Source organism: Ixodes scapularis, unplaced genomic scaffold (assembly GCF_016920785.2).
Source record: "Ixodes scapularis isolate PalLabHiFi unplaced genomic scaffold, ASM1692078v2 PGA_scaffold1__304_contigs__length_218370807, whole genome shotgun sequence".
Classification (NCBI taxonomy): Eukaryota; Metazoa; Arthropoda; class Arachnida; order Ixodida; family Ixodidae; genus Ixodes; species Ixodes scapularis.
The window spans coordinates 11,406,424-11,465,304 of NW_024609846.1; the positions used below are offsets into that span (position 1 = coordinate 11,406,424).

Genomic DNA, 58,881 nt, shown 5'->3' on the forward strand with positions numbered 1-58,881 from the left:
AATCATCCTCGAGCACCCATTAAAATCAGCATCAGCACCCTTGGATTGGGGTCCATTGCACCTAGCACCCTATACACTTCACACCCCTATAGGGTGCTTTGGTACAGGGGTGCTCGTTTGCACCCTCAAAGGGTGCTCGTCCTGGGACAAGTGCTTTACACCCCTAAGGGGTGTAAAAAAGTTTAGTGTGTACGCACCTCATGAACGCCGCCGTGTTCTCTAGAAGCGTCTGCTTTTGGCCCGCACCACCGTCGTAGTAGTCCAAGAAGCCCGGGCGTCGATTGGCGCCCGCGAGACGCTCGATGTCATCTAGTGTCACCACGACGTCTTCAGTCGCATCGGCGAGAGCTCCGTTCCTGGTGACGGACGTGTCGTTTTCTACGCTCATGCTTCCAGGTTTCGCTGCATCGGTTGAGAGCGGTGGGAGGGTTCTGCGCGCCCTTGCTTTATTCGAGATGGCTGGAGCGAGTGCGACGACCACATGTGTCAGAGAGCGTGAGCATTTCCTGAGCAGCAGCTGTGCATGGGCGTTGCCATAATCGCCCTTCAGTTTTAGGGGTGAAGCTCCTTAGGGTCTAGCCTTGTCCGTCCAGCGCCCGGACTCGCATCGATCTTGCTGGCGCTCGTGCTCGTGATCGTGCTCTTGAGCTCACGTGCTCAGGCGCTCGCGTAGGGCAAAAAAAGAAAAAAAAAGGATGAAAAAAAAAAGCGATGTTTGCGCAGTCGAGAGGATTCGAACCTGTACGGCGAGACCCCAATGGATTTCTATACTTCGTTTCACCTTATGTGCGAGCGAACGCAAAGCTGAAGCGCGAGCACGAAAGCTCCGTGCGTTCAGGCTTTGCTCGAGCGCGCGAGCTGGGGAGAAACGCAAAAAGCGCTGGTCTCGCGCTTCTAGCTTTGGCTTCGCTCGCAGAGAAAGTGAAATGAAGTATAGTCCATCGCCTTAACCACTCGGCCACGACTGCGAGACGAGTAGGGGCCTCTGAGATGTGGTAGTAACTAAAGAGCTGGGGATGTCATGGATGAAACGTTGCATGTAGCCGCTCAACGTCTATACAGGAGAGGGCGCTGCGGTCAAATGCGTATATAATCGCGTTAAACTTTGCATGCATTGGCTCAACGTTTATAGACGAGAGGGCGCTGCGGTCAAATTCCCAAATGCGTATATAACCATGGGGGCTATGTTGCGCTTTTTGCACTCCCAGGAGACTAGGGAGAGGGAAGTGACGTCAACGACACAGCAAACGCAGATTGGGTGTTGATTTCGTTTTCTTCTGTCAACATCCAATCTGCATTTGCTGTGTCGTTGACGTCACTTCCCTCTTCCAAGTCTCCTGGGAGTGCAAAAAGCGCAACATAGCACCCCATGTTCCATACCATACATTCCCTTTCTGACATGGATGAAAACGAACGAAAGGCTCGGCATGCTGCGCGGCTCACCGTTTACGCAGACAAGCACCACCAGAGCTTCGCCCCAATCAACATGATTCACCACGTGAAGATGCGGTCATTTTTGTTTCCGTTTATTTCGTTTACTTCACTTCATCATTACCATAGCAGGGCAGGTTATTGCCATTTTAGATTCTACTGTGTCCTTCTCCCCGTCATTGGCCTTTGTGGAGGTTCGCCAACGCCCGTTTAAGGGGGTCGGTGTATGATAAGACAAGAGAATGTCAGCAATGACGGCTGTAATCTGACACGCGTGTAAAGCGTGTACATATATGCGTTGCCTATAGCCTATAGGCAACGCATATATACCGGCAGGAGTTGTGTGTGTGTTTTTGTGCGTGTGAGTCAGTGAGTGTGTGCGCGTGAGTGCTTTTTTTGTGTGTGTCTGTGTTTAATCTGTGTGGTGGGACGTGTGCGTGTTTCTATGGGACCTGTGTGTGTGTGTGTCTATGTGTACGATATGCCGCATGTGCGCTGATACGTGTGCGTTCAAGCATACATTACTTTTTTTTTTATTGAGAACAACGAGGCAACGATAGAATGCGAAAGCGACGTTTCAGTGAACTGCAACTTTTGTTCTCGCGGGTGACACATGTGTGCCAAACGCCTTTTTTTTTTTTTTTTTACAGCAATAGTTGTTTGTTCGATGCTTCGCGGATTCGCCCCGTCGACCGCGCTCCATATTGACGCGGGCCATTTTTGGCATTCCGGCAAAACTGCGCTGTCTTCGCGCAACGCAGAAGAGGCTGGTTGCACTATTTTTCCACGGGGCGCGGTGCCGTCGGGGCCGAGATGCGCTCCGTTTGCAAACAAAAGCCCACCGAATTTGCGCGGTTTTTCAGAAAGCAGTAAAATGATGTGCGTGCCTTCTGTCATTCTGCAATTTGTTGATTTAGTGTTTTTCGATGATGCTGAGCAATTTTCTAATTGAAACCATGCCCTTAACTAAGCACAATATTAAGAAAGTTAACTATGCGAAAATAATTAACAATCTAATTATCCCGGACTTTCATCATTTTCCTAAGTAGTCCTCTGGCCCAGGACCAAATAAACACAAGCCTTTTTTTTTTTTTTTTTGCGGCGCGTAGCCTTCGCAATATCGAATTTGCCCACCTTTCGTGAAACACCCTGTATGGTGTGCGCTCACACCTTCACCTTTCGTTGAGTCTATCTGCTCCGGAATGGCACCTTAGCGGCTCTGAAGTCACACCTCAGCTGTCACTGTGTTTCAACTTACGGGTTGCGTAAGTGTTTTTCGTTTTGTTGACGCATTTGCTCCAGGTAGAAGACATCAATCTTTTCACCGGATTCACTATATCAAACGTATTCAAGCTTGGAATCGGTTCAAATCAGTAGCCACACGTTTGTGCGTGGAGAGCATCTCATCTGCTGCTACAGCATTGCGTTCGCTTACGGTGTTCGAGTGTGTTATCGTACCGCAGCTGCGGAACCAAGGAGGTTTTAGGCTCCATCACTACCCCTGCCAATTCTGATTTGGATGAGCGTTGTACCGGCGTGTGCTCGCGTACCACTACTGGGTGACTCGCGTTATACAAATCCCAGGCTGGCATTCATATACTGCGCTGGCTAAATTTCGCGTCTTCAGCGCGATCCAGCGTCGCCATGCTCTGGGAGACCGATCACGTTGCATGAACACTCGCATCTAACTTGCAGACGATAGACACAACGTCGTCTGCTCGCTGCGTCTATCGGAAGATGACGCAAAACTCGCTCGTCTGCTAACACATCCGCTGCTGACCCCGGCAAGTTTCTTCATCTCACAAATTTTCCACACAAAAAAAAAGACTTACGTCTCGAAATTTCACGAGGTGAAATCCGCACCCCTAAGGTCACATTGAATGAAACTTTGAGTTTTTTTATGCGGAGGCGCCGATTTTTCCGGCTCGTTTTACAGTGATTTAGTCCGTTAGGGACACACTATACTTGTAGTCGTAAAATAGTTTTTTTTTTTTTTTTGTCAACCTAGTACGATCTCGTGTTTTGATTTTAATTATCTGGCCTGGAAGGGGAGAAGGGATTTGAGGTGGGACCCATTTTATTCGAGATTCCCGCTGCCCGAATGTATTCGTGTAGCGAGCTAAGAACATTTTATCGGTGTTGTGGAGGTGCCCCAAGAATAGGTGCACCCTCTGTACTGACCTCAGCTGTTCTGGTAGTTTGCAGATCGCGTCTGCTGGTTGCTGTCGAAGTGTTCTTACATTCCCGGAGAAAAAGTTTTACAGGTTGCAGGAGACAGTGATTAAAACGGCGAGAACTCTTGTCTTCTTGTTTATACACTGCTATTTTTTTTTTTTGTAATGCGATATTTTTCTAAGAATTGCTATTGAATTTTTTTTTAAAGAATGATTAGAGCGCAAGGGTAATATTGCAGAACTTTTTTTATTAGATTTCTTTTTGTAAATACAAATTTCAACCATCTAAACTTCACTCTACAAATGTCAACAAAAACGGGCGCGCGCGTGCGTGTTACGCAGAGACATATATCATAGCCTCCTATATACTGGCAAAGCCTGGCAGATCGCCACGAGAACCGGCCGCCGAAATGGAAAAGGTGGAGCGGCAGACAACGGATGAGAGGAGAGCCACGTGATTGACGCCTCGCTGCGGTGACACGCCGAAACACACTTCTCCCGAGCGAACAAGTGTGTTTCGGGTCCTCGCCGCTGCAAAAGCTGTGCGCTGACGTCCAGGTTCCCCGAGAAATGGCTCTTTGATGCTCTGCATGTGCTACCAGATCCTCGCTATCCAAATCTGCGACTGGGCACTCTATGGCTCCGTGGTCGAACTGCCAGGCTTTGGAGTATAGAGGACGCTATGCATATGTGTGTATATACAGGTGCGCGCACGCGGGCCCAGACACGCACACACACACACACACATGCAAATACGCACACGCACTTACGTAAGCACGCGCGCTCTTACACAGACACACACCCGAGCTTTCTAGATTATCAAAAGAAAAAAAAAACAGGCGTTGGCAGGGACCGAACCCTGGCCACCTGCATGGAAGCCAAGCACGCTGCCGACTTAGCAGACCCTATAGTTTGGCCCGGAAGACAATATAGCATATAAAAAGTAGTTTTAGAATAAGGGGCCCCGACGGTTTTGGGTACACCCAGCTGCTCGGGGGACCAAAGCGACGGGGCCCCCTATCCCAAAACTCTTTAAAAACGAAGGGCGCCTCTACGTGGTGTGGGCTTTATTGATGGTGTTCGTCGGCGTCCGCGATGGCGACGGGAATTTTGGTTCGCTCTGGGCGGCAGAGCGTGCCGAGGTAGCCTCTGCCCGCCGGCGCCGCCCGAACCGACAGCTGCTGCCGAGCTCAGGGCTCCGGCGGTGAGGAAGCCGATGCCCGGCCTGAGGGAGCCGAGACCCGGTCGTAGGGAGTCGAGGCCCGATCGGAGGGGCCGGCGTCCCGCGCCCCGGTTCACGAGGCGACCGCCACGCCCTCCTCGAGCCACGGATGACGCAGCACCTGCTTGAGCGTGGCGCGCTTCACGATGTCCGGCTCGAGCATGTGGCGGATGAGGCTCTTGCAGGACGAGCTGATCGAGTAGTTGGACGGGAAGCGCACGTCGCGGTGCATCTGGAGCCGGATCTGAGTCTTGATGTTGGTGTCGTCGAAGGGCATGGTGCCGGTCACCATGATGAAGAGGATACAGCCCAGAGACCACACGTCGTACATCTTGGGGTTGTACGGAATGCCCTGCAGTACTTCGGGAGACGCGTACGCCGCGCTGCCACAGTACGTGGAGCTCAGCACGCGCTTGCCGCTCGGGTCTTCTGCACGAGGCGTGAAAGAGGCAAAGACAGCGATGCCGCATTACGCTGCGGCCACCCTGCTGGTACATTATACAAAAAACGGTCTGCAGACACCGTCTAAGGCGTGCTCCTTTCCTGTTTGTCACACTGGTCGTACAAAAGCTGGCTGCACGCACCTTCGAAGCATGCACACGCAGAAAGCAAAAACTTAAAGATATATTGGTGTTCTTGAATGCTTTAGCATGACCCTTGGAAATGCCACGCTCGCCCCCCTTTGGGAAACGCTGAGACCTTCACTTTTTTCTTTTGGCTTTCTCTTTTGGTTCCTCTATTTTTTACTGCCTGTTTTCGGCCTCGTTACGGGGACCACTGATAGCGTTTCCTAAAGGGGGATGTCTGTGGCGCTTTCCAAGGGTCAGGCTAACGGATTCCCCAAGAATCCACCCATGGGACTTCCTGTAATCTTTTCACCATTTTTTAGAGCGCAGCTCTTAGGCGCCCGTTTCCGGCTTCAGCGGCGTCGCAGTCGCCGTCGGCGTAACCGCGCGATAAAGATGACGATGAGGATGACGTCATCGTCATCGTCACTGATGACGTCACACGTGACGTCACTGGTGACGTCACTGATGACGTCATCAGTGACGATGACGACGACGCTAAATTTTCCGCTAAATTTAGCGGAAAAAATTTCCCCGCTAAATCTAATGAAAAAAATTCCCGATAAAGTTAAAGGAAAAATTGCCCCGCTAATTTCCCGCCAAATTTACACGCGATGCTCTCACCGAAGATGTGCATTTTCTGGGACTTGCGTTCAGCACACGTCAATCCACATTCATGTTAGTAGTGGGGGACTTTCCACCTTCTCCCCTCAGTACCCTTCCCTCCTCCTCCTCAAGAGCTGCGCTCTAATTCGGCGTTACAGGGGATTTTAAACGTCTTTCATTTTTGTACTCTGCTTATCAGAGTAAGTCGATGGCTTTGGATAGGGTCTTCCATATAACGTGTGGAAAGAACCACATCCATGTCACTCGTGGAGTGAACAACATCGATCATTTTATATACACGCACACATCACAGCCCACGCACCGCTACCACGGAAACCCAGAGCGAAGAACAACCAGCGACGGCAGAGCGGCAACTCAGCACGCCCGCCTTCCACCGCGCCGCGGCGCACCTCATAGATAACAAAGCCACAGTGCTGAATGAGATGACGTCATCAGAGAAGGCCAATGCTGGTCACAAATTGGACACGACGGTTGCGTCAACGTCCGGTTCAAACTTGACTCGAAGCCGAGCGCTGACGCAGCACTTGTTTCAAATCTGCGTCCAGCGTTGACCTTCTCCAATTAATCCATCTCATTCAGCACTTCGGCTTTGTTATCTAGGTGGTGTTGCGCGCCGTCCCTCCTCTCTGGCTCCGCGCTAGCTGTGCGCGTGACTTTGCCGAAAACGAAAGGGCTCGTTTTGACAAAAACCCGGCGGTGTCTGTCAGTTTGTCTGCGCCGCGGGGAGAGAGAGAAAGAGGTTAACGCGTCCTCACGTCAGCGCTTCGGACCGATGGGAGCATCGCACAAACTGACAAACAAAAGGTTCCGCCGGGTTTTCGTCAAAACGAGTGTTCTTATGCTAACGTATTAAAACATGCGCCAAGCATGCATGAGGCGGGTCCGCAGTTGATTCACTCATCGTGTCTGTAGCGAAAATCGTGTCGCTTGTATATGTGCGCAGTGTGATTGCGGCTGTATAGTGCGCCGCTTAACCTATATGGCAAATGAAAGGTCCCGTTGAAAGCTTACGAGGAAGCGGTACGATCAATCGCACTTTGGTTACTTTGAAGCGCACTCAAGTCAAGAGGTAATGATAATGAAGTGAAAATTAGCTTCTCGGATTAGCCCCAATCCACCACTGTCTGCAAGGACGAGACTGCAATTATTCAGTCCTGATTGTCCATGCGGATCGTTGGACGAAATCAAAGTGAATGAACGGTATCCCTTGGCTGTGCACTTCTCGGCGTTATTCGGAAAACGCCGCGTTAAACGTAGGGCGGTGGAGAAAAGCTCACCGGAGAAAAGCTCGAAGCAAAACTGCTCGATGCGGAGAAAACCTCACCGGCCTTTTGACGGATGCGGAGAAAAGCTTACCTATGAATCTAAGAATCGAGCGTTCACTCAAGTCAAATACGCTCACTCATATGAACTGTGCTGGGATGCCTTATGCGCATACGGTCATTCTGCACTTCACTAGCAGAATTTAGTTTTAATATATAAAAAAATCCTGTAACACGTCAGGAAACTTAAATAATTATTTTCCATAGAACGCTGATTAAAAAAGTGGAAGCCGTTTACAAATCCCTGTAACGCCGAATTGGAGCGCAGCTCTTGAGGAGGAGTGAAGGGTACTGAGGGGAGGGTAGACCCCTCCCCCTTCTCCTCCTCCTCCCCTCATTCTTTAATATGCTCCGGGGGGGGGTGTCACGTGACTTCGGGGAGGGGGTCACGTGACCTCGGGGAGGCGTGACCTGGGGGTGACCTCAAGGCCACGTGACCCCAAAGGTGACCCCCACGTGACCTTGGGGTCACGTGACCTGGAGGGGTCACGTGACCTCGGGGGGTCACGTGACCTCAGAGGGGTCACGTGACCTCAGAGGGGTCACGTGACCTGGGGGTCACGTGGGGTCACGTGACCTTGAGATGACCTTGGAAGGGGTCACGTGACCTTGGGGGTCACGTGACCTCGGGGGTCACGTGACCTTGGGGAGGCGACCACGTGACCTCGGGGGTCACGTGACCTCAGAGGGGTCACGTGACTTGGGGGTCACGTGACCTTCAAAGGGTCACGTGGGGTCATCTTGGGGTCACGTGACCTTGAGATGACCTTGGAAGGGGTCACGTGACCTCGAGGGGTCACGTGACCTTCAGGGGGTCACGTGGGGTCACGTGACCTTGAGATGACCTTGGGGGTCACGTGACCTTGGGATGACCTTGGTTACGCCGACGGCGACGGCGACGGCGACGCCGACGCCGACGGCGACGCCGCTCAAGCCGGGAACGGGCCCCTAAGAGCTGCGCTCTAAAAATGAAAGCCGTTTACAACTCCCTGTAACGCCGAATTAGAGCGCAGCTCTTGAGGAGGAGGAGGGAAGGGTACTGAGGGGGTGGGTCAAGTGACCTCGGGTGGCGGGGGGTCACGTGACCTTGGGGGTCACGTGACCTTGTGGGAGTCACGTGACCTTGGGACGTCACGTGACGTCGGGGGGTCACGTGACCTGGGGCCACGTGACGATGCCGATGACGTCATCAGTGACGTCACTGATGACGCCATCAGTGATGATAATGATGACGATGCGGATGCCGGTGACGTCATCAGTGACGTCACTGATGACGTCATCAGTGATGATGACGATGCGGATGCCGGTGACGTAATCAGTGACGTCACTGATGACGTCAGCAGTGGCTATGACGTCAACGGGGGGTCACGTGACCTCGGGGGTATCCCCAGGTCACGTGACCCCAGGGGCGGTCACGTGACCTGGGTAACTATCGTGACCCTCGTGAGGGTAACCCTAGTAACCCTTGTGAGGGCAACTCTCGTGACCCTCGTGAGGGTAACTCTCGTGACCCTCGTGAGGGTAACTCTCGTGACCCTCGTGAGGGTAACTCTCATAACCCTCGTGACCCTCGTGAGGGTAACCCTCGTGAAGGTTACCCTCATGAGGGTTACTAACCCTCGTAACCCTCGTGAGGGTTACGAGGGTAAGTAACCCTCGTGAGGGTAACTCTCGTGAAGGTAACCCTTTTGAGGGTAACTAACCCTCGTAACCCTCGTGAGGGTTACGAGGGTAAGTAACCCTCGTGGCCCCCCGCCACCTTACCCTCGTAACCCTCGTGAGGGTTACGAAGGTAAGTAACCCTCGTGAGGGTAACTCTCGTGAAGGTAACCCTTTTGAGGGTAACTAACCCTCGTAACCCTCGTGAGGGTTACGAGGGTAAGTAACCCTCGTGGCCCTCGTGATCCTCGTGAGGGTAACCCTCATGAGATTAACCCTCGTAACCCTCGTAACCCTCACGAGGGTTACGAGGGTTGCGGTTACGCCGACGCCGACGCCGACGCCGACGGCGACGCCGCTCAAGCCGGGAACGGGCCCCTAAGAGCTGCGCTCTAAAACAACGGGGGCAATTATAACCAGTGTAGAGGACTGTAGCTTTAGTAGTTTCTGAATATTAATTTATGAAATGACCTTTTATGTAGTATACCGAAACCGCATTGCAAAATCTCCACATTTTACCATGCGTCTAAGAACCATTGATTTCATTTTTTACCTTATTTGAACGGAAAATAAAAAGTGAAATACGTTTAAAAATCTTTGAAATACGAAACTAGAGCGCAGCTCTTAAGGAGGAGGAGGGGAGGGTACGGAGGGGAGCGGATGCCCCTTTCTCCTCCTCCTCCTCTCCTCCTCCTCATCCTTCTCCCCTCCTGCTCCTCCTTCTTTCCTCCTTCTCTCCTCCTGCCGCTGAATTTGTTCATGGCTGAAGTTACACGAAGTCGTGGCGTCATTTTCCCCGGCGGGGCAACTGAATTGGTGTTGATGTCACGTGACGTCAATTTCTCCGCTGAATTTATCGGGGAAAATTTTCAGTTAAAATTAGTGGGAAAATTTTCCGCTAAATTTAGCGGACAGATTTATATGCTAAATTTAGCAGAAAAGATTTCCCCGTTAAATTTAGCGGGAAAATTTCCTCGCTAACTTTAGCAGGGAAACGTCCCATAATGCAACGCGCGGTTACGCCGACGCCGACGCCGCTCAACCCGGAAACAGGGCGCCTAAGAGCTGCGTCCTAAAAGGTCGTGTTTCCTCTATCCCGGCTACGTCAGAATGAAATATGGTAACACTCACGGAAAGTGAGTTGATATAAAAGCGGAACAAAGTCCAAAGCCAGGGTGAACAATAAAAATAGAGATGACAATCGGTCTGGTTTTACTAGGATGATTCAAATCAAACCTTTTCAGCAGAAATAATGCCAAAAATATGTTTTAATCACCTTATGTTTATCACTTGATGACGAGGTTTTCATTAACATGTTAAAATTGCAGTAATTCTTTTTCCCGCATTGTTTTCACTGATGGTAAGCATTGATTAAACAATCTGCCGTCTTTAAAACGTATATAGTAATAAATGTTCAATTTCTTTTAGCTCCAGTGATCTATACATATCAAGTTAGTCTGATTTCAATCAAAGAAATCTAATATATATTTTTTATAAATCATTATTATTATTCTTTTTATTATTATTTTGGTTACAGCAGAGCGACCTGATGTGAAGTCTTTACACTACCTGACCATCGTAAACAAACAAAAAAAAAAGGATGGGCTTTTTTTTTTTTTTCTTACATTTTAGTGGTCTTATCTGAATTGAGGTTGTCGGGGTCAGTTTTTGGTTGGTGTGAAAGGAAAGGAGGTAGCACGTGTCATTGGTTCAGTCTGAGATGTCGGTGACGGAGTGGAGAGGAGGTGTTTCGGCTTTGGAGATGAGGGCCGTGGAGTACATGTAAGAGCGGTTGTGTTCAAATAAACCAGAAGCTGTGTTTGATACTTCTTGTTGTTTTGTCCGTTTTTTTTTATTTTGTCGTGTCTCCGGTTTACGATGAAAACTACTGTGTGGTGGAAATTACTTATTGGGGGCACAATCTTATGCGATAAGCGTTTGACACGAGTCAAACGCTTCTCTAAGTAAAATGCGAAAAATCGCTTCGCGCTAGCTCTGTTGCCCCGTGTACCGCCTGCGTGAGAGACGCCTAAAATCTTGGTCCACTACTTCTATTAAATGATAACGACCACTTTACGTAACATTTCTTTCGAGGTGAGCTTTTCTCCGCGTCTGTCAAAAGATTGGTGAGCTTTCCTCCGAACCCGCACAAAAGTGGGTGAACTTTTCTCCGGGATTTTAAACATCCAACGGTTACGAAAATACAAAACAAGTTAAAACCGAAAAAACACCGGTGGTTGAATATTTTCGCCTTGATTAAAGCCGAAAAAAAAAACTGTCTTCGAATGTTTCCGCCCTAGCGACGGCTAGGGCGGAAACGACCAACACTATGGTGCAGAAAAGTAAAATCTTTTGGTCAAAGGACAGACACAAAAGGGAACATCTCAAACTTAGCTATAACTGCTTTATTTCTCAAACATCCTATATATAGACACACAGCCACACTCAACCTCCTTCTAAGCAGAGATCTTTGTCGAAAGCATTTTCAAATATAAGGGACATACAGATGCACAAGTGACCAAACGGTCCAACACACTATACTATCATTGTCAACCACCCTCTTCGCAAACATCATCTTTGTGATGATAATATTCCCTGGAGAAGAAGAACAAGGGGAACAGGGGACAAACGTGGAAATCTCCAAACACAGCTAGGTGACTAGCTGTGTTTGGAGATTTGGAACACAGCTAGGTGACGAAAAAACCCGCCTGAACCTGGCGGATTTTTTTGGTCGCGCACCAGTCACGTAGCTCTGTTCGGAGATTTTCACGTTTGTCCTTTGTCCCCCTTGTTTTTCTTCTCCAGGGATTATTTTCGTCATTCTTGTCCAGCTCGCTTGCACCTTTTGCGTTAATCATCTCCTTTGTTGAAAGCATTTTCAAAAACAGGTAACATATAGACCTTTTTTGCTCGCTCTCGCTCCCAGCCGCCAAGTAGGCATATCCGGTATTGGCGACGAAAAAAAATATTAAAGCATTTCAACCTACAAATAGTTACAAAATAGAATGGGGGCAAACCTAGAATGGGTGAGGGTTAAGCTTATGTCCTAAATGCATTCTACTGGCGTGGCGACGTCAAAGCAATGCTTTCGCCCATACCGGAAGTGACGATATTTTAAGATGGCGGCGCCCTTGTGAAAAAAAAGTCTATACACTTAGAAAAGACCACGCAGTCAACCCCACAATACAATGCCCTTATCGTAAAGGACGACGTCAGAGAGTTTTGGGACCTACACGTGGGTGACCTCAGGAACACGGCGACTGCTGTGCTTTGTACCCCAACCCTGGCAAAAGCTTCCCGAATAGTAACACCGCTCCAAACATCTTTCTCTCTCTCTCTCTAAAAAGGAAACTCTGAGGTGTTGATAATAATCGCTGGAGAAGGGAACAAGGGGGACGCAGGACAAGTACAAATCTCCAAACACAGCCAGGTGACTCGTGCGCTTGCACCTTCGCATTAATCATAATATTACAGTGCAGGCAGCTCACCCTTATTGGTGCTAGCTGATGGCACCTGAAAAACCCCGTTTGCTCTACTTACGTCTAACTCCCGGTTAGCTCAGTTGGTAGAACACTGCACTGGAAATGGAGAGGTCTCTGGCTCGATACCAGGACCAGGAGGACTTTTTCGGTCGCGCACCTATCTGTGGTTGAAGATTTGTTTATCCTTTGTCCCCCTTGTTCCCTTTCTCCAGGGCTTATTATGATCATTCATGCTTATCTCGCTTGCACCTTTGCATTGATCATTCCAAGGTGTCGTTCACAACCTGAGGAACTTTTTGTCGTGGCTTCCAAGTTGCATCGAAACTTGGGTTATGCAGTTTTCGGTAGACTCTATTCTTATTGTTGCTTTCTCGGCTTTTTTTTTTATATCTTTTACCAAGTTTCGAGTAAAAAAAAACTGAACGAAGAAACACAAGGAAGCTGCACGACTTTGTGGCGATTCTTTTACTGAAGTCTATGCTGCGCCTGCAAAAGAACCGCCTTCGACATTTGATGTGGCCATCGAGCTCGTTCAAACTAATGGACGTCTATTATTCTCGCTGTAACACCATTTATTCACGTTGACAAAGGATGTACAGCCTAATTTGTTTGCCTTTTTTTTTACTTTCTATTACGTTTTGTTTATTACTTATAAATACGGTAAAGACAAATTTGGTGGAAAAAAAACATGGTTGTTTTTCGCTGCTTTTGACTTGCGTCATGGCTACTTTTATTAACCGCCCAACGGCAGGACCGTTTTCTTTAAACCGATAATCACCGTTTTGAGCCTTGTGAAGAGTGTACACCGGTTTTTATAAAATACACCGGTTTTTATAAAATATGTAAACACCGAAAAACATCCCTTAATTTTTCTTATTAACATCGGAAAATACACGCCATAGTTATACCTGGGGTGTGCATTTTCCGTTTTTATTAATGAGAAAAACCGGCGAATGTTTTTCGGTGTTTATTTGATTTTTAAAAACCGGGTATCTCGGTTGGAAGACCCGTGACAAGGCTAAAGACAGTGATTATCGATATAAAGGGCGATCTAGTTTATTTATATTCGCGCCAGATACGTCGCCACCGAATTTTTAAACCCGAAATGTCAGAAAAATTGAAAAACAAATTAGGCTCTTTACAGCAACGTGAATAAATGCTACCACAGCAGGAGTAATTAAGGTTCATTGCTTTGAAGATATGCGTTCTCCGATGTCAGTGGCCTTGGACCAGACTGATGTTGGCAGTGTCGTCCAAGAGCAACAGCAACCTCTGTATAAATACTGGAATTATGCAGAATCCGCGATATGACACGTTTGACGAACCTCTACGGGGAAAAATTTCGAAAGAAATTATCCCTCACTAGGGCAAAAACAAGCAATGACTGGTGTTTTGCGGTTTAAATCAAGGCGAAAATACACCGGTGTTTTTGGTTTTCACTGATTTTGTATTTTCAACACCGGTGTTTTTCGGTTGAAACCGGAGAGTGCAAAGCCTAGTTATAACCCACTGACGCTCTCACATCTCCCCAAATTAAATCTGCCATTATACTCGCGGTCAACTTTCTGTGGCTATGCCGCAGAGGTAGCAAAATTACTTTAAAAAAGTGAATAAATTACATTATTAATTGCTTTTCTGAAAACTGCAAAACTGTAACTAAATTACATTACAAATTATTTCAGAATAAATGTAATGACATCACATTACAATTACTTTCCAAAAGTAATGCAACTATTGACATTACTTTTCAATACCTTGAAGCAGTAATTCGTGCTCAATTTATTTACAGTATACTATGTACCACAAGTCACATCTTCTTGTTTACACAACAGCCTTATGCGCCTCAAGGTGAACCATACTGGCACTCGTTTTGCTGGCGCACAAAGCATGTAAGTGTTAACCATTAGGAATAGCTACTTCTTTAGATGTGACTCAAAAGCAGTCGACTCCCAGGTTTCGCAGGTCATTCAATGGTGAAGGTACTTAGTTAAAGGGCGGTATGTTTCCGTCTTCCTGATTTAGAAGACTGATATATATTCCGTGTCAGTTTGTTAAGTCTGGCCATGGGGAGCTCGTTCTTACAAGGGGTTGTCACGTGAAACGTTTCCCTTTCGCCTCGGACGCAGTCTAGTTTTATTCACCAAAGAGCACTATAGCTGACGTATTCCCGGTCATTCCTCTCAAAGTGTATTGTTCCCATGCACCCGAAGAGCCCAAGTTATTGCGCGTTGTCACTCAAGGGGGCTGGATATCAGCTAGGCGGAGGCGTCGCCAGTCGAGGAAAGGGATTGTGCGAGCTTCCTAAAATGTGTACTTTTTTCAACAATATCTGCTCGTAGACTGATTCCCGTATGAACTTCACAAGGAAAGGCAGCGAGATATACCGCGAGCCGCACCTACTTTGCTGGATTCTCGTTTTTTTTTTTGTTGTTTTTTTTTTCGACTACAAGAAGCACGTTTTCTTAACAAGGCCAAGGATATGCAGGAAACGTTCTGAAGCTTTGACAAGGCATATGGGATTAACTATTCATTCCGGTCGTTGGTTGTTCACAGTGGTCGAGGCTTACGGTCTGATCTTGCTTGACGAAAGAGCAAGAGGGCTGGTGATCTTCCTGTCCTGTCCTCTCAGGTTTTAAAGTGTGTTTACCTCACTTGTGATGTGCCCTTCGCCTTGTAGCCTAAGAGCCGTTCACCCTTAAGTTGACAGTGCGGTGGAATCTACGTGCTCGTTGGAACAGACACACGTGATAGTAGAATTAACTGAGACTGCGGTGATAACAAAAAACGAAAGAAAGAAGGAAAGAAGAAAACACTTGTTTCCTTCTTCCCGTCGTTTTTCTGTCATCACCGCAGTCTGGAGTAATTCAACAATTATAAACTTACACCAGCTAACTTGCGCCCTAACAATTTGTTCGTTTACTCACACGTCTATATTTCGCCACGTTATCACGCACTCGTTCATTCACACGAGCAGAGAAAGAGACGGGTCACGTGATCAAAGGAAGATGGTTGATTGGTTCTGGTGAGCTCGTAGCTCCCACCGCACTGTCAGCTTAGGGATGACCGAAGTATCGCCGTGATGATGTGGCGCCATGAATCTGTCTTGCCTGGAATTCGTGAGCCGTGGCCTTCCGGCGATGTCTTTATACGTAAGCTTTGCTCCTTTGCCTTTCCAGCCCGCCTTTGTGAGTCTGTCGAGCTCTTTGTACGGGGCTTTGCGCTCAGATGACCATCGTTCATTTGCTCTGACGAATCTTGCATGACCTTTCACCATAAAAAATATATAAATATTTTTATAACTCACAAACGAGGGTACAATTCGTATTTGTGAAAAATGTAATTTCAAAAGGAATGAGTAATTTTTTTGGAAATTACTGCTTGAAAGTAATTCGTTACATTACTAAATTACCAGCCTAGAAAAGTAATTCATTACTTTACTTATTACCAGAAAAAGTAATTTAATTACTGTAATCTCATTAGAATAATGTCTGGACTGCCATCTCTGCTATGCAATCAAAGCTATGGATGCACGTGCGCTTGCGCATCTTGAGCGTCCATCAAAGCAGTGCACGCGCGCATTTCACTTTTGAAAACCCACAGAAAGTAGTCCGCGAGTGGAGTCTCTTCTGCGTGTCATCGCGATACAAAGGCACTGAAACTGCAATGGACAACTCACTCAGATTAGTGTGTTGGTGACGAGGCTATGCGTCAGTGGTATGAATAAACTCTCCCCAGTGATAAAGTAAAACGACTAGAAAAAAAAAACGAAAAGATTAGCTATGACTGCGTCCAGGAAGTATCTGAAGTAATGATGTTTAAAAAAAAGCAAAAGAGGACGGGGGACAACCTTCTGTGGCTCGGCAGTCAAAGGCACCAAAGTTTGTGGTTGAGCGCCTATTCAAGCTGTTCACGCTCACTTCTCACCGGAAATGCCACAGAAATACTAAAGGGGGCTAACTAAAGAGCTTCTGGCAGGTACCATCATGAGAGTCGGGTGCGCGTGGCGCGTGCCTTCCTCATATGCGGAGTAATGAACATGCTCATACTGGGCTGCCAGGTTGCTTGCTGGACTGTTGATGTAGAACAGTGCAAAGGGTGCAATGTGTTTCGCGTTTTGCCTTTGTCTTTTCCTCGCCTTTGTCTTTTTGGCGTGAGCGGTATCTGTGATAAGCCAATTGACCTTTGTGTTGAGTTACCCAAGCATCAATAAAGAGAAAGCTGCGAATGTAGTTACATGCGTTGATGTATTAATCTGTAGCTGAGCTAAAGCAAAAATGTCACTGTCCATGTGCGCGTTCATCAATAAGGTACGCGCGTGCAGCGCGCGTAACTATAGCTTCACAGCATCCTTCTTGGTGCACCCCAAGTAGCTTTCTTGTAGGGATGAGTCTGCTTGTGCTTGTGACAAAGCCTCGAAAATTGGAAAAACTTACGGCAGAATCTGCTGAAGCCGAAATCTGTGAGCTTGACCGTGTTTTCGTCCTTGAGCAGGACGTTCTCGCACTTGAGGTCCCGGTGAGCAATGTTCTTGTTGTGCAGGTAGTTGAGGGCGCTGGCCAGCTGGCCGAAGTAGCGCCGAGCGCGCTCTTCGCCGATGCGCCCGTGGTTCTGAAACCGGAAAATGAGATCGGTGTGACACCCGACGTCCTCACTGACCTCATAATCATGTACGAGAATGTTTGAGAAAGAAGTAGATGTTTGTTTCGTTATATTAGGAATGCGCGCGCACAGCGTTCTACGGTCGATGACAGGTTCAGAGTTCATGGGATGCTCCTTCCACCTCTTTCCACTTCAGCAGAGCGAACGCTGGAGAGGACCTGTTATCTTCTCTCCAGCGTTTCATCTGTTAAAGTGGAAAGAAGTGGGAGGAGTTCTCCTTGAATTCTTAACCTGTCACCTACTATAGCAGGCTCCATATAAACAAAAAAGGAAAATGCGCTACCTTTCTCAGCCGTTAACTGCTTATCGAGGGAACTTGTAATGACCGAGGTCCAGAAAGTGTGCTTAACTAAAGCCGTGGTTGGCCCTGCATCACTCATCAAAGGAAAAGCTACTCCTCTAGTCACGGTGCAGACTATTTTCTTCCTGCCGACAAGCAGGTCTGCTCCGCAAAGATTCATACCGCGGGCTTTTGCCATGGGTTCAATAACTGAAGAAGGCGCGATTTTGACCCGACATTGGTGCAATTGAATAGCCTTCTTGAAGCTCTTTCTAAACAAATGTGTCGGCCATTGTATACCATTTTCCGATTTCCCGGCTTGAGAGACTTTTCGCACGAAGTTGCCTGGGCGTGGCCCGAGCGAGCGCGAACAATCCTTCGAGCAATCGAGCCAGATCATGTTTGCCCCATTGGGCAACGGCGACCTATATGGATGTTGAGGAAGACGCACCGAAGAATCATCGAACCGGGTATCCGACAGGGGGCAACCGTTCTCGCGAAACGTTCACGAAACCAACTATAGTCACCTAAACCTTAAGAATCGCAGGACATGTGGTTACCCCCGGGCATGAACGCTTCGCAGCCAGCAAGCTCAAGTCAAGGCATTATCTTCAATAAGAACGCCGAGGAACGAGCCACAAAGCAAAAAGTGTGAAGATGAGGAGCCACGCCCTGCGTTTCTTGAGCTGTCAGTTATACGGCAGGCAACCCTACAAAAAAAAAATATATATATATATTAGTTTTCACAATATGGAGATTATAGAACTGGAAACCTAACTGGAATTGTTTCTGGAAACCTGAAATCCAAATTGCAGAAAAAGGAATAATTTCCAAAAACCTGAAATCAAGACCGAATCCAGGAAGATTTCCAGTTCCATCATCCATATAGCGAAAAGTTGTACTGGTTTTTGCAGTAGGGAAGTGTTCCGAAACGCGTATTTTGCGAAAGGGAGCGAAGGGCACGCCAAAGAAAGGGTAACATAGAAAACGCGCGGCGTAGGCGAAAAATCCCATAATGCAACGCGCAGCAACGTGTGACGTCACGCGTCACGTGAGATGACGTGACACGTGACGCTACCGACTAGACCACGCACACACACGCTTGCACGGCTCGGGAACGAGTGCGGGTTTGTCTCAGAAGGCTTTGCGAACGGGGCCCGATAACGCTATCGCGTTCCACTCCTAAAGGCGAAGCTTAAGCGACTCCCAAGTTGTTTTTATTATGCGAATATGATAATTGGGAGTTTTCGTAGATGGTTTTCGCCGTTTCGCAACGCTCTGAGAAACCCGCTACGATAACCGGAACTTTACAGTCAAGACCATCGGTACGCAGGCGCAGTAGCGGCTTCTTTGTTGCGGAGGGCTTAGCGGAGGGGGAAACGCGCTCTACGAAAACTCCCTTATAACACCGAAACGTTATGCTTTGAACAACTTGCCATGCTACTACTCCATTCTATCATATATCGCTATTCTTGTCCCCAACTTTCAAGATGATGACGTGTAAACTGCAGGTTCCTCAGTCGAATAAACTTTTTGATGTATTGCCACTACTGAAGAGTATCCAAGTTCATCAAAGTGTCCAGTTTATTCCTGGGTATAAAATCTTTTCATGATTGTATAAAATAAATGCAGTCCCTTCCCAATATTATGACACATTCTGTGGTGTCTAAGAAGTGTATTACATCTGTAGAAAGATATATCTTGGAGGAACTTCACGCAAATTTTTGAGAAACAGCCAAGTTCAAACGAGCACAATTTAAAATTACAGCAAAGTACAAGATTTTACATACAACTGCACTAAGCCAGAAGAATCGATATGGTGCTGGGTACATTTAGTTTTTTCTCAAAATTGTTGTCTAGAGTTCCTGAGACCAATTCGGCTAATAAGATTGAATCGTTCCTGCTTTGACGGTTGTGATCATTTCCAGTATTTTTCTATTAGCATTATAAAATAGCAAACAAAAAAAACTGTTTTATATTGCGATAATCTAAAGTTATAAAAATAACTTTTCAAAATATTCTTGCTAAATATTAGTGTTATGAGATCATAACAAAGTGGTTTTCTTCAAGGAGTTGGAGCACTGCGGTGAGTACCCAATTTATGAGAACATGATTGCTCTCGTAAACTTAACGTTCAGACGTCAAAAGTCATGCTTCATCATGCACTGAATGTTTACATTAAATTAATTAACGCAGTCGTCCTGCACACGCAAAAAGAAATTCGGGAGAAGAGCGTATTGAAACATCCGACTTGATATCTGTGTTGTACACGCTCCTCAAAAAGAGGAACGGAAGCTCGTTCCTCGTTCCTCTTGATTTTTGGAACGCGTTCCCGTTATAAGTTTCATCTGCGAGAAAGGAAGTCGTTCCCATTACAGTTTCAAAAATGGAACGTATGGTTAGATATACGTGACATATTCAACTTACATTTGTATCTTGCAAATTACCACATTTATTTAGATCAAACCAAGCTTTTTTTTTTATCTATCTTATCAAATAGCAACATACGAATTTGAATGCTGCGATGGAAGGACACCAGGAAAAGAAAACACAAGAAAGCAAGATTTCATTTCTTAATATATTCGCTTTTAAAAATCTCAGCGTTTTGCCGAATTCATGATTGTAGTGGGCTAAGCAGGCGAGCCAAATGTACTGTTGCCCCACATTGCACGACTGTTTTACAACAACCTCCCACATTTCAATCAAACAAGCTCCCGTGTTCGAACTTAAAGGAGCGGTGAAACGATATTCAATTGGAATGTTTTTCACTTTACACAAGTTTACTGGCACTGGTGGGACTCAAGGATACTCGCACGCAACGCCACTGGCCAAGAAACTCCTTTGTTGCTGTGTAATTTAAAGGACAAAAGCGACCATTTTCATTCAATCTCTCCTTTGCAAAATTTGATGACATAACGTGGAGATCGTAGTACACCCAAATGACGATATTTGAATACGGTTCATTGATTGGACCCGAGCATTGCGTGGTCACTCGATTTGGGCTCGTGATAATTACTAGCTCGAGAAGCATTCGGGTTCTCCATTTGCCCGTGTCCAATCGTCGCAACGACGTCAATAGCCGAGCCATAACAATGTCTGGAACTCAGCGCGTGTCCTGTGCTCTGCCCGTCTCCCGTCCACCTTAGTTAAACATGAGCCAGGGATCTACCGCCAAAAGAAAGGAGTTTGCATTGGTTCATGCCTCGCCCCTGTTCTCAGCGAATTATTTCTTTTATTCGTTGACAGAGCTATAAAAGCACAACTGGACATCTCCGCGCCTGGCTGCCATGTTTTCAGATATGTAGACGACTACCTAATCATTCACCTTGATCGAACTTCTCCAGATAGCATTACAGCCGTTTTTTCCGCCTGTTCGTCAGGCCTTACATTCACGAAGGAAGAACCTTCGAATGAAGGTCTTCAGTACCTCGATTTGCGGCTTCATGTCAGTGCCACTGGACTCTGCTGGGCCTTTCAACAAAGGTCTTCTAAACCTGTCCTACCGTTTTCTAGCGGACATTCGAAGTCGGTAAAACACGGTATCATCAAATCGTTGTTTCCTTCATCCTTCACGAAGTCTTGCTGTCATCTTTCAGAAGATTGCTTCAAGTCGCAGCACATGAGGCTCGTCAGGGCAGGGTTTCCCGTCGACCTTTTTTGATCAGTAATGAAAAGGCTGATTCGCGGGCCTGATCGCCAGTCACCAGCCACAAAAAAAAAAAAGAAAGCCCGATTTGCCGTCATTCCTTACGTACACAATTCAGCCCACCGGAAAATCCATTGCCTCAAAGTTCGACACAAACGTTGTCTTCTCGTGCCGCATGCGTCTTAAACAACTCTGTCAACAAGTGAACAACAACCGGATTCCGATTGGCTGCACTGTTAAACACGAAACGAAATTCATTCCATGCAAAGAAAAGAAAATTTACTCCGTCCCCTTGAGCTGCGGCCATCAATACATAGGACAGATCGGAAGATGCACCAATCACAGACTCCGCGAACATCACAACGAAGTTTCTAAGGCCTCTCCAGATTCATATCATCCTATAGTCATACATGCCCGTTCGTGCTTGCGTTGTCATCCCCTCTTTGATAAAACAAAAATCCTGGGGGGTGCATGAAAGCAGATTCGGCAGGGAGATCATAGAATCATTCGCCATGACCACAGCAAAAAACAACGTGTCAAACCCTTCCCACCTGCTGACGAAAACAGGTTGAATTTCTAAAATCCAAGAGAAACCCACCACTCTGACTTGCACTTCGCGTTTTCTTATCTTCCCTTCTCCCCCCTTCTCCTCCTGGGTATAGTCGGCTGCTCGCTGTTGAAAGTTTACTCGTCTGTTGCTAGTTCAAAGATGTGGTTGGTGTTGTCCCTGTTTTAATTGTTTCATTCTTTCTTCATCCATGACTTAAACCAACACGCTCTTCTACCAAGCATTGTTATAGCAGCAGCTTGTAGTTGAGGGCCCCAAAGTTTGTAGTCTCCAGTTAAGAACTTTGTCGATCTCAAAAAGTTCCTGGAAGAGGCGCGGGTGCCCGAATGTGAAATGATGAACGAATACCTGGAAATAGTCGATTCATGTTTATTTCGAAACATGCTTCTTCAAAGATGGCTAATGTTATAGGATTTGCCATAGGAGTAGCTTATCGTCGAGGGTCCTAAATTTTGTACCTCTTAACCACTTATGCCCTCGTGGTCGAACTCAAAAGGTTCCTGGATCAGGCACGGGCGGCAGAATTTCAAAAGATGAACGAACGCGCCAAAACGGCCAATCCATCCCCACTTTGCGACCGGTTTTCTCAAAAAAGACTCATTTCGAAGTATTCGCCATTGTACCAGGACGTGCTCGAGGGCCTTATATTTTATGTTCCGTCTTTAGTTGGAAACTGCGTGGTCCTGAAAATATTCCCTGTCGAGGCGCGTTGGCTCAAATTTCAAAAGTTGAACGAATGCGTAAAAGAGCTGAACCATCCCTATTCTGAGACCAATTGTCTCAAAAAGGATCCATTTTAGAGTATTTATCATAGTACGAGGATGGGATTGAGGGCTCTACATTTTGTACTCCATCTATAGTCGGAAATCGGGTTTTCCTCAAGAAGTTCCCTGGCGAGGCGCCTGTGCCCAAATTGCAAAAGATGGAAGCATGCGTAAAAACGGCTTAACCATCCCCACTTTGAGAGCGGTTGTCTCAAAAAGGATTCATTTTAGAGTATGTACCATAGTACCAGGATGTGATTGAGGGCTCTACATTTTATACTCCACCTATAGTTGGGAACTGGGTTCTCCTCAAAAAGTTCCCTGGCGAGGTGCGGGTGACCAAATTTCAAAAGATGAACAGTGCGTAAGAACGGTCGAACCATCCCCACTTTGAGACGATGCTACTCGGTAGGCGTTACCTTTTTATGATTTGACATGATGGACGCGGAGGATGAAATTTGCATCTACGTTTTTTGCACCACCAACCTTGCGCCTGTTTCACGAGTGGCAACTTCAGCGCACCCCGCGTTTTCCATGTGCTGCGATTATTTCTAAAATTTACTGATTTAGTGGGTTTCGATGACACTCGGCAGATTTATAATTTGAACAATGTGTTTATTTTTACTAATTAAAAGTATTAAACAAATTTTAGTTAATTGTTCAACTTAAATTGACGATTATACCCTAATGCCCCTCTGGCCGTATAACTTACGTGATTATACTGCCCTGGTGTAGCCTTAACCAATCTTTAAAAAACTCTTGAAAAACCTAAAATAAGCGTGCTGTATATATGATATAAAGGCAATACATTTAACATCGCAGTACATTCGGACGTGCACTTCGGTATGCCAAGGAAGCTTTGATAATGCCGCAAGACCGGCGAGATTTGCGTTCGATCAGTTGTAACTTTTCCCTGCGGTGCTACGCTTTCGTAAAAAATGTTCACGTATTCTCAAGGGTCATTTTCACCGTTTACACAAGGTATTACAAAACGTCTTCGGCGAATGACGACGAATGAGCAGAAACCCTGTCTTCAGCACGCTGCCGCACAGCCTCCGCAACGCTCTAAGAGCTCGATTTTACGTGTGCCAAGATGGCCGTCCGGTGGCCGCACTCGCGGAGCGGGGAAGGTGGCGTGCATAGTTAGCGTTCGTGTGCTCGACTGGAAGTGTGTGCGCGCGCACGCGGACCGATTTTACGTGTACCAAGATGGCCGTCCGGTGGCCGCACTCGCGGAGCGGGGAAGGTGGTGTGCATAGTTAGCGTTCGTGCGCTCGACTGGACGTGTGTGTGCGTGCACGCCAATGATATTGAGTAAACTTAGAGCGGTAAACCAGCGGTCAAAAACGGCATCCCCCCGGTTGCCGCCATCTTGCCTGTTTGCCATATTAGTGATCACGTGACATTAAGATGGCTGCGCCCAGAGGTGGGCCAGATCAGATCGGCCAGATCGCGGTCACCAGATAAGCACTCTGGAGCTGCGTTCGAATCTTACTCGAATGGCGCCGAGTTATTCCGGCGGATCAAGTCACGTGACAAGACAGATGCAGCAACGCTGGACGCGGGTAGGTTTTCAAACGCAACGGGTACAAGAACTTCACCCAGGAGTGAGATAAAAGCTGAGTTCAATTTACTTGCACCTCCTGCGCCGGTGCAGAAAAGTGTAGGGCAGTCTACTTCCGGTATATGTATTGAGATACGACCGGAAGTACACCGCCCCACACTTTTCCATAGAGTTATTATAATGTACGCTAGAGGTTCAACTGGCGCTAGTGTCTATGCGACTTCCTTGACGCAAATTGAAGCAGACAGCAACCAGTCTACTTTTGCGGTGCTCCTGTGCATTCCTATGGGAAAACGAGCGTGCATTTTGTCTCTTTGCCGGAAAATAACATGGAACACTTTGGTCATTTCAGTCGTACCGAATAGTATGTGTCTTAATTAACATTATAAAAGTGTAATTGCTTTAGTTAGCGAATTTTTCTTCATCAGTGAGCGATGTTTAACTTCGCTGCATTTCAGTCCCAAACGTGTGTTCCGCAGCAGGTGTGTAAAAACAAGCGGCGATTTAAAGCAAAATTACGATCGAAACGAATATAGAGTGTGTTCAAGGCTCGCCAGCATTAAGGTGAAGCTTGTATATTGATAATATCCCAGTCCTGTCACCATATGAAAATGATCCCGTCGTGCATGAGCGGATAAAAACCTTCAACGTAGAGAATAAAGTCCGTGGGATATGAAAGGTGTCTCTTCGTATTGTTTTCTCTGCCGGGCAGCTTTTATCGCACACTTGTTCTCAAAGATGTCTAGCGCGCGGGTGATATTTTGAACGTAGAACACGCAGCTTCGCTCAGGATAAAGCGGTACTCACTTATTTAAAATCGGAATAGATTACGTGGCCTTCATTTTATTTTGATCGTACATGCACTGCGAGTTACTGATCCGGTGTTGCTGTGTAGTTCTTGCCGTCGCTCTTGATTTTCCAGATGTCCTTCGTTCGTTTGGCATGTATATCCCCCATGCTGGAAATCGCCGAAGCCGCGTTCGCGCTAACAGTGTCCGACAGTGCACATAAATACACGTACGAATCCGTTTTAGCACCGTTTTTAGTGCAATGAATTCAAGAGAAAAACGCCGTAACTGACGAATTCTTTCGTCGGCCTGACTGAGAAATGTTCTAAACTACCTAGTACGTACGAATTATTTGGGATATTTGCTCTTATGATCGAGCGCAGGGAGAAAATGCACTCACTTTTTCCCATAGAAATGCATTACCGGAAGTCAATTTTTGACTGGTTGCTGTCTGATTCAATTTGCGTCAGCACACTAGCGCCACTTGAACCTCTAGCGTACATTATAATAACTCTATGCACTTTTCTGCACCGGTGCAGGAGGTGCAAGTAAATCGAACGCAGCTTCTATCTCACTCCTGGGTGAAGTTCTTGTACCCGTTGCGTTCGAAAACCTACCCGCGTCCAGCGTTGCTGCATCTGTCTTTTCACGTGACTTGATCCGCCGGAATAACTCGGCGCCAACGTTACTAAAACACTCAGTTGGGAAACTCCCATAGAGACAGCTTTGAAAAAGTGGCCCCAAACCGAGCTAATGACGAACACAACGCCACCATTTCTCCCACAGCGGCCACTCAAGGAACTGCACGTGACTTCTAAGAACAGATACAGCGGTAGGGGTGCCACCCCCGTCTCCCCGGCGGACGCGCCGCGTTGAGCTACCGAAGTTAAAATGCACCTAGGGCGGGACGTGCTACCTGAAAGGCCCGCTGAGGCATGGTTGTATAGACCGACACGCGAAGCGGCTCTGTTTACCAACACGGCCGGAAGGCCGCGCATGCGCGGCAGCTATGTGGGCAAAAGCATCCCGGCTCTCCGTGTTTTCGCCATTGCGCTCTATGGCGTGCGCTCGTTGTTGACGTTGTTGGGACGCTTGTATCTTTATTTGTGCGTCGTATTTCCTCATAACGTATGTCGTATGCTATGCCCGACTATTTGAACTCGTTGCCCGAGCCTGAACGGTAGTGGTATCGAAACAAACTGTGCGTGGACGGCGTTGCCTACGAGGATCCGTACGCCGTAAACAAGGCCTATAGGTGCTGGACTTCCGGCGTAAAGTTGCTGCCACGGAAGTCGACGGCTCAGGTCGTCGTTTATTTAGTTTTCGCCGAGTCAATTCACGGCCGACACGGTGCAGGCCTACAAGTCTCTCGAGGCCTACGATTACATCGAGTCGGTTTCCGCACTGCCGGCGGGATCAGCAGACTGTGGGTCTGCGGAAGTGTGTGTATTCAATAATTGATTAAATACACAGAGCGTCTTCAAGTCAAGGTATGATATTTTTCATACCCTCGTGACCACAAGGCATTACAACCAGTAAAGGTTTGTCCGTTCTGCAGTCTTGGCGGTAACAGGTTACAAGTAACGGCGTTACCAGGAACGCGTTACTTTTTTCAGTAACGTAGTGACCTACTCGTTACGTTTTTGACACAGTAGCGGGTAACGTACTTATCCTACTATTTCAAGTAACGTAGTTACGTTAGTCGTTACTACTTCCCAGGTCTTAAAGAAATTACATTTCAATTGTTTCCGTGTTTTAGGCGTCAAGCCATGTTTTCTTTGCGTTTTTTCTCGTAAGTATTTAGGTGAAACCGTAAAAGAGATAAAGTATTTATGTTCAGCTTCTGCTTGATATATGACCTGTATCGTCAAAACCGTAAAATGTGTTAAATCATAATTTAAAAAAAGTAACGCAGAAGTATCGTGCCTTACTTTTTATCGGTAGCGGTAACGCGTTCCTTTTATTTTTAGATGACGTAGCTCAGTAACGCGTACCTTTTATTTGCAAGTAACGAGTGACGTATTTCGTTACTTTTTTTCGGTAACGCCTACAACTCTGCCGTTCTGTCGCCGATCCACTTCTGCTCGGTAGCACGTGCGTAGCGAGCCTCCGACGAGCGCTTGGCCGGTGCGTTGTGCGCAAACACCGTGGGAACAAAATCCGGGTGGTCTTGATCAGACGACGGTTTCTCTGCACATAAGCAAGCCTCGCGACGGAGATTGAAATGGAAGCCGCACTTGCCTCCAAGAAAGTGTTTGCCGCACAAACGGTCGTTCGCGCGAGGCGACCATTCTTTTCGATCCAGGGATATTATCCACCTTCTATGCCTTTCAGAGTCTGCCGGGAACTTGTGGAAACTCACTCCGCTGCTTCTCTTGTACATTTCGGTGCAATTAACGGCAAAACAGCTTCGCGACATGCTGAAATGCTATGACGCCCATGCGAAACGTGCGCGCTTTTGCCCACACCCCCCGGCTCCGGCGCGATAGCAGCGCCGCCGCAGCTCCGTGACGTCAAGCCCGCGTGTCGGTGTATAAAAACAATATTAATTGTGCCGCAAAACCCTGCAAACTAAAGATTTTAAAAACATTACGCGTCCCTCTTTTGGTACTAAACTCAAATAAATTTCCTACAAAAAGAGTCTTTTTCGTTTGTTTTTACGCAAAAACAGGCTTTCAAAAAGCTCAAGGTGACCACAGTAGAGACAAATGATACAGAGTGGCGCTGTTGTCGCATTTAGCTCGGTCTCGGTGGACGCCAGCGGCCCAGGTTTCGACGGCGAGTTTCCCAACTGAGTGTTTTAGTAACGTTGCTCGGCGCCATTCGAGTAAGATTCGAACGCAGCCCCAGAGTGCCCATCTGCCAAGGTGCTGACCGCGATCTGGCCAATCTGATCTGACCCACCTTTGGGCGCAGCCATCTTAACGTCACGTGATCACTAATGTGGCAAACAGGCAAGATGGCGGCAACCGGGGGGGTTCCATTTTCGCTGCAGGTAGTGGGTTCCGGTTTACCACTCTAAGGTAAGACTCAAGATCGTTGGTGCACGCGGACTGTTCCGAGGATAGTTTTTACCAGCCGGCGACGAGTGTCCGCTCATTACCGGATCCGCTGCTTGACGGCGATGGTTCCGTCGGTTCAGTTGCACGAGTTTCGCAGTTCAAGAAGCTTCGCTGCCTACTTGTCACTGAGAACGTCTTCTTCACGGTTTGTGTGTGCTCAGTGGCTCAATGATTCTGATTGAGCTGTCTTCGGTCGTGACAGTGCACTGCAGCGACCGTTGATGAGAGTCGTAAATAATGTATCTGGCTTCTGGGCTAATGAAAAAAAAAATCGGTTGGCATCCTACGAGTATTTCTGAATTTGCTTATATCTTCCCCAGAAACGCGAGCATTTATCAGTGGACTATAGACACAAATTAAGATGCGAGCTGCATGCGGTATGAATTTTGCATTCATTTCTTTGCGAAAGAAGTGCAGCTGCCGTCGTACTCACCGTCAATTACAGCCCTCGCTCGCCGCGGCTGGCGACAAGAAAGCAATCTCTCGCCGACGGCGACCGCATTCGTTTTAATCCTCGAATAACGTAAGCGACCAAAAATCTGGTTCGCGGCTGCTGTGCAGGGAAGCGAAGTGAGAACCGGTGGTGGGGGAGGTTGTTTTATCGACTATCGCAAATAGCTTCCGTGTATACCTTTGTTTTCTACTAGGAGATACAAGCCTTGAACGGTTTGAAAACTTTCTTGATAAAGGATATTGGTGCGAAAAGAGCACTATATTTGAAACATTACTCACTGACGTGGTCATACACGACGACTGGTTGGCGCACTCAAATGGCCGGAATAAAATACTCATGTGCTATCAAAAGAAATAACGATTAGAGTGATTAGAGTAAGCGTGTCACGTGTGTTCGTCGTATTTGTATGTGATCTGTGTTGAACGCATTGCATCCATATACCGATCTCACTAAGCGTTCGACTCACCGTGGTTCGACCAACGAGCTTGAGTCTTACCTTAGAGCGGTAAACCGGAACCCACTGCCTGCAGCGGAAATGGCACCCCCCCCCCCCCCCGGTTGCCGCCATCTTGCCTGTTTGCCACATTAGTGATCACGTGACGTTAAGATGGCTGCGCCCAAAGGTGGGGCAGATCAGATTGGCCAGATCGCGGTCAGCAGATGGGCACTCTGGGGCTGCGTTGGAATCTTACTCGAATGGCGCCGAGTTAATCCGACGGATCAAGTCACGTGACGAGACAGATGCAGCAACGCTGGACGCGGGTAGGTTTTCGAACGCAACGGGTGCGAGAACTTCACCCAGGAGCCCTAAACTCGTCAGATACAAAGTTGTAGCCGAAAGTTCGCGGAGCGGGCCGATTGGATGTCGACGAGAAAAACGCGAAGTCATTGTCGTGATTGTCCAATCGGCGCGCTCCGTCAACTTTGCCTTCAACTTTGTATTTGACGAGTTTAGGGCCCCAGGAGTGAGATAGAAGCTGCGTTCGATTTACTTGCAGCTCCTGCACCGGTGCAGAAAAGTGTGGGGCGGTGTACTTCCGGTCGTATCTCAATACATATACCAGAAATAGACTGCCCTACACTTTTCTGCACCGGCGCAGGAGGTGCAAGTAAATCGAACGCAGCTTTTATCTCACTCTTGGGTGAAGTTCTTGTACCCGTTGCGTTCGAAAACCTACCCGAGTCCAGCGTTGCTGCATCTGTCTCGTCACGTGACTTGATCCGCCGGAATAACTCGGCGCCATTCGAGTAAGATTCGAACGCAGCCCCAGAGTGCCCATCTGCTGACCGCGATCTGGCCAATCTGATCTGCCCCACCTTTGGGCGCAGCCATCTTAACGTCACGTGATCACTAATGTGGCAAACAGGCAAGATGGCGGCAACCGGGGGGGGTGCCATTTTTGACCGCTGGTTTACCGCTCTAAGTTTACTCAAGCTCGTTGGGTTCGACTTAAACGTTTGCGTGACGCCGCCGTAACTTTAGCTCACAGGAGGCAGACGGCAGTGCACGAGAGGACTCGCGCTTTCTCGTGTTCTACACGCGGAGGGCCCCGGCGAGGTTGTCGCACGTGCAGAAAGACTGAAGTTCCCTCGGTGCATACTGCGGCAGCGGTGGCATAGTCAAACTGGCTAGTGAGATCGGTCTATTGTGTGCCGAAGATGTGTGTGTGCAAGATGTGTATCTAGTTGCAAATGTGGAAGCGGTGTTTCACAAAAAGGTGGACAAATCCGGTATAGCGAAAACTACGCGTCGCAACAAAAAAAGACTTGTGTCGTTTCGGTCTTTGGCCGGGGCCTATTTAGTAAAATTATTAAAGTCCGGGATAATTAGGTTGTTAATTATTTTTGCGTAATTAAATTTTTAAATATTGTGTTTAAGGGTGAGGTTTTAATTAGAAAATCGATCAGCATCATCAAAAAACACTAATCAACAAATTGCAGAAGGATAGAAGGCACGCGAAGCATTTTACGGCTTTCTGAAAAACCGCACAAATTCGACGGGTTTTTAAGTTTCCGTTTGCTATCGGAGCGCATCTCGGCTCCAGCGGCACCGCGCCCCGTGGAGAAATAGATCAACCAGCTTCTGCTACGTCACGCGATGACAGCGCAGCAGAGGTTGATTGCACTATTTCTCCACGGGGCGCGGTGCCGCCGGGGCCGAGATGCGCTCCGATAGCAAACGGAAACTTAAAAACCCGTCGAGTTTATGCGGTTTTTCAGAAAGCCGTGAAATGCTTCGCGTGCCTTCTACCGTTCTGCAATTTGTTGATTTAGTGTTTCTTGACGATGCCGAGCAATTTTCTAATTAAAACCATGCCCTTAAACACAATATTAAAAAGTTAATTATGCAAAAATAATTAACAATATAATGATCCCGGACTTTAATAATTTTCCTAAATAGGCCCCTGGCCCAGTACCAAAACGACACAAGCCTTTTTTTTTCTTTTTTTTTTTTTGCGACGCATAGTTTTCGCAATATCGAATTTGTCCACCTTTCGTAAAGCGCCCTGTATATAATCGGTTCCTTCTTTTAGTTGGATGGTGACTTGGCGCCACCTGGATTTATTTATTTATTTCAACACCCTCAGGGCCCAGGGGCATTACGGAGGGTACGGACATACAATATTGGTTGAGTTAAAAATTCAAACAAGGCAACTCGGTTATAAAAGTTAGTCCGGCATAATCTTAGCAAAAGTGAGTAGTCAGTGTTTTTTAAATAAACAATTGATGGAATAGTTACTAATGATGCGCGAAGGTGCTTCCGGTCAGATGACGTTCTGGGGATGAAAGGGTGTAAGTTTAGAGGGCGTGTTGGCGCAGTGAGCTACGGGGCGCCCTTTAGGGTGTACGTAAAAAGGGTGTGCATGAATAAACAGGGCCTTTTCCGTTCAAGCACTCGGAGCGTCAGCTGTGTCACTCTTTCCTTCGCGGCCCTCGGCTCTGGCCGTCACCTCGGCCGCCTCGGCTCGAACCCGCCCACTATATGGTGTCAGGAGTGGGGTGCCCTGTTCCCGCGGTTCGACATGGCTGCTAAGGACGCTCCGGTTCCTGCCCTTGCTGCCGCCAGTCTCCGGAGTCCGGCCCCGTTCTCCTTCGACGATGCCGGCGAGTGGCTTCCGTGGTTGCAGTAATTCGAAGACTACGCCTTCGCCACTGGCATGCACGTGGCGCCGGACGAGACACGAGTCAGGACCCTCCTATACTGCATGGGTCCACGGGCACGCATCGTCTTCAATTCGCTGATGTCCGACGAAGAGGTCCTACGCAGAAGTCACCCGCCAGCTCACCAGCTACTTCGTGCACCCCATAAACGAGGTGTACGAGAGCTCCCGGTTCCACAAGCGGACGCAACAGCCAGGCGAGACCGTTGACAGCTTCTTCACGTCCCTTCGGAACATGGTGCGCAACTGTAACTATCCGTCACCAGCCGTTGAAGACCGTCTTGTTCGCGACCGTTTCGTCGTGGGTTTGGCGGATTCTCTTCTCTCGGACAAGCTGTGCCGCACACCGAGCCTCTCCCTGGACGACGCACTGGTGCAAGCCCGTCAGCACGAAGACTCCAAGCGAGAGAAGCAACGCCTGTCCCTCACAGAACCGACAGCGCACGTGGACGCGGCGACTTCGCGTAAACCCGTGCAGCGCGCACACGGACGGGACCTCAGACGGGATTCTGGCAACTCTGACAACTCTGCGTCACGTGACAGGCCCTAAAGTTCTCGAACCAGCAATGTTCGAGAAGCTTCTAGAAGCAGCCAAAGCAGCCAAAGTGCGCAGTGCCTCTTTTGCGGTCACGAGTATCACCGACGGTCGGACTGCCCAGCTGTGAAAGCGGTCTGTAACCATGGCAAGAAGCGAGGCCACTTTTCGTCAGTGTGTCGCTCAAAGAAGCGCCTTGGTTCCGTGGAGCTCCACTCCGTAGCGGCGGTAACTCGGAACGGGCGGTACGTTGAGGTCCAGGTCAACGGGCGCCCTCTCGTCTTCAAGGTGGACTCTGGCGCCGACGTTTCGGTGGTTCCGTGCTCGTTTCCTGGCTGCCCAGTTGTCCTCGACAAGCCACGTGGCGAGGAACTTTTCGGACCAGGGAAGCAACCCATGAAGGTTCTCGGCACCTTCTCTGCGGAGCTGTCTTGGCGAGGCAGACACGTCAACGAGGGCCTCTACGTCGTTGATGGACAGGAGCTGCCCCTTCTCGGCTATCCTGCTATCGTCGCCCTTGGCGTTGTCAAGCTTGTCGGCGCAGTCACAGCGGCCCGGACCGCTGCTCTCCCGGACACACCACCTCGGAAAGTCTCTCCAGCCCTTTTCGCCGGCCTGGACACGTTCCCGGACGAGTACACGATCCGCATCAAGCCGGACGCGGTACCGTATTCCCTCAGCACAGCCCGGCGTATCCCGATACCCCTACGAGACGTGGTCAAGAAGGAGCTCGACAAGATGGAGCAGGAGGGCGTGATCCGGCGCGTCGACGAACCGACGGACTGGTGTGCCGGCCTTGTCGTCGTACCGAAGCCAGCGGGGGGGGTACCGCCTTTGCGTCGACTTGACCAAGCTCAAACAAGTTGATCTGCGTGAGCGCCACGTACTCCCGACCGTCGACCAAACCCTCGGACTTCCCGGCGATGCCTGCGTTTTTTCGAAGTTGGACGCAACTGCAGGCTTCCATCAAGTACGTTTGGCCCGGGACTCCCAGAAGTATACGACCTTCATCACTCCGTTTGGCAGGTACTGCTATTGCCGCCTCCCATTCGGCATTACGTCGGCCCCGGAATATTTTCAGCGTCAGATGTCTCGCCTGCTGGAAGAGTTGGCCGGCGTTGTTAACCTCATGGACGACATCCTCGTGTTTGGTCGCACCACAGAAGAGCACGACCAGCGCCTCCAAGCTGTCCTCGGTCACCTCCAACAAGTGGGGGACACCCTCAACGCCGCCAAGTGCAGTTTCGGCGTGTCAAGCGTGAAGTACCTCGGTGTCGTCGTCGGTGCCAACGGCATTGCTCCTGATCCAGACAAGGTGGCGGCCATTCAGTGTATGCCAGCTCCTCGGGACATTCATGGTGTCCAACGCTTTCTGGGTATGCTCAACCATGTCGGTCGCTTCCTCCCGGATCTCTCTCAGACGACTGCACCGATCCGAAGCCTCCTGAACAAGACTGCGGCCTGGACGTGGGGACCAGCGCAAGCCTCAGCGTTTGAGAAGTTTAAGACCATGCTGTCCTCGGACATCTGCCTCGCAAGGTTCAACCCTGCACTCCCGACGACCGTCTCTGCAGATGCCAGTTCCTTCGGGCTGGGTACAGTGTTTCTTCAAGACCAGCCATCAGGGGATCGCAGACCAGTTGCGTACGCTTCCCGTGAACTGACAAAAACGGAACAAAGATACAGCCAGATCGAAAAAGAGGCACTGGCTGCCACCTGGGCCATTACCCGCTTCGACAAGTTTCTGCGGGGCCTTCGTTTCACCCTGGAGACTGACCATCAGCCGTTGGTCAAGCCTCTTGGAACCGCGGACCTTGACCTCATGCCACCCCAGATCCAGCGCCTTTTGTATCCGTCTCCTCTAGTACCAGTTTGATGTCAAGTATGTGCCTGGGAAACAGTTGGCTACCGCAGATGCACTCTCGCGGGACCCGGTCGACCGGTTGCCAACGACTCCAGCCATCGACAAGGTTGAGCTGTAGGTCCAAGAAGCGCTCCGCGCTATCCCTTCCACGTTTGCGGTCCTCCTCGACGACTTCCGTGCCCACCAGGCTGCGGGTTGGGAGTGCGCTCAGCTGAGGGCGTACTGCGAGCAAGGGTGGCCTCGGAAAGAAAGTCTGCCTGTCAGCATGGCTCAGTTTTGGGGCCATCGCGCTGAACTCAGTGTCGGCGACGACCTCCTCCTCTGCGGGGTACATCTACTGGTGCCGGCTTCTCTGCGGAAACACGTCCTGTCCCTCAACCACGACGGACACCTGGGAGTGAACCGCTGCCGCGCCATCGCCAGAGAGGCTGTCTGGTGGCAGACCATGGGCAGCCAGATAAAGGCAATGGTGGAGAACTGTCCCAACTGCGCCACCACGCGGGTCCAGCGAGCAGAGCAACTGCTCCCTACTGTGACGCCTAGCCGCCCCTGGGAGAGAGTCGGTGTGGACATTTTTTATCACGAAGGTACAGACTACCTTCTTCTCGTTGATTACTACTCGAGGCACCCAGAAGTGCTGTCCCTCCGCACGACGACATCCACGGCGGTGATCTCCATTATCAAAAGTGTCTTCGCAAGACATGGTATCCCAGAGACCCTTGTCAGCGATAATGGACCTCAGTTTTCCTCAGCAGAGTTCCGTGCCTTCTCCCAGAACTACGGCTTCTCCCACGTCACCAGCAGTCCCAGGTATCCCCAGTCCAACGGTGAAGTCGAGCGGATGGTGCGGATTGTCAAGGAACTTTTCAAGAAGTCTCCAGACTGGCCCTTGGCCCTCTTGTCCTACCGTAACGCACCGGGGGTGACTGGGTACAGCCCCGCTCAGCTGCTCATGGGGCGTAGCCTCCGGACCCGCCTCCCAGTCCCAACCGCCATGTTGGTTCCAGGATCGCCTGTCGCGGCTGATTTCCACAGGCGCGACACTGCCCAACGACGTCGCCAGCGTCAGGATTTCGACCGCCGGCATGCTGCGCATGCTTTGCGTCCCCTGGGGGAGGGGGAGAGAGTGTGGATACGCGACGCAAATTGTGCTGGCACAGTCCTTAGCCCAGAACAGCGTCCACGCTCCTACGTGGTCCAGACGGATGCAGGTGCCCTCGTCCGGAACCGAAGACATTTGGTACCGCAGCAGTCTCCATCAACGGGTGGTTGCGACCTCAGCAGCTCTGGTCCAGGGCCGCAGGAATCCCAAGGTCCACCACGGTCTCCACTTCGCCCAGAGCCTGCGGGCAGCAGTCCCACTCCCAGGGCAGCTAGTCCTCTACCAGTTGCATCGCCAGAGGGGTCTCCTGCTGCTCCCTCAAGACTGCCTGCGGCGGGTGTGCGCACTAGGTCTGGACGCTGCGTTAGGCCACCGGTGCGGCTGAACTCGTAGCGCACCATATGGCTTAGGTCATTCATTACGTTCCTTGGGAGCTAAGTGTGGCTCTTGTTTGTTTTCTCTAAAGGGGGGATGTAGAGGGCGTGTAGGCGCAGTGAGCTACTCGGCGCCCTCTAGGGTGTACGTAAAAAGGGCGTGCATGAATAAACAGGGCCTTTTCCGTCCGAGCACTCGGAGCGTCAGCTGTGTCACTCTTTCCTCCGCGGCCCTCGGCTCTGGCCGTCACCTCGGCCGCCTCGGCTCGAACCCCTCCACTACAGTAAGTAAGCTGAAGTTTCACAATGAGGTATGCCAACTTTAAGACTGGGATCGATGCGGGGACAAGTGAAAGAGGGGCTAAGGAATTGTTTGTCTTTCAGAGAAGCGTTGGAATGATAATGGATTACTCATTTCCAGTTTTAATTTTTGTTGCGCTTGCCATCTGGTGGTAAGTAATACAACTACACTCGCCTTTTTTACCGGAAATCACGTGACTCGTTGCGTTTCCGGTCTTCTGTCGGGAGGTGAAGCTCCTCCCACCTTTTTCTACTTTAGGGAGCGAGTGCTGGAGAGGAGGTCGCCTCGGTCTCCAGCGTTCGCTCTGCCAAAGGGGAGAGGGGTGGGAGGAGCTTCCACTTCGTTCTTGACCTGTCACCGACTATAGTTAGAGGTAGTGAAATACACGTGTTCTTCCAATGGTTCTACTTTGGGGCTAGTGACAAACACTAGCTTCTTGATCTAGTGACCGTTACTAGCTTGACCGTTACTATCTACGGTTACTACGTACCTAGAAATATATGTGACAAGCGGTTACTAGCTTTTACCTAGTAAATACTACTAGCTTTTTTTTTTAAGAGTGTAGTTTTTTATAGTTCGTTCGAGCTCAAGTCCAGACGTAGCCGACGCTATGGGCCAATGGGACTAATCAAGCAGCCTCAAAAGCGCAAGTCACTGGGCCTTTTCTGTTTACGACTTGTTTAGCAATGATATAATACGTACAGAAACGCGGCGAACACTATGACGGTGCACTTTTGACGCTCTCTGATTGGTCCCATCAGCTCATATATAGCGTCTGCTGCGTTTGGAAGGCGAAACGACGTATAGGCGATATTGCCCCGTACCTGACGGAGTTGGCAACGCGTACGGCTGTCACGTAGAGGAATGGGGTTCAAATCCCATTCGGCCCGGATTCTTATTTTAATTAATCTGTGCTCTCCTAAGAAATTCCAGCGCATCCTCGACTGTCATCCAGTGTTCTTGTTCAGAACATTCCTGAAAGTGACCCGTGTGTGAAAGTATCGAAAACGCGCTGCTTCGGGTCAGTCACCCTTCCGTCGCCGACACAATATGCGTGGCACATTTCCCTTTATGTTTGTAGGCACAATCTGCCTCATTAAACGGTTATTTTTCGTTCTAAATTCAACGGCTCTTTTTATTGGTGAAAACATTGCACCAGGCGGAAAGTGGATAGAAATCATCGCGTAGAAGTTATGTGCCTCAAATACATCAGCTGACGATCCATCCTTAGATACGTCCTGTACGGCATCAGTCAGTGATAATAGCGTACGTTTCATGCCCAATGCGGAGCGCAAGTTCGTCTGCTTCTTGCACAGAGGTTGCGACGACGTCAGAACGCCAAGCTCTTATTGGCTAATCCAAAAAAGGTAGTGGGTAGACCTGAAGGCATCTAGGATCAAGGTCTACCCACTATCCTTCCAATCAAAGCCAATCAGAACTCGGCGTCGTTCTGACGTCACCGCTACCCCTGCGCTAGAAGCAGACGACTTATTTTCCACATAGCCAGCCGGAAGAAACATCAAAACCCAAGCGTTTCCGGGCCGGGCCGGGCCGGGCCCGGTCCCGTGCCACTCTGTACCAGAGGCGACGTATGCGCGGACGCCCTGGCGAGCGAGATCGTTTCCAAACGCTCTGAGGACGCCATCACGCTTCGCCTCGCCAAACCTCGCCGACCACGACCAGACAAACCGGACCCCGGGACCGAACGGCTCCGGCGCAGCCAGGTCGCATTCATGTAAACGCGGCTATTATCTCATCTTTTTTTTACCTTTGAAGTTGCTGTTTTTTTTACACTCGGCAGACACTCAGCCTTTGCGGGGATTCGCACACGGCGTTAAAGGTGAATACGCCGTGTGGAGACAGATAAGTGAACTAGGAGTGCCTGACGCAAATTACTGGCCATGATAATATCACAAAGTCCGAGCAAATGAAGTTGCACACGCCGTATAGTCTGAAGTCCGTATAGGGCTCCAGACTGCAGAGTGGCAGGGCTCACTCGAATGTGGTCCAGAAGGTCCCCGTGTTCTGCGAGTTCCATGATAATGAAGACCTTCTCCCGGACTTGGAGGATACGGTACACCTTGACGATGTTCGGGTGCTCGATCCGGGGCAGGATGTCCAGCTCGCGGGGCAGGAACCGGTTCACGAAGTCCGACGACGTCTGGTTCTTGGCGATGATTTTGACCGCGTACCGTTCCTGCGCCTTGCAGATCTCCCTGCGCCCAGGTTCAGCTGATTGAGGCTCCAGCTTTACTATGACCACACTTTACTATGGGAGACGGTCACAGTCGTTGACGGCTTGAAAAACACAGGGCGTCGGGGCTAATTATGTTCGTGATTTGTTCTTTGGCGTTCTTGTCGGCAAATGCAAGAATATTATTGGCTGCGGGACATACAGAAGATGCTCGTGGCTCGTTACGCCATGCGATTCTTAAGTTGCCAGTGACCATAGACGTGTGCAAGTACGGCCTCTGGGAGCCGTCATCTTGCTGCTGGTATCGGTAGATCGTCTGATAGTCAAGCATTGCTGAGGCGTACCCACGGCCTCAGCAATGCTTGACTATCAGACGATCTACCCACACCAGCAGCAAGATGACGGCGCCCAGAGGCCGCACTTGCAAATGTATGTAGTCAGTGAAGTGACATGCTGGTTTCTGTGTTGATCTTGTTCAAATATTAACGCGCCGAGACTCGAAGTGAAAGAACATGCTTCTTAAATTAGTCGAACTACAAGACAATAGGTGTCCCTAGCAAAGTTTGCATTTGACTGGTTGTGGTGGAGCACCATAGTCCGTTGCAACTCAAGAGGGTAGGGCGAGGGAAAGGAAGGCCGGGGAAGAGGAAGCAGACGGAACGCTAGTGAAGAGAGGGAGAACCCTCCTCCTTTCGTTAGCGCTTCGTCTGCTTCCTTCTCCCCGGCCTTCCTTTCCCTCGCCCTACCTTCTTGAGTTGCAACGGACTATAACATCCATAAAACCCTGGCTTCACGGCGGCCATCCTAAATAAGCTAAATGTGTAAGGAATTCGTTTTAATTTTTTTAAGGTTGCTCGCTGGCTTTCCCCTGAGCGTTGTAGTCGAGAAAAGTTTGATAAATAAGATAGGGAACAAAGTAGAGGTTGAAAGAGCTTACAGATTTTATTAGGTTTTATCAGATATTTATTTTTGTTCTGCTGCCTTTCGAGAATTGTCGATACCGCTGCTTGAAGACTTTTTTGTTTTATGTTAGCCTTTGAAAAGTAAACAAAACCTTCATAAAAGCTTTTAAAAAATTAAAACATGTTTTAAAACATGCAAAATAGAAGTGTGTTTTACGAACTAAATTATTTTTGCGTGTCTATCAACCATCGCGCTTTCGCGGTACAATTGCATCGGGGTTAATGGTCAACGCAATACGTAGCTCGCATATGGGACGTCATTCGCGGCCATGCCAGTATTTTGTGTACCGCGAGCGTTCGGTTCGCCCTGTTAGCGTCACGCCCAAGAAATTGTAGTTCAAAGGAATCAGTGAGTAGAAATAACCGTCACTATCCAGCAATGACGACACTTGCAAGCTATGTATGCTGCGACAAACAAATTCACGTTAAGTAATTGTGAAGTGCTGAAGGTAAATTATCCAACAAAATGTGTGACCTGCTTTTGTAGAGGTCGATTTTGCATGCACTGTTCAAATAACTAAGCATCAGTCGCAGTCAGTCAAGGACACCATGTGATAAATAGGCTTAGCGGGCATCTGCCCGCTATGCCATTTCAGTTGCGAACCAATTCAAAGGCAATTTTCGGCACCTGATTTCTTTATCCGCCGTAAAATGCCGTCGATAAATAAAAATAAGGGGCCTCAAGTAAATATATTCAGTGGAGAAGTCTAGAGAGAGAAGCAAAAAATAAAATTGGTTCTATTTTCCCCGAAAAATAAATCAGAAGAAATGGCAAATGCACTTTACAGAGCCATCCAGGTTCTGGCGCGCTCGCGACTAGGTCTACGGCGGCTGCAGCGGGCGCCATATTCCGGGCGGGCAAGACCCACCTGACTTTGCAGTAGGAGCCTTCGCCAATGGTTCTGCCCACAGTGTAGCCCTCACGGATGAGGCACTGGGCCGACGACACGCTTCGCGTGGGTAGGTCCCTGGCTGCAGTGCTCATGGTTCAAGACTTTTGCTGCGACCGCAGATGAGAGGGACAAGAGGCCACGCAGACACCGACCATCCGAAAGCCCACCACGTTGTGTTCGAAGAACCTGCTGGCGGCTGCAGACACTCATGCCGGCCCATTGTTGAACGGGCGCGCAGCCCGAGCCACGGGCTCATGGCCCCTGCATGCGCTCTTCTTTGGGCCCCCCATGCCAGTCATGTGGCCGCTATGGGCCCGTATACGCTCCCACTGTGCCAGCACTGCCTCCTTGCAACCGAATGCATCTAGTCGTTTCCGTAGCTCATCGGCGGGTCTTCCATTTTGGGCTTCATCGGTCAAAGCAGACATGCATGCCTACCAAGACGGTCACCAAAACTGGAAATGGCGATCGTCGTTATGTGCATGGGCTGTCTCGAGCGACGTCATATTTCTATTTGTTTAAAATTGCAACCCGGGTACTATACCCCATTCCAATGTTTACAAATTCACAGTCCAGCGTGCGATCTGTACGCACACGGTCGTCGCTTTGGAAAGCGAGCAAAACACGCGCCATACGCACGAAGGCTGAAAATGACACCAGCCGGAGAGTCAGTTACTCGAACTGCCACCAGTCGGCGCGCCCTTCGCGCGCTTTCCGGGCCGCCATAGCCGACCTTCAGTTTCTCGCCGTTCCTCCGCGTTGTGTGCTGCACAGGCCACTACCGGAGCTTTGTTTTCGTGTTCTTTTACGTTGCGCGTTGAAATCTTGTATTTTCTTTAGGTCTTTTCGATATTTAGGACTTTCATGTAGTCATATGATATTTATATTTCGACATAGCTCTTGTATTTTCTTATTTATGGAATGGAATCGAACAGCGAATGGGTCGACGATACAAGATTATGAAACTTCAATGACCATGTAAGTTCATCCCATTCTTACGTTTTTGTCGCCAATAAAGAAGAGTCAACACTATTGCGGCATATGTAAATTTCGACTGACGCAGTAAGGCTATCACAGTCGTGCTTCTCACTTCATGTGCGCGCTCGTTTCCTTAAAGCCGACCCGCATGTAAGCGATTTAGCGTGCGACGAGACGAGCGACGGAGATTTCTCACTTCCGCCGTCACATCGCTCGGTTTTGGGATTTCTAGAAAACGTCGCTCACTGTCTTGGTCGCTTGCTCCGTCGCTTCCATGCGGTTTGCCTCGTGGCGCGACTGACTGAGCGACAGCGAAGCGGGTTGCCGTCGCTTATCTGGTCGCTCGCCAAATCGCTTACATGCGGTTTATACTCAATTAATTTCGATGCACACACCATTGAACCATTGGAGCCTCGATATTAAATATAAATCGCATGCAAGCGATTCGGCGAGCGACGAGACAAGCGACGGTGACCCGCGTCGCTGTCGCTCGGGCAGTCGCGCGATGAGGCAAACCGCATGGAAGCGACAGGAGCAAGCGACCAAGACGGTGAGCGACGTTTTCTAGAAACCCAAAAAACCGAACGATCCAACAGGCGACAGTGAGAAATCTTCGTCGCTGACTCTCGTCGTTGTCGCCGTCGCTCGTCTCGTCGCACGCTAAATCGCTTGCATGCGGGTCGGCTTTACAGAAACGAGCGCGCACATGCAGCGAGAAGCACGACTGCGATAGCCTTACTGCGTCAGTTGAAATTTGCTAATGTCGCAATGGTGTTGACTGCTCTTTATTAGCGAGAAAAACGTTAGAAGGGGATGAACTTACATGGTCATTGAAGTTTCATAATCTTGTACCGTCGATCCATTCGCTGTCCGATTCCATTTCATAAATAAGAAAATACAAGAACTATCTTGAAATATAGATATGAAATGATTAAATGAAACCCTGAAATATCCAAAATACCTAAAGAAAACACACTGTTTCAACGTGGAACGTAAAATAACGCGAAAACAAAGCTCCGGTAGTGGCCGGTGCAGCACACAACGCGGAGGAACGGCGAGAAACTGAAGGGCGGCTATGGCGGCAGGGTCACGTGACGTCAAGATGGCGGCGCCCATGAAATGTTGCCTGAAAGGGTCTATACATAGCCTACATGTGACGTCATTCACGGTCATGTCGGTATTTTATACGCCACGACCGTGCGGTTCGCCGAGTTAGTTTCACACCGCAGAAGTTGTAGTTCGAAGAAAGTAGAAATTATCGCCAGTGCCCAGCAATGGCGACGCTTGCAAGCTATGTATAGGAAGCAGACCGAGCATATCGACGTTATTCCAGCACAACCTTATGAAAACAAGACCCTCTAAAATTTTGGAAAGAGATAGCTCAAGACCCTTTAGCATGCCGAAACACTCTTAGAAATAAGGGGTGTATAGGGGTATAGTCCTCGTGCCATATGTAACTCCCCAAAACTACATTTCGTTGTTCTGTCCACTGACGTCGAGCTGGCGATACCAACTTTTACGATAGGCTTGATAGTTGTAGGATATAACGTACTAAATAGCTAATGTGCGTATCAAAGACTACAAAAAAATTACACCATCTTCCCGAGGGGAACCATGGGGTGATGCGGAGCATCGTTCCATCACACTTCATCGGAAGAACGGAGTGGAGTCAACAGCGGTGAACTGAACGCGCGCAGAAATTGGTTTGCTCTTTATGTTTATACAGCCTTGATGGAGGTGCGCCTCAACGGGTAATCGGTCTCTTAGCTGTAGGTGAGAAATTTAGCCAGTACAGTACAACCGCTAACCTGGGATTCTTAACGTGCATCACGCAGTAGTCATCACACGAACGCGTGCCGGTACGAAACTCATCCAGATCGAAACGGGCGGGGGCGGCGGGGATCGAACCCAGGAGGTTCCCAGCGCAAGCTTTCGCTCCACGCTCCGAGCTGAGACGCGTTAGCCCACTCGGCCACTTCCCGTTTTTTTGTTGTTTTTTTTTGTTTGGCCATTTTCTTTTTTTGAACGCGCGCAGCGCGCCTACCTCTGCTTATATTCAAACTTGAAGGAGAAGAAACTAGAGGAGGAGAGTTGCGCCTGGGCGCGCGGTGTGAGTAGAAGCGAACGCACGCGAAGTGCACGCAGCTGGTAGCTGCGTGCACTTCGCACAGCTGTTGAAGAGAGAGAGAACGCACGCGCAGCTGTTGGAGAGAGGGACGCAGCGGGTAGCTGCGTGCACTTCGCGCAGCTGTTGGAGAGAGAGAGAGAACGCACGCGCAGCGAGGAGAGTTGCGCATGCGTAGTGTGAGTGCGGACTACGACGCTGCGGGACATAGCCCGAGCAAGAGATGCTCCGCATCTAAAAAGAAACACTGAGACTTTGCAGCAGGGTCAAGCAAGCTTGGTTGTCTTACTGTAGCCTTTAATGCGTACATTAGATATTTTAATAAGTTGTATCGATCGACTATCAAGACGCTCTTGAAATTTGGTATCGTCGTTTCGACGTCTGTGGACGGAACGTTGAATTGTTGCTTCGGGGTCTTACATGTGGGAAAGGGGTGTATACATTCCTTTCCCCTATACATCCCATATTTCTTAGAGTGAACAATGGCAGTGATACAATGTTCTCCACCCGACAGACGGCACAAATGGCACAAGGGGATTATGCTTCAGCTCGAGGACACTAAGCATCTTTATAGATGAAACCACAGGAACACAGAGGCGGATCCAGAACTTTGTTTGGGGGGGGTATGGGGATATGGGGGAGGGGGGGAGGGGGATATGGGGGAGGGGGGACGTCCGGAAAATCTAAAGTAGCATAAACAGGACTCCGGTTGCGCCTTTTGTTTTAGCCGCCGCAGAACCACACTGCGCCGACGGCCCCTAGATGCTCGCCGCCGCGGACTTCAGTCTCGGTTGAAGCGACGGAGTGCTTCTCCGAGTTCAGAGTACAAGTGTGCCTGCTAGGGTGCGACCTACCTTATTTTGAACCCCCGTCCTTGAGTACCGAGTCTTCTACCTCCTGGCAAGCCGGGAGTCGGTTTTATTTCGAGGGTGGGGGGTCCACCCATGTCAAATTGCCCGTCGACTTTGTTTGGGGGGGAGGGGGGGGGGGGCGGCCGCTCCCATCGCCCCCCCCCCCTCTCCTGGATCCGCCCCTGCAGGAACACAAGGTTCGGGATGAACGTCAGAAGACCTTTTTTCAACACAAAACCACTAAGAACGTATATAAACGAAACAACAGCAATGAGAATATGTTCTCCAGTGGAAAAGTGGCGCAAAGGGGGCCTTTCTTCTGCTCAAGACCACTAAGTAGACCGCTAGAAAGCTCGAGGCCAGTACACATAGATGGAATAGCAAATAAGATTAGTTTATCTCTTAGGCAGACGGTGACAGTGGCAAAAATTGGCTTTTCTTGAACTTCCTGTACGTGACGCGCAGATCTCTTATGTTGCCAGGGTGATTGCTCCTTCTCTAGAGCTGCTGTTGACACGTGCTTTTCTGTTCAATGGACCTTCTGCCAAATTACCCGGGTACAAAGAGAGTGCTGGGAACTTTAGCACACGTGCTTGACGCGCTCACCTTTATTTATATGAAACATTCGAAGTAAACAACTAACTAATAAGGCGTCGACCGACGCACAAACAAAATACCATTTGTTTCCATTTCTTTTTTTTTTTTTTAAACCTGAGCTTTTGTTAAAAATTCCAGCACATTTACCAAGTGTAAGTACACTCGCAGCAGGCTCCTCAGTGCTTGGGTAATTTATCAAAAGTGGGTTACCTTACAAATTTGAATCAAACATACTCGCAAAGGTGATTAATTACTCGTTCGTTCTTTTTTGCAGCGGGACATTGTTACCCACTGTAGATGAGCAATTTAGCCAGTGCAGTACCACCGCCAGGCATCACACAATAGAGATAAACGACCGCACGCCGGTACGGTGCTCCTCCAGATCGAAACGGGCAGGGGCGAGGATTGGGCCAAGGCGGAGGGCCAAGGATCCCTGGGTTCCTGCAGCGCGAGCTTTCGCTCCAAGTGCTCCGAGCTGGTGTGCGCTAGTGTGCGCTAGTGCAGCGAAATAACCTATGCTTCAGAGTAATGACACTTACCCGCCTTGGGGCTTGTATTATGGTTGCCAGTTATTTGAAGCTTTATCTGAAACCACACGGAACGAGCTAGCCCAGCCAGCTCATGCATCGGAGGATACCGAGCTAGGTGGCTTTTATTCTCTTTTATGGGCTTCTTATCCGCAGTGCAGGTACATCACGAAATGAGCAAAAGATACTGCGGCTCGACTTGTTAATTTTTCGTGAAAAAAAAAAAAGAAGAAATCGCCTCGGCATTAACGTTTAGCAAGCCCTCTTTTTCAAGACACAGGTTGACAAAGATGTCTGCTAAAAAGGCAGTGACGCTTGGCCATTTACTTATCTAATCAATACCATGACAATTGAAAAGCGGCTGGGTGTTACAGAATACTGCCTCAATTAACAAAAACGTTAGGGCTCAAACTAGCTGGGGGTAGCTAAACACTATTTAAGACAAAACCCAAAAAACTGGGGAAAAAATGGAACAAAAAATCCAAGAACTTTGTTTGTTGTGTCGTCCGTCGCTTTTTTGGTTTTTTTTTTTTTTTCCCAGTCTCGGGGTTTTGTCTAAAAACACTGTTTGGCAGGAAGAGCTGTGCTTACCGACAGCTGTACTCCTTGAAGTGCCAACTAAGTTAGGTAGGTTTAGTAGATCGCTCCAGTATCTCCGATAACAATACTCGTTACTTCGCAGCGCCTTTGCGCGTGCATACCATATTAGTATCAAATTGTAAAAAAGCATCTGGATGGTTTCATCTCAATTCAAACACAATTTTGGGTCAATAAATTAATTTTAGAAAAAAAATTGTATTTTTTTGGGTTTATTCTGAAATAAAAAACAACGCAAACGGCAAACATTGCAATTTTTTTTTCCATGTTGCTTTGTATTGAAGCGGCTAAGGCCAGAACTACCGTTTCTCCCACCAGTCGGGGATCCCAAGTTTGACCTCTCGCTATTTTGTCACTTCTCAAGCAATGCACTAGGACCGTATACTCTGACACTTTGAAAATAGATTTCATTATGGTAAAGAAAACCAGAATAAAATCTTGTATTGTAAAATGTTAGAATAAAATGTCTAACAAGCTCATAATCTCCCGTTCGTGATTATCGTCAAAGTTTTTGCAAGTTCTTTCGTGAGGACTACAGAAGCTATTTTAGTTACCTTGATATCACCAGAAGGCTAAAATTAAGCTATTTTTTATTTAATATACTTTCGGTATTATTTGTACAAATTAAAATGCATTATACATAGCTGCTTCATTTGCCAAGGTATTATCGTGATTTATCATGAAATGTAAATAAAATATCGTATTTCCTGTATATAATCAGAAATAAAGCTTAAATCTTTTGAATTGTGCGTTGGCAAACGAAAAGCTTTATTGTGGATTAAAATAACTTTTACTTCTAACTGCGAATAATTTCGGGTGTTTCGGGTGAGAACGCTGTCAACACACTACTGATGTAATTCTCAACTTTCAATTGCAGTCATACAAACAAAATACTATACTTTCTATTTATATTTATGATAAAACAAAATCATGCGCTGTTACTAGTAAACGCGAAGCAAATAAAAAAGATATTTTGCAAAAAAAAAGGTCTTAAATTTCCTAGCTTTTTTTAATTTTTTTTTAACGTTTGCTCATACAGGTGCACACCTCCAAATATTTACATATTTTCACCGCAAAAATCAACTACGCATCGCGGAACGTTTATTCTCCGCATAAATGTAACGCGAGCACTAACCGCTATTTCATTCAGTTATGTGTTTTTCTAAAAAAAAATCAATTAATAATGGGGCCCATTTTTGCCCGTTTTCGGTAACTGGAGTTATAAGATGTATCCGAGAGGCTCTGTCAGGCCGGTATTTTTCCATTAAAAATGTAATAAAATCCCGTATAACTGTCGACCAAAAAAAAAGAACGATTAGTGCTGGAACACCGCTAGACCTACATATGAGCGAAATGCGAACGGAGAGCGCGATGCGTCATGGGATATCCGGCGCAAACAAAAACAGAAAGAAAAGATTCCCCGCATTCATGACGTAGCAAGGATGGCGTGGTTGTAGGCTTCGCCGTTGGTGGCGTTGTCAGCGTTGTGGTGGTGTCAATACACCTTTTCCGTCTAACCTCGACACAGCGCGTAACGTGCGTAGCCTCGACTCGGCGACTCGGCGCACAGCGGGAATAGTTCTTCCGGTTATAACACTTCCGGTATGCGGGAGCAGGCCTAGCCGGCTGGCAAGATGCTGAAGTGGTGCGCGTTAAATGGGTTTTGAAGCCCTTGACAGCGAAGTGAGTTGTAATAACGTGGGTTAATACGTGGATGTATCATGTCCGCGCATATTTGGTCATCGGGCTGCCACTGTGCAGTCGTTGGCTGCAGCAGCAATTTCCGAAAACGGAAGATAGCGCGCGACAAATTGTGCACCGAACACAAGAAGTCGCAAAGCGAATGCGGCTGTAACGTATACATTTTGCATCGCTTCCCCGCTGATATCAGCAGGGAAGCTATGCAATATCAGCAGATAAAAAAAAAAAGCAAAAAGGCAGTATAGAAACGGACATCTACAAGTGCAGTAACAGGCCTAACGAATTTTGCAGCTTGTGGTGCAAATGTAAGACCCTGGGTGTAATGATTGTTATTGTCTACTCATGTTTTGCTTTTCATTCCGTTCATTCCTACGAGGATGTGCACTATAATTTTGTGTGTTGCTCGGTAGCGACGCCCGTTAAAGTACGTTAATGGAAACAATACAAAAAGAGGGCGCAAAATCGTCGTCGTCCTCTCCCCCCCCCCCCCCCCCCCCCTTTTCACCCCCATCTCCTGAATAGTTCCGAAGCATCTGGGCGTCATACGAAGTAGAGATGTCCCGGTACTAGCGATCGTACCTCGACGGTGCACCATAACAATAAACCGTTCGGCCCGCGTCGCCAACTCCCATTGTGAGTATTTCTACGATTAAACGATGATACTTCTATGCCCAGGGTCGCCCTCGCTCGCGCATAGAAACCCTCCATTAGTCATTCGCAGAAGGCAGTCATTCTTCACAAACAACAACACGCGAAGAGTAAACACTGGTAAACGTCCTCAGGAAAAGTGAACATGCCTTTGATTTCGATTACCGGCAACGCTGGCGACGAACCTCTCGGTGCTGTTGGCGCAACAACGTGCGCCATGAGGGCGAATAAACACGCCAGAATACAAGAGTAATTCACGCTTTCAATAACAAACAAATTAAGAACTCACTAAAGGGAAAACATTGAAGATACGATACACGGGGTCAATGGAGACAACGCGGGAGCTAGGAACAACGCTGCTCTCCGCATACCAAAACGGGCGCACAACAACCGTACGCCAGACGTCAGACGGCGCGGGTGTCGCTGCAACACGCAAGATGGCGACGACTACGCGGAAAAGGTGTATAGCGTCCACGCGCCGAGCCGTTCGTAGTACCCGTGGGGTGACGAGCGTGTGTCTGGCCCAAGGAGAGCGTAGCTTCCACAACACTGTCAGCTTAGGGCTGAACGGGATGGGGAAAGCAACTTTTGTCCGAGTTTTGAGCGACCGGCTAATCTTCTAGGGGGAGAATGGCTGCATCTGGGTACACTAACGACGGTCCGAGAAAGAGGGGAGTCCCTCCTTTCCGTCTTCTTGGACTGTTTGGTACAATGCGCGGGAGGAAAGCTTAGAAGGAAAATGTTGAAATGCCAAAGAGCGGCGCTGCTCCGATGGAACTTGCTCACGGGCGCCCGCAAATGGGTGCAAGGGGGGCGGCAGTGCCCCCCCCCCCCCCTGGAATTTCGAGCCCGGGGGGGGGGGGGGGGGGGGGGGAGCTGTACCCACACCACTTAAAGGGTACTCCGGCGGTTTCTTAGCTTCCGAAACCAACAACATTTTCTGAATGCCATGGATTTACTGTTCTCAACGTGCTATTTAGTATTTGGAAATTGAAAAAAGGCCATTGAAAAAACGGCAAATTTAAAGGGCAACTCCGCTCAATTCCGAAGATTTCGGGATAATGAGTGATTTCGAATTAAAAAGCCCTAGTAGAAGACACTACGTCTTTTGCTTCGCGAAAAATGGGATATATATTTTTAAATCTAATTTTAAACACGAGCGGAAATCGAAACCGAAACTTCGGCTCCGTCCGGCAACATTGGCCTCGGGCCGCCAAGTACATGGCCATCACGTGGTACGATAGGTCACGTGATCCTCGGCCCAACGACAGGCGGGATGGGGGCGGGCGGGCGTGCGGCAGGCGCGAGTGTCGTCTGCACTGCACTCTTCGCCACGTTTTGGTGTCTACGGCATTCGACGACGTCTGCACAACTGCGGCATAAGTCTGGGACTCTGCGCACGTGGTGTCCATAGTGTGGACGAAACTCCGAGAGGCAATAATCACAAACGGTGAGACGACGACGGTGGTTGTGACGCGGAAGACGGCGGTAACGGCGGGACCACGGCGGGCGGTTGGTCTGCTCCCAAGAAGCGCGCTGCGCAGGCGCGTACGTCAATCACGTGGACACCGCTGAGCGCCGAGAAGCAACGTTGCTGACGTCACGCGCTACGCTCGATCGGAGAAGTAAAAACAAGCAAAAGGGGGCCATGTAGATGGCGTTTAGCTCAATGTTGGCTCCGCCCATGCCGTAGCCTTGACTGCGCTGTTGGTTGCGCCTGAATTCGCCCGCTCGAGTCAGCCGATTTCGGCAACTTGGTGAGTTGCAAAGTTTGCCGGACCGTTTAAGAAACATTTAGACAGAACTGCGTCGTAATATTTGACGTGTAGTCTTCCTAGGCGATACTGAAGAGGACTGCATTGTTTTTTCAAAACCAAAAATGAAGCGGAGTTGCCCTTTAAACGGCAAAAAAAAGATCGAGGTACACCTAAGCATTTCTTGAGTTGTGAATGCGAAAGCATGCAAGCCGCTCGTCCGCTCCCTTTGTCGTCTGCTGCGTACTTTTCGTCGACGGTCAGCGCGTGTACTCCCCTGGGCACGGTGACCTTGGACGCTGCGTGTTAACGGCACGCTGATGGACACGCAGCGTCACGGGGTGAGCGGTCGTGGAAACTGACGAGCACAGCGGCCAATGAGAGCCCCGTTGACGCGCGCCAGCCAATGGAACCGAAGGAAACTAGGTGCCGTTTTCGCGCTTCAAACTGATGACGTCAGCTCACTCCTTGAAACAGTTAATGCTTTCGCATTAAAAAAAAAGTGCCAAGGAAGATTTGATTACGCCGTGAGACCGGCGAAATTTGCTTTCGACGCGTTGTGCCTTTTTTCTGCGGCACTGCGCTTCCGTAAAAATGTCCACGTGTTTTAAACGGCAAGTCCAACGGCTTACGGAGGGTTTTAAAGAAGTTCTTCGGCGAATGATGACGAACGAGTACAAAATGTGTCTTTAGCACGCTGCCGCCAGCCTCTGCAACGCTCCAAAAACGCGATTTTTCGACATGCCAAATGGCCGTCCGGTGGCTTCACTCGCGGGAGCGGGAAGCGCGATTTAGCAATTGTCATAGAGATCAGTGGTTTGTAGCTCCCAATCCAGGGCGCAGCCGTGAATGCCGGTAGCAGGGGGGTAAAGGTGGGTGAGGAGGAGTGGCAAATCCCGTGCGCCGACATCTTGGGTCCCGAGTGAACGATCGCAAAAGAGAGCGACAGAACACGAGAGAAAGAAAGCAACGTTGCCATGGTAAACACGGAGAGTGAAAACTCTCAGCAATATAAACAGTGATAATTTAACGTTGTAAACTAAATTCTGAGCTATTCTAACGCTTATAAAAAGCAATAAAGTCATTACGCTGCATTAACTTCCCTTCTGTCGAAATCTCGGAAATCTGGTGGTTGCGCAGTTTCGTATTCCTCAACCGCGCCCAGCCGCGCCCCACCAGCGAAGCCGGGTATATGGTTTAGTTTAGCGTTAACGCGAGGCCGTACATCTGCGCGCTATGCAAAAAGAAACCTTCGAAAAGAACGCGAGTATCTTTCCACCGGTAAGTTCGTGGATTGTTGAAGTTCACGAAACTGCTCTGATGATGTAACTGTGTTTGGGACCCAGAGGGTCTGCCTGCATGGTCCGCCGCTTGCGGCAGCCAGAATGTATGGGAAAATGGCGGACCTTTTCCTCTAGATTTAGTATATGATCTCTATGGCCGGTAGAGAGTAATGTGGAAACGTGCTGAAAATAGCGAACATCGCCAACATTCTCCCCGGGGGGGAGGCGGGGGGTGTAAGTGTGCACCCCCCTGGAAAAAGTTCTGCGGGCGCTCATGAACTTGCTACGTCATGACTACGTAGCAAGTTCCCCAACGTTGCTAGATTAGTTCCCAAATAGGCTCCACATGCATCCACCAGGTGCACATTGAAAGATCGTTTAATTAGCTTTGAAATTTGTTTGCTTGTGCTTTTCAACGAAAGACTAGTATTTTTGAGGTTAGGCTGCAACATGCAACACATTAAAGCTAAAAATGAGCGCTAGAATTTCGTTTATCTACCCCTTTAAAAGTTATAGGCGAATTAAAATTACAAAAAGAGCAAAAAATAACCCCCTTCATGACGTCTTTGGTTGCTTGAGTGGCCGTGAACTACAGGAGGGCTAGTGAGCTCAGCGAGCGCTCACGGCTGCCGCACTCCGTGTCGACGGCTTGAGAGGGCGCCACTGAAGCACGTTCTGGATAAGCTGCATGAAGCGGGCAGCCAGGGCGGCTCGCATTGCATTTGCTGCGAGATTAAACACTAATTCGGCATGACACTTCATTGGCCACCAACAACAGCAAACACGAGGTAAAGATCAGTTCAGAACGTGAGCCACTTCGCGTTGCCATACCGCCGAACGGCCAAACAGCAAGCCAAATTTGCGCCGACCGGAACGCCCGGAACCGGTCGGATCCTTGAGTCGGTAAACGACCGCAGCGCTGCCGCGTGCATCTAGGACTCTTCTACGCTATGCGCTCGTCGGTGCCCGATCCCACAAGTTTCTAGAATGCGCCGCCTTTTTTACCACTTGGTGGCGGGTAAGTCGACGGGTCAAAACTTGGTTTATAGCATCCTCGATCATCCGCACCGGTGCGCACCGGGGCACTGGGTTGCGCCCCTTCATCTTCGATCAAGTGCACCGGTGCGCACCGGACGTCCTCGATCAACGAAGCGCACCCTCCCGGTGCGGCTTTTCGTTGCCCCAGCGCGCACCAAGAAAATCGGCGGTGCGCCGGGGGGGCAGTCCCATGAGGCATTGCGGCCGTTGCGGCCAGGAGCGGGAATCGAGAAGATGGCGGGAGTAGCAGACGCGCAGACTAACGAGATGGCGATCTTGTAAAAACGAACACGCCTCGCAGCTGCACTAGATGATTTCCTCGGGTCTTCTGACGGCGAGACGACGAGCTTATCACCATCGCCGCGATTACTGGCGATTGCTGCGGTGGCAAGGAGCGCCCGAAAAGCACGGACTTCGTGGAAAGCGGCGCGAAGCGTTTTGATGACAGCGAGGTACGGCTATTATCTGGTGTTTCATTTTCTTGAACCAATAATGATGGCCAACATATACATGCGGAATTGTCACCCGCTTCGTGACCCCATCGACAATCACGTCCACGATGTTTATTTCTGTGGGACCGTCAAATCCGCGAGTAAAAAAATAGAAGACATTGACAGCAGACGGGCACCGTGCGCTGACCTACGCAAGAAAAAACGAACAAAGCGCGAAGTGACGCAAGGTGGAGCTTGCCGCGTTCCACCGGCGCGGCGCAGTTTGTCCTCGATGTTGCACCGACATCGCGCTGCACGACCGAGGAGCGCTGTGCACTGTGCTGGTTTCAGGGCGATTCCGGTGCGAGTTGATCGAAGATGCTATTAGCTAGATCTAGCGGAATTGCGCTTTCTATCTGGACACGGCGGCAAAGATTGGAATTTAAGCGGCAAATTTATGAGTGGTTTTCTTTATAGGAATGAAACGCGAATCTCCCGATTCCAAAAGACCAAGAATGGACCAGCCTGAGCAGGTACCATGTTTGATGGTGCCTATGTCTGTAGGGACACCGTGAACAAACTTGTTTAGAAGGCATCGATGGACTGGTCACCGACGCTCTCGAACCATTGGATCTCTCTGCGTACATTGCCGGAGCGGTGGACGACGTATCAGGAGACAATATATCCCAACCAGGAACATCATGAGAGGGAGTGGAACAAGATTACGAGCCCTCTGCACTTCCGGCCAGATGGGCAGAGGAGTTACGACGCGTTCCGAAGAGAAGAAAAATTGTCCACGATGTCATACCCGTTATAGGGTGATTTCAGATAAGATCGACCAAAGGGTGGCTGGTCGACATTGTTAAATCAACTGATGTTTTTATATGACATTGTCTAGTGTCTGGTATAAACGAATCCACACTTAGTTTTGACCAGAAAAAAAATTTGGAGACAAGAAAAATCGTAAGGCAGGGAGAGGTGGACAGTTGCAATAACGCGCACTGATGGAGGGGGCAAGTTTGAAAGGGAATAATTAAAACAATAAAATTAGGAGAATTTTAAAACTTTTTACAAACAAACTATGGGTACAACTTGCTTGTAATATAAAGTAATAATATTTATTAAAAATTTATTTAGTTTTCTAAAAATTGCCAAACATGCCTGCTCGAACGACAAATGGCAAACTTTGGAAATCTGTATCTCATGAAATAATTTAATCATTATTACATAACTTGCAGACATTATTTTACTAATATATGGATATTATTGAAAAAATAAATAAGGTATCTGAGTGACACAATAGTTACAATATATTTAGGCAAACATGGGAAAAAAATCAAACAAAGAAAAATTCCAATGCGAATAAAAAAAAAACACCACCTTCGATTTTTTTTAAATTTGGGTACCCTGTTATACTCTATTTCGGCATTCATTTCTATTAAAAACATGTTGCATCATTGCACCGTGAAAGAAGAAACAACTCCCCAAAGTAGGGTCCTTTTTCAAAGCCAACACTTAGCAGTGTCCTATACAAGAAGTGACTCTGAGTTCCAGTTTCATGAAACTTGCACAAATCTTTTATATACATTTATTCAGATGAGGTCATTGATAAAAAGAGCGATCGGTCACACAGCAAAAGGGAGGAGAAACTATATACAGCATTTTACATAAGCGTACAAAGTGCTATCATATTAGAGACTAATGATTTGAGAAAAGATGATGCAGTGTGAAGTTGTACCTTCCGGTATATTTTACATCTAGAGTAAAATAAATAACTTTACTTCCACACACAAAAACAAAGATATAATAGTAAGATATTTAGGTTGGCTGTGTATTTACGATTACAAACAATTTCAGGTGACGGATGCCATAGTGCCTAACTGGAGCAGCTTCGATGCTCTCGGTGTATGAATGAATCGTGGCAAGCCGATATATTTTATCCTGCTCGAGGATAACATTTTGGGATTTTTTTTATAGTGATCAGATAAAAATTATTAGTAACCACCAACAAAAACAGTAGGTTAAATACCCCGTGAAGAAAAATGTGATAAATAAGATGTCCCTGCATTCAAAATGAGCAGTCCTTGGGAAATCAAATTCGGCACTTTACGCTAAGGTGTTCCTCGCTGTACCCATTTAATAAAGTTGCTTCCAAGCAGATCCGACTGTCCGTGCTACATATACGTCACAGGTCCCTTCTGTTGATGACTTGCTGAGCCGCCACGCGTGCCAAGACTGAATGCCAGGGAAGGCGCGCACCGTCAGCCACTCTTCTTTTTTTTGTTCACGATACCGAACAACCTCATTTTCGTCCAGATATACAAGATGCACGCCTTTCAGTTTCTTTGATAGAACGCTCACCATTGTCCTGGCCGTCTGAATTGCGCTTACTGAACGTTCTCTCAGGTTGTTCAGCGTGGCCTGGTGCTTCACGAGTCCGCGAACTCCGTCACATGCATTTTTCCCATGTCCAGATGCAGAAAATAACCACTGGGCTTGTGGGCAATCGTCCTTTGCAAATTGGTGAAGCTGGTAGCGATTCTTGAAATGACTGGCGGCGCCGTCACTTACGTACGTCACGTACGAGTATACCGCAACGTTGTCTTCAACCCACTCCTTCACTTTTTCTAGAGCCAAGCAAGCGTGAGCGGCGTCGTGACACAGGTCCTCACTGATGATGGCAAAGCTGTTTGTAGATTTTCTTGTCGTCACTACACATGTAAATATCGAAACTTGTTTTTTTTTTTTTTTTCAGTGATATGCTTGCACTTCGTCAGGAAGCACGATGGTCCAGTTTTCAGCAAAGTCAAAATGAAAGACAATGCTCCCGCGTTGCATGCACTGTTTTTCATCGTAGATCGCTTTACCTTGCGTTTGCCGGATATGGTTGTGAAGTACCCAACTTCCAACCGTCACTTGGATGACTTTTAGGAAAGTCTCAGGTTCCAAAGTTTTTTTCACAAGGTCGCCGGACTCCCATGTTGCAAGCACAATCTCTTCATCCTCCGGGATATCAAGTTCCTGGAGTGTAAGAAACTGGCCTTTTGGGCAGTGATCACAGTCTCCTTGAAGGCACAGTTATGTTGCTGGATCGCACAGAAATGCCGAGTTCATTTCACCAGTGTTGAATGTTGAGCCTGTAACGTTCTCTAAAGCGGCAATACAAAGATAATAATTGGCGCAGCGCACACAAACGCACACTTCCTGCTGTGGAATACATTGGAACCATCTAGGGCGCAACGAATAAAATTTCGTTAGCCCAACGCCGGAATCGGGATGCTTGTCTTTGTATATACGGAAGGCCTCTCGTATTGAGCGTGTCATGAAGCGCTTTGGCACGAACGTTTTCTCTCCGTTGAGCATGACAGAGATGACGTCCTTCTGGTTGGGACTTTGGCGCGAACATTGTAGCTCGTCTTTCGTGAAGTACTCTAGGGCAGCAGACAGGTTCTCAGGGCTCACCTTGCACCTCGTGTAAAGATCCGGCTCATACCACACGCCATGCTTTTCCTTGAGTTTTCGGGATTTACTGATGAGGTACATTGAGGCCTGTGGAATCATCTTTTGAACCTCATTCTTCGTCAGTGTTGACGGCAGGAGTGTAAGCAGTTGACAACGTTCCCGGAGAGAGGTGGCGGTTTTAAAGGCCTGCCGAAAGTTGTCCACCCACTCAGTGCATGTGGAGCATGTTGGTTCGGACGACCCCGATGGTGCGTCCCTGTCGTGCGCAATACGTAGCCTTGAGCGTATATTCTTGACAGCAACCTGCTCCAGTTCTGTCTGCTTTCTCTTGACATAGGTAGGCCTGTCCCGACTTCTTACGACGCTTGGTTGTCTCAGCGGCGACACATCTGTAGGTAGTATGCTGCGATTTAGATCTTCAATTGCTTCTTCAGCTGGCACAAATATGTCAGGGCACTGCTCTGAGCTTCGCATCGAGATCTCCTTAGTGATGTGCATGAAGCAATGGTAGCACAGGTAGTCCGTCGCACTCACTTTGGTGGAAAAGTCAGGCGGAAGAATTTGCTTCAACGAGTTTAGGTCCAACTCGCCAACACTTCGAAAATTCCGCTGCTTTGGTATAGTCTTTTTGTGTTTGCAAAAGTAATCTGCACAAAACACTCGTTCGGAGCTCCAGGACGTCTTCATAATGTATACATAAATAATAGAAATTAAACCCCAACTGATGGCATATAATTGCCAAGTGAAAGAACTACTGGGTGCACAAGTGACAAGTCCGAGGCTGAGGAGCTCAGTCACTGCAAACGTACATTTGAAAAGAGAGGTCACAACTGAGGCTGTCGGCAAAGCTTGATCCACGTCAAAGGAAGAAAGAGGGAAAGTCTCCAGACAAAAAATTGTGGTCAGCGGCCTTCGAAAAAGACTTTCCGGAATCGCACTGTCGTCCCTCCACGCGCTGATATGAAAGCACCCGAGCTTCTACCACGTGGTTCATGACACAGCCTGAGCCATGTCGGCGACCGGTTCGCGAGGGGTTGGCGGTGGGGTTACGTTGATGGTCACTCGGATTAGCCCTTGCTGTACTGAGCTACCGCCTGCAGTGCCTTATCGCCGGCTGGTGTCAACAACGAGAACACACACACCCTGTCTACACCAAAACTACAAGCGTTCACCGCACACGCGTCGCCGCCGCTTTTAAGCTTTTGTGAAATTGCTTTCTTTTGCCGCGGAGAACCGCCTTATCTTAACTACGCGCCTGAAATCCTTCCAGGCGGGCGTACACAATATCAAGCGTTTCGAGAAATGCCCGTGGAGTAGAACTATGGGAAAATTCAGAGCCCGCGATGTCGATATCGTCGCCGTTGTGTTAGTACGCCGTCGCGTACTGCAGTCCCCCGTTGGGGGAGGGGTGGGGGGGGGGGGGGGGGCGGTCTTACTACGATAACATGGCGACAGCGTTTACACTCTATGTATTTACGCGAGGCTCGAGTATTTGGGGATAATGCTGCCGGTTGGTGTGCCCCTTTGTGCCTGATATTATCGCCCGTGACGCCAGCGAGTAAGATGGCGACAGGCATGACTGCTCAGTAAACAGGCGTCGGCGGCCATGTTTTGCTGGTTGAAGCGAACCCCCTTGCCCTTGACAGCGAGCGGGGAAATGCGAAAAAAAGATTGTATCGGCCGTTTTGCCAGAACTAGCGACGAGTGTCGTCTGCGCGGTTTCCGGCAACTATTTTGCCATAATCGTGAGCTTAGCGAGGAAATGATTTTTGCTAGCCACAGAACACTACCACGCAGAAAGGGAATGCTTGAACATGTTTTTGTTCTGGATATATATCAGGGATATATATGAGAGAGAGAGAGATGAAGGTAGAGCGGAAGAGGGAATAGCATATAGTGTCGCAGGAGAATAAAGTAAACAAAGTTCCTAGTGGCCGATGGCTGCATGATCTTTTCTCGGATCACTAGTCCGTAATATGATACCTCTTTGTACACAGTAGTTTCTCCTTAACTTAAGTGTGTGAACGATTTCTTTAGTTATCATTGGCCTCATCTGAATAAAAATATATAAAAGATGTGTGTTGCTTTCATGAAACTGGAACTCAGAGTCAGTTCTTGTATAAAACACTGCTAAGTGTAGGCTTTGAAAAAGGACCCTACTTTGGGGAGTTGTATCTTCTTTCTCAATAAAATGATGCAACATGTTTTTAATGGAAATGAATGCCGAAAGAGTATAACAGGTTACCTAAATTTAAAAAAAATCGAGGGTGGTGTTTTTTTTTATTCGCATCGGAATTTTTCTGTTTGATTTTTTTTCCATGTTTGACTAAATATATCCTAACTATTGTATCACACAGATACCTTAGTTATTTTTTAAATATTAGCTATATATTAGTAGAATAATATCTGCAAATTATATCATAATGATTAAATTATTTCATGAGATACAGACCTCCAAAGTTTGCCATTTGTCGTTCGAGCAGGCATGTTTGTCAATTTTTAGAAAAATAAATAAATTTTAAATAAATATGATTACTTTATATTACAAGCAAGCTATACCCATAGTTTGCGCCTAAAACGTATTAGAGTTCTCATAATGTTATCGCTTTAGTTATTCACTCTCAAACGGGCCCCCTCCATCAGTGCGCGTTAATGCAACTGTCCACCACCTCATGCCTTACGACTTTTCCTGTCCCCAAGTATTTTTTCTAGTCAAAACTAAGTTTGGATTCGTTCATACCAGACACTAGACAATAACATATGAAAACATCAGTTCATTTGAAAATGTCGACTAGCCATCCTTTGGTCGATCTTATCTGAAATCACCCTATAGACGCTTTCAGCGCGCGCCAGATTGAGCCGCCATAGCCGACCTTCTCTTGTCTTACCGAGATGCCGAGCCACTGAAGCGGACTTTGACAAGCCTCCACAACGGCCTTGGCTGGGGAGAAGGACACTGTAGCAACTAAAGTGGCAGTAACCTGTCCTGCTGTCGCAATGATGAAGTGAAGCGAACGGAATAAGAGGAAACAAAAACTGAAGGTCGGTTATGGCGGCGCCCATGCACAGCTGCCTGAAAGCGTCTACAAGTTTTGGACAAGCTCAGGACTTGTATCAAACAATCACGCGCTGCTTTAAGGATGCACGAGCAGGATATCGATTCACAGCCATCTCTATGCACTTTGAAAACTGTAGACAACCCCACTTGCACGTGGTCCACAAATGCGCCTGGTCA

The 58,881-nt window shown here is 48.4% G+C and overlaps 2 protein-coding genes across 2 annotated transcripts in view; both read right to left on the reverse strand.

Moving 5' to 3' along the window:
- LOC120836357 overlaps positions 1-388 on the reverse strand; it is an 11,844-nt gene extending 11,456 nt beyond the window's left edge. Inside the window, exon 1 of the mRNA XM_040205181.3 lies at positions 247-388. Coding sequence (XP_040061115.1) covers positions 247-388 — 142 coding nt within the window. The remainder of the gene's footprint in view (positions 1-246) is intronic.
- A 4,432-nt stretch (positions 389-4,820) lies between these two features.
- Positions 4,821-39,865, reverse strand: LOC8053666 (testis-specific serine/threonine-protein kinase 1-like). The gene is made up of 4 exons (XM_029966096.2): positions 39,631-39,865; positions 37,602-37,821; positions 16,917-17,091; positions 4,821-5,256 (listed from the first exon to the last, which is right to left on the reverse strand). The coding sequence occupies exons 1-4, from the start codon at positions 39,744-39,746 to the stop codon at positions 4,901-4,903; spliced, it is 867 nt and encodes a 288-aa protein (XP_029821956.2). The 5' UTR covers positions 39,747-39,865; the 3' UTR covers positions 4,821-4,900.
- Between the last annotated feature and the right edge of the window lie 19,016 nt (positions 39,866-58,881).

Coding starts and splice junctions, on each gene's coding strand:
- LOC8053666 (XM_029966096.2), bottom strand. CDS start 39,746: ATGAGCACTGCAGCCAGGGACCTACCCACGCGAAGCGTGTCGTCGGCC. Junction 17,092..37,601: donor ACCTTCTGGACCACATTCGA/GTGAGCCCTGCC, acceptor TTCCGGTTTCAG/AACCACGGGCGCATCGGCGA. Junction 5,257..16,916: donor CGGCTTCAGCAGATTCTGCC/GTAAGTTTTTCC, acceptor CGCCTCGTGCAG/AAGACCCGAGCGGCAAGCGC.